The 57,433-nt window shown below is 39.1% G+C and overlaps 1 protein-coding gene across 1 annotated transcript; it reads right to left on the bottom strand.

Annotated features, from left to right (window-relative positions):
* Positions 1-1,620: 1,620 nt before the first annotated feature.
* PPP3R1 (protein phosphatase 3 regulatory subunit B, alpha) lies at positions 1,621-54,735 on the bottom strand. The gene is made up of 6 exons (XM_060187176.1): positions 54,152-54,735; positions 26,662-26,701; positions 11,369-11,545; positions 9,405-9,464; positions 8,029-8,213; positions 1,621-3,761 (listed from the first exon to the last, which is right to left on the bottom strand). Exons 1-6 carry the CDS (start codon positions 54,152-54,154, stop codon positions 3,714-3,716), a joined length of 513 nt encoding a protein of 170 aa, XP_060043159.1. The 5' UTR covers positions 54,155-54,735; the 3' UTR covers positions 1,621-3,713.
* Between the last annotated feature and the right edge of the window lie 2,698 nt (positions 54,736-57,433).

Raw genomic sequence — 57,433 nt, 5'->3', positions numbered from 1 at the left:
GTAAAGCAGGAGTGCAGGCGTTTCTGTCTCTCCCTATCTCCCCCTGCCCTCTCAATTTCTGTCTCTATCCAATAGTAAATAAAAAATAAAGTCAATTATTTGGCCAAAGAAAACTAAAAACTTCAGGTTTCAGAGCAAAGAATAATTTGATCTGATTAATTAGCTGGTAGATTTATAATACCCATTTTAAAATCAGATATTTTGTTGTCGTAGTTTTTTATATAACTTTGGAGAAGTCTTTCATTAGATAAAATTTACATTTTCTTCTAGTCTGTGGGGTGCCTTTTCACTGTCATCTTTTCTACTCTCTAAAAACTGGCAAAATAGCTCACTTGGTTAGTGCACCTGCACTGCCATGCACACAACCCAGGCTCCAGGCCAATCTTTACTACATCAAGTGGTGTGATAGTGTCTATGAAAAAGTCAGGGGTGGGGGGGAGGGGGAACAGGTGGTGGCACACACAGTTGAGTGCACACGTTACAATGAGCAAGGACCTGGGTTTGAGCTCGCTTCCCATCTGCAGGGGGGATGCTTCCTGAGTAGTGAAGCAGGTCTGCCAAGTGTCTGTTTCCCTCTCTCAATTTCTCTGTATTGTAGTGCTAGCACTGAGCCAGTCGCAGCAATAACCCTGGTGGTGGTGGTGCTGGTGGGGGTAATAAAAGCCTGGTACAGTGAATATATTGGGTTGTTAGAAAAGTCTTGATGTAATTTTTACTTTTCTTTGCAAAAGCGTGTCATGAATTTTCTGACATCTCATGTGGTAAAGGTGAGAGATCAGGAACTTAACTGTACTTTCAGCAGTCAGCAAAGGAGCCACAGTATCTTCTTTACTGCTTCACCACCTCCCGGGTTGCTTTAGTTATAATTAAGTATTGTGCACTTGAAACAGTTGCGTGTCGTGGGTATAAAGTATCCCTAACAACCCATAACTCCTGGGTCAGGTATGTGATTTGCTGGTCACAAGTACCTCAAGTGCTTATTACTGTGCTAGGCAGGCATACAGTAGAAACTCCAGAGTTGCTGACTGAAGTTCAATTTGCTCAGTCTCATAATATATATATATATGTGTGTGTGTGTGTGTGTGTGTGTGTGTGTATATATATATATATTTTTTTTTTTTTCCTGAAGAGTGATCAAGTAATGAATAGAGTTTACATTGAAACCACAATTTGAAGGTAGGTCACTGTTGTTAAGTGATAGTGCATGCTTTGTGTGTATGAGGTCCTGCCTGGGCTCAATATCCAGCATCACAAAGTTAAGTACTTATAGAACAAACACTAAATAGCACTAGGCAGAATTTAAACAGTTATCAGTGAGCTTGGGGCAGAAATCACTGCCTGTGTGGAGGTATGACAAATATGTCAATAAGTTAAGTCGGAAGAGGTAATGAGAAGAAAAATGAGAGCCGGGTAATGGACACCAGAGGGCATTGTCAAGGGATGATGTAGAGATTTGTAATGAATTGTATTTTTACCCAGTGACAAAACAGAATTGTTACTCTGATGTGGCTTATAACCGAAGATCAAACATAAGTTTATCAAGAGTTTTTTAAAACTTTGAATGAATGAGACTAATGGCTGTTTTGAAACCCACCAAAGAGCACTGTGAAGACACTGAAGCAAGTTTCAAATATTTTATTTTATTACTCATACAGTATGAAGTTTCTAAAGATCCCACAACATGATGTTTCATGCAGAAGAAAAAACTAAACATTCAACATAAACCACCCTCCCCTCCCCTCCTACACACACTAAAAAAAAAAGGGGGGGGGAGAAAAAAAAGGAGGCGGGGAGAAAAAAAAGAGAGAGAAACCCTCATTCCCCGGTAAGGAAATAATGTTTGCACTATTTTTCTGTAACGCCAGCCAAGATATGCACAAGCAAGAGAAATAGAAAGCATTTGCTAAAATATTTGTAACAAATACTTATGTACAAAAAATTCACAAAAGACTAGTTCCCCCTTGAAGCAGAGCACATGGCAGTTGACACTGGAACAGATCAAACCACTGGCTGGGATTATAAGCCACGTACTGATCCAGAGGAAGAAAGTTAACATGTAGTGGAGATTTTCAGTTTGAACATTAACATTTCCAAAGTTTGGCAACATTATCTTTTAAAATTATGCAAATTATGTAAACAAGAGGTACATTTGAAATCGATCTACATGCAAAACTCCATGTCATGCAAGGACACCAAGCACCGGGATTTTTCTCTCACAGACAGAGCCCATGATGTGCAGCACTCAGTTGAAGGAACAGCCATGACAGGCAGGTACCCAACTGAAGACTTATTTACCTTGATTCAACCTGCCCTTTTCCATTCATGATTATAAAACCAGTTTTAATAGAAAAAATCTGTAGGGAAAGACTACTGTCCTAGAAAGCTAACCAAAATGTTTTCTTCTAGCCAGTAGTACCTTTGCAGAAAAGGGAAGGGATATCAAGTGGTGGGAAATGATACTCTACTTTTATATCACACAAACTTCCATTACAAAAAATACGGGCAAATCAAGAAGAAAACCATCATGCACTCTACGCCTTATCGTAAGGAAATTTAAGAGGTAAAAACTGGATAAAATTTTGCTCTTCTGTGGCATATAGACTAGTTAAGATTTCTTCCATTTAAATCACAAATATATGTGGGTGTTTAAAAACACGCATGCACATTAATTATCACCAGTTTTTTAGATTTGCTGCAAATCTTGAGAAAATACAGAAGGAAAATGCATGGTTCACACAAGCTTGATGACATTATTTACCCACATAATAAAACAAATAAACGGATATTCTAAGCAGTTACATGATTGATTCATGTTTTAAGTAATGTCTAACTTAAATCATTGCTTTAACTTCTAGCCTTTAGAAAAATCACAAGTGATAATTTACATTCATTTGGGATCCTCAATAGTTCCTAGTTGTGAAATAACAGAATGAAGTAGCCATAATTTTTTTTTTTTTTTTGCAGTAACTATATGAACACAAGAATGAGCTCTTGGCAGTAGCACTGAACTATACTTTCTTCTCAAGCAGAGTATTAAAAGCTGCTCAGCAATGAGACTTAGTCCCTGGAAATATATTTATAGGTATAAATAAAGTTACAAACTCCTTTGTTACAAAAAATGTAATTAAGGTAAATAAGAGGACATTAACAAATGCTTTGTCAATCTCTCAAAGGAGAAAGCACAAGAGAGGGGAAACAGCTGGCCTGATATCCGGCTCAAATGGTACAATCTTCTATCTATATATAAAACTGTGTGAAATAAAAGTAAGGATGTTTTATGTTCTGCTTGGCACTTTTGTACTCTATCATTTTGTTTCTGAATCAAGTATATTAAATTAAAGCCAACCTACTACACATATAGAAAGCTACATATATCTATATATAAATATTTACATATGTATATATAGATACTTTCTTGTTATAAAAGATGAAGAAAAATAAATTAAAAAGCCAACTCCTTCCCTTTCTTCACCACATTGATATGCTCTTTTCATGTTGCTGTCCTTCAGACTTTAAAGTGCTACACTGAGTTATTGAGAGAATAAAAGTTCAATAACACTTAGTTGGCTTCATGAGGCTCATGTTGGAAAATGTGGCTTCACAGAGAAAAATACTTCCATTTAAATACACAGAGAGCATTGCTGGACGTCTTGAGCAGATCTTCAGAGATGGAGAAGAAAGCAAAAGTGTTGGGTGATACTCTTAAAAAAGAGTCACACATCTACCACCATCTTTTTGTGGATATCTAGGCCTCCTACGACCTGCAACAGACACGAAAAAATCAAACTTAACTACCTTGAAGTAGCTTTTTCTTTAAAAAAAATATTTATTATGAGGGGGGGGAAGGACTGACTGACTCACTTGAGGCAGAGAGGAAAGGGAGAGGGAGGAGAAGGGGGAGAAGGAGAGGGGGAGGGAGGGAGAGAGGGGGGAATACAGAGCACCACTTTAGCCCATGTGATACTGGGATAGAATCAGGAACCTCAAGCATGAAAGAAAGCTCTCCCAATAGAGCTATTTCCATAACCAGTGGAATTTTGGATTTTAATTATCTTGCCTCTAGTTAGATTTTTCATGGATTCCCCCCCCAACCCGGGGATTATAGGTAAAGGGATCAGAATGGTTAAAATGTTTTTACTTAAAAGAACACTTTAAAAATATAGACCCGGGGGAGTCGGGCATAGAGCAGTGGGTTAAGTGCACATGGTGCTGAAGGCAAGGACCAGCCTAAGGATCCTGGTTTGAGCCCCCGGCTCCCCACCTGCAGGGGAGTTGTTTCACATGTGGTGAAGCAGGTCTGCAGGTGTCTGTCTTTCTCTCCACCTCCCTGTCTTTCCCTCCTCTCTTGGTTTCTCTGTCCTATACAACAATGACATCAATAATAACAACAACAACAACAATAATAATAACTACAACAATAATAAAAAAACAAGAGCAACAAAGGGGAAAAATAAATTAATTAAATATATAAAGAGACACCCAGGAGCTTGTATAGATAAAGAACCAGACTTGTATGCACAAGGTCCCAAAGGTTTAAATCTGCACATCACCAATATGCCAGAATGTACTCTGGCTCTCTCTCATTAGTAAATAAACAAATGCTATTTAATTTTTTTTTAAATGTAAGGGACTATTAATCTCAGTTCAAAAATACTAAATAAGCCATGGACATCAATTGGCCCACTCTGTAGTTTATCAACCCCTACATTACTAGTTTAATACTGCATGATAACCAGAAGTTACCATAAAATTGTCCTCAAAAATTAAAGATGGGGGAGTCAGTGGTTAGCGCAGCGGGTTAAGCGCAAGGACCAGCGTAAGGATACCAGTTCGAGCCCGTTTCCCCACCTGCAGGAGAGTCGCTTCACTGGCGGTGTAGTAAGTCTACAGATGTCTATCTTTCTTTTTTTATTTTATTTTATTTTATTTTTCTTTTAATTTTTTTATTTAAGAAAGGATTAATTAACAAAACCATAGGGTAGGAGGGGTACAACTCCACACAATTCCCACCACCCAATCTCCATATCCCACCCCCTCCCCTGATAGCTTTCCCATTCTCTATCCCTCTGGGAGCATGGACCCAGGGTCATTGTGGGTTGCAGAAGGTGAGAGGTCTGGCTTCTGTAATTGCTTCCCCGCTGAACATGGGCGTTGACTGGTCGGTCCATACTCCCAGTCTGCCTCTCTCTTTCCCTAGTAGGGTGTGTCTCTGCCCCCTCTGTCTTCCCCTCCTCTCTGCCCTACCCAACAACAACGACAATAATAATTAACTACAACAATAAAACAACAAGGGCAACAAAAGGAAATAAATATTTTTTTAAAAAATTAAAGATGGACTTGTCCATCTATTATAGAAGGTATTAAAGAATTTCAAATGAAGGGGGGATAGCATAATGGTTATACAAAGAGATGCTCATGCCTGTGGCTCTAAAGTCTCAGGTTCAGGGCTTTGAAAATTCATATAGAATTTTCAGCATTTATCTAGTTGCTAAATAACATTGCTACATGGCTTTTTCTTTGGTTTCAAGTTTATGACATTATCAACTTCTCACCACAGATGGTGAAGATTTAGCTCTCTCAGCATATATGTCTTCCATCTCCTATTCCACATATTTCCTAGCCTCACTTCTCATAGTTACATCTTTAATTTGACTAGACAGATAGTCAGCACTTTGATGGTTGGAGATAGCTAAGTTGGTAGGGAGCACAACAGCTTGATAAGCTGAGGCCACAGGTTAGAGCTATGGCACCATATACAAGCACAACAGGAAGTACCAGTGGGAGACGTGGATTTGTAGTGCCAGCATCAAGTCCCTGCAGAATTAGAAGAGAGAATACGAGTACTTGTGTTCCTATCTGGAAGCAGTAAGAGGTGGGAAAATCCCTAGATCTATTGAAGGGGGAAAAAAGGTGTTTTTTCTCTCTCTGCATTTCTCTATCTGAAAAAGTCACTTAGAACAGTGAAGCCCCAGCAGCAACAACAGGAGTGTATGTGGGGAGGAGGAGTTAAAAAGAACTTAAACTAGATGTAACTGGAAGATTAAAAGGTCAGCAAAACTATGTCAACAGTGCACTTGCTTAATCACACATGCAATCCAGATCTGAATCTGGCCCCCACCTCACTGAAGGAAGCTTCCATATCTCATGTCTTTCCTTCTATTTCTATATGAAAATTCAGCCTAGAAAGCCCCAACAGTAACCAATTTTTTTTTCCAGAAATTTGAAAAATGGGGAGGTACACTGAACAGTAAACAAGAGCTGCCAGTGCTATTCTTGTGGGAATTAAACAGACAATATTTGAAAACATTAATTCTTGAGAATAACTGTTAACAATTACAACAAAGAACTTGGCTCTTTTTCTTTTCTTTTTCAAATTGCAAGAAGGGTTATCACTGGGGCTCAGACAAATCTACTGCTTTTGATCCTGGAAGTTTTTTTGTTTTGTTTTATTTTTGTTTTTATAGAGACAGAGAAACCCAGAGGGAAGAGGGAGAGGTAGAGACACCTGCACAACTGCCTCACTACTTTTGAAGCTTCCCTCTTGCAAATGGGGACCAGGGGACTGAACCCAGGTCCTTGTGTATGGTAATATGCATGCTCTATGAGGTGTGCACAGCCCCTAATAAAAAACCTTTAAAAAATTTATATATATATGACAACTAAGCTTGCCACACACACATACACACACCCACACAAAATTTCTTGGGAGCAAAATAGCTGTAAGAAATTTTGTAACATTTGGTCTTAAAAAAATGTTTCAAAGCAGCTGGGAAGTCACTCAGCAATCAGAGTGCAGGGCCTACATGCATGCATGAAGCTCCAATTCAGTATCTACACTACATGTGTCAGAGTGGTACTTTGGTCTCTTTCATAAACAAATCTTTAAAATTAAAAAACAATTATTATTTTTTGTTGTTGTTGAAGGCTGGTTGGTGGTGTGCCTGGTTAAGTACATATATTATCATACCTAAGGACCTAGTTTCAAACCCCTACTCCCCACCTGCAGAAGGTCCATTTCATGAACAGTGAAGTGGATCTGCAGGTGTCTTTTTCCCTGTCTGTCTCCCCCTCCCTTCCTTTTTCTCTGTTCTATCCAATACGACAGAAGGGAATAAATGACTGCCGGGAGTGGTAGGTGTGATTCGTAGTACAGGCACTGAGCCTCAGTGATCACCCTGGTGGCAAAGAAAATAAATAAATAAATTTACTTTTGCTGTTAGGGCATTTACATAATTCCACCTCTTCTTCTGGGATATTTTCTTTTTCCCCCAGAGGATTAGAGACAAGAGAAGAGAGCTACCACAGAACTGCTCTGCTACTAGTGAAGCTTCTTTCCACAATGCTCCCATATGGTGACTGGGAGTTTGAACCTAGACTCTCATGTATAATAAAGATTATGCTGTACTAGTTGAGCTATATCTCCTGGCCCGTTTGGAAATTGTTTTTTGTCATCTCCAGGGATTCACTGTTCCAGGGATGACTTTTTCAGATGGTGTGTGTGTGGGGGGGGGGGGGGGTGGAGAGAGTGAGACACACATACACCATAGCACCAAAGCAAGTTAAGAAATAGTTGACAAGACAAGACAGCACAAAGGAGCCATCTGTCTCAAAGGTAAGACAGAGGGAGGCAAGTAAGCAAAGAGAGTCAACTGTCTCAGCATCAAAGTTTTTATCAAGGTGAGTGGGCAGTGGCGTGGCAAGTTAAGCGCACATGGCAGAAAGTGCACAGACCGGCATCAGGATCCCGGTTCAAGCCCCGGCTCCCCATATGCAGGGGGTTGCTTCATAGGCGGTGAAGCAGGTCTGCAGTTGTCTGTCTTTTTCTCCCTCTCCTTTCTCAATTTCTCTCTGTCCTATCCAACAACGACAGCGATAACAACAGCAATGACGATAAACAACAAGGGCAACAAAAGGAAAAAAAATTTTTTAAATAAATAAATCAATAAAAATTTTAAAAGTTTTTTTTCAATGCAGTATGGGCTGAGCTTGAAACTGGGTAGAGTGAAGAACTAGTTCTTTTATACTTACAGCACAGAATTCTTCAAAGGATATTCTTCCATCACCATCCTTATCTGCATTTATTATGGTTTTGTCTACAATTTGCTGTAACTGTGTATCTTTCAGGTTGTTTCCCACCATCATCTTCAGCACCTGGAAGAGTTCCCCGTTGGAAATATAGCCATCTTTATCCATGTCATAGATACGAAAAGCAACTAAAAAGAGAGCAAGGGAAATCAATAGCAATTACAAGAGTAAATAACAAATGAACGCTTTCCCAAAGAAAGAAAATAATTAAGCTGTTAAACATCTCGAATGTAACTGTAAGGGTAAGTTCTCCCCAAATGTAGGTGTGACTGTTAAGTACAGTTTAATGCAATTAAATACTGAGGGTATGTAGACTATTGAGGCAAAACTGCTTGGGTGAATTTGTGCAGCCTGTGATAAATCACTTAACCTAATTACTAAGTAAGTTGCAGGATTTGCACATATGTAACAATTTCAAGTCCCCAGGTTTTATGAATACTGAGTGAGATAATACAGGTGAACCACTGAGAACAATGTATAAAGCACAGTAAAATCTCAGTGAAAGATAGCAAGTACTATTAATGCTATTCTCAGCTACATCAAAAATTCACTTCCAAAGTCTCTGTTCCTTAGAGGACTACTGCTGAATTAAAAAGAAAAAAAAAAAGGTGGGGGTGGGGGGGGAGAATATAGGTCCTGGAAAAGGATGACAGAGGACCTAGTGGGGGTTGTATAATTATGTGGAAAACTGAGAAATGTTATGCATGTACAAACTATTGTATTTACTGTCAAATGTAAAACATTAATCCCCCAATAAAGGAAAGACATATACATCAAAGTATGTCTAGTTACAGCTAAATTATTGAAAAAGATATCTGATGTTCACTTAAAAAACAAGGTGGCTTCTGGTTAAATATTTCTCAATACAGGGCTGGTGAAATAGCTCACTTGGATAATGTGCTGCTTTGGCATATATGTGATCCAGGTTTGAGCCCAGCCCATATTGCACTGAAGTTCCGATGCTGTGGTCTCTTACTCTCTATGGGGGGGGGGGGGGGGGCTTTTGTTTTTTTTTTTTCTCTCTCAGCATAATGTATGTAAATATAGCTAATATAACCACATTAAAATATTTTCCCCATTTTTTCATTAAAAAAACCTTATCTAAGACATGTAGTAGTAGTCCACATGGCTATTTACAGTAGAAAGAAATTCTTAAACTGTCATTATTCTAAGCAGATTTTAGAATATAACATTTCACTATGTACAATAAGGATCTAGAATAAAAGACAACTTTTAGGATTTTTTAAATGGTGATAATGTAATATGGAAAAATAGTAGTGTTAAGATGGAAAACAAATTTAATGAAGAAAAATACTTACACCTCAACTTCTGTTCCTTATCTCCTTTGACACTGAACTGAGAGACACCCTCAATGAATTCTGAATAACAGGAAATATTTACAAGTCAGAAGTTTCCATTTATTACACAGAAAAATTATATCCACCTTACATACACACGAAAGGAAATTTTCTTGCTGTGCTTAGCCAAATTTGAAACTTCAAGAAATGAGATTCTATGGTATATGTAATATGTACTTTTGTATTTGAAGCTGGATACGGTTAAATATGTTATACAAATATGTAAGTACTGTGGAGCACAACATTAAAAAATATTCCTTAAGTTATTTAATTCTTCCCCCTTGGAATACAACTATAAACGGGGGCTTTGAAAAGTTTATATATAGTGACACGGGAGGTGGCACAGTGGACAAAGTACTGAACTCTAGAGCATGAGACCCTGAGTTAGAACCCAAGAATCGTATGTGCCCACCCCTTTTTTAAGGTAAATAAATCTTAAAAAAACTAAATAAATGAATACATCTTTTTTCTTTAAAAGGTTATAAATTATTTTTGCCACAATAACAAAACTATTTATGGTTCCAAAAATTCATAATTATTTATTGGAACAATCATAACAGATGATAATTTCTCTTCACTGCCTATTAATAAATCACTTTTGATTTCAGATCCCTTCACTTACAGTTCAGTTTCTAAAACTGAAATGACAAAATCTGTTTGTAACTTTGCAGTGATATGAAACATTTACTTTATAGACTAAAGGACAAAATTACCTATCAGATTAATATTAGCAAAAGTACTACTGAGTACTACTATAAAATCTAGGTTAAAAATAATTCAATCTTGGGAGTCAGGCAGTAGTGCAGCAGGTTAAGTGCATGTGGTGCAAAGTGCAAGGACTGGCCCAAGGATCCGGGTTCGAGACCCCAGCTCCCCACCTGCAGGAGGTCGCTACACAGGTGGGGAAACAGGTCTGTAGGTGTCTATCTTTTTCTCCTCCTCTCTGTCTTCCCTTCCTCTCTTGATTTCTCTCTGTCCTATCCAACAACAATGACATCAATAATAACTACAACAACAATAAAAAAGGGCAACAAAAGGGAAAATAAACGAATAAACTATTTTTAAAAATTAAAAAAAAACAAAACAACAATTCAATCCTTTTGGGGCCAGGTGGTAGCGCACCTGGTTGAACGCATGTTACAATGTGCAAGGACCCAAGTTCAAGTCCCCAGTCCACATATGCAGGGGGAAAGCTTTGCAAGCAGTGTTGCAAGGTATCTATCTTCCTGTCTCTCTTCCTAGCACCCCATCCCACTTGATTTTTGGCTGTTTCTACCCAATAAAGATAATAACAATAAATAAGTAAATAAATAAATGAAAGCAATTCAATCCTTTCTATAATGCTCACATCTTTATTACTATAGTATATTTTTACTGACAGTATGTCTCACTGTTTTTAAAGAGTATTAAATAGTGTAGCTAATACTCTTAAGTTTTCCCAAAATGAGATTAAACTTTCTAAAAATGAGAGCTTTTAAATTCTATTTTTAGATTACTTTAAATGACAAGCTGTTTACAAACCGAAGTAAAATATATTAGTTCATTAAGAGTCAGGGCAGGCAGTGGTGCACTTGGCTGAGCACATATGTTGCCATGCACAAGGACCTGGGTTTAAGCCCCAGGTCCCCACCTGTGGGGGTTGGGGAGAGGACACGACTTTTCACAAGTGGTGGAGTAGTGTTGCAGGTGTCTCTTTTTTCCTCTCTCTCCCTCTCTCTCTCCTATCAAATAAAATAGAAAGAAAAATAAGTAAATTAAAAAGATTCATATCATAAATCTTGAAGCTTTAACAAACCATTATCAGATCACCAATAATATAAAGGCATTAAAGAAAAACTAAAAACTCCCATTTTCATATGGAGAGCTACAGAACTCTTCATAGATCATCTAATTTATGTTTTCTGTTTTTAAATTAATTTTCTTACCTTTAAAGTCTACTTCTCCATTCCCATCTGTGTCGAATATGTCTATTACTCGCTGTACTAAAGGATTCTGTTGTAATTCAGGTAGGGACATGAACTCTTCCACACTCAAAGAACCAGAATTGTCCAAATCAAGCTTCTTAAATCTTTTTCCTAGCCTTTTAATTTCATCAGCATCAACTAAAAGCAAATAGAAAGGACCAAAATCCACAAAGTTACTTTATGATTATAGAAAAGAATCTGCAATTATCTAATAGCTGCATTTCCAATTAATCTAAAAGTTACTAATATCTTTTAAGAGAGAAAGCACATCATAAAATATTCTTGGTTACCATTTTGTTTGTCTGCACCTGCCATAGCAAACAATGAACTGTATGCTGAGTGCCAAGGTATTATAGGATTGATAGTGCTAAGCTGATCAAGGAAGTCAGGTGAGTCCTATTAGACAAGCTAAATCAATCTCTGCTCTCTAAGCACCTTCGTTTTCATTTATATTTTTAATTTATTTCTAAAAGGTCATAGTTCAGAATTCAAACAGTCATAAAAACCCAAGATGCCGTATATTCTATTCTTTAAACACCCAATTACCTTCCTTGCAGGCAGTATTGCCAGTCCTTACTTTTCCAGAGATTTTTTTTTACAAGTATGAGTAAGTAAGAGAACAGTTTTTACATTTTTTTAAGCCAAAACAACCACAGTTGAACACAATTCCATTCATTTTTTAAAAATTTTTATTTATTTATGAGGAAGATAGGAGGAGACAGAAAGAACCAGACATCACTCTGGCAGATGTGCTGCCAAGGGATCAAACTCGAGACCTCATGCTTGACAGTCCAAAGCTTTACCACTGCCACCTCCTGGACCACCACAATTCCATTCTTAATGATTGACTGATTAATTGATGTTTACCAGAGCACTGCTCAGCTTTGGTTTATGTTGGTGTGGGGGACTGAACCTGAAACTTTGGAGCCTCAGGTATGAGAATCTTGGCATAACCATTACACTATCTCCCTCATTTAAATGTTCAGTTTGTTTGTTTGTTACCCAGAGCACTGCCCAGCTTTGGCTTATGGCAGTGCAGAGAATGGAACTTAGTGGAGCCTCAGGCATGAGAGATTCTCTGCATAATCATTAAGCTACCCCCCCATACTTTAAAAGAGAAAAAGAATACAACTACCGAATCAAATGTCTGTATTAGTTTATAAGTAATCCATAACAATTTAGCATTAAACCTCTTCTGCTGTATACCTTCTCTCTACTTTATGAGAGAAAACCCAAGCACTGCTCTGGCATCTGTGGTGCTGGGAATGGTCTCAGCCTCACCATGTTTTTACCTGCTAAGTCACCTCCCTGACTCACACATCCCTAAAAAGGATTTCTTTTCTTCTAAAGTAGATTACTTTTTTGTTTGTTTGTTTGCTACAACCTTTCCCCACCATCCCCACCTTTATTTTGGACTTAATTGACAAAAACTTTTAAGACGTTTGGAGTACACATTATGATTTGATGCAGCTGCACATTGTAAAGCAATTCCCCCACATCAAATTAATAGCACATCTGTCACTCTGAATATTTACTTTTTAATGAAAATATTTGATTTTTACTTTTAGCAAGTCAACTACACATTAGTCTATTCTGTACTTACCATTTTATACACTAGATTCTCAGGCCTTACTTACATTTATCTCATAACTGAAAGTTTGTGTCCTTTTACTAGTTGTACCTATTTTCCCCACCCTCCATGACAAAACAGCTATTTGTCTATTGTGTGTTAGCTCCCTCAGCAAGGTGCCTGTCTTGCCATGTGTTGAAGCCCTGGCTGAGTACCATGGTATCAGGGGAAATTAGGGTGCTATGGTTTCTCCCTCAACTGTACGTATGTGTAACTGAAATAAAAACAAAAAAAATGGTGGTCTGTGGAAAGTGAAATAAGTTATGTGCATGGTCCTAGGCAGAGCAAAAAACCAAAAGAACTAGATCTGCACTACTATATTACAAACTTTCTAACTACAAGATGCTGCCCTACTGTGAATGCGTTCTTATGCAACTGGCAGAAAAGAAGTGATATCAATAAAGCACATGAATGCCAATAGTTCATAGAGATTTTCTTGGTATGTTATAAGGGAATAAGCAGGTTTTCTCAAATTAAAGAGAAAGTCTTGTGGCTAGAGAGATGGCTTAGTGTACACCTCGTATTCTTTGCATGTGTGAGGACCTGAAACGGTGCTCTGGTTGTTCATTCATTCATAAAATGCATCAATTTTTTAGGGGGAAAGTGGGGGCACACTCAATTTGTGCAAGGATCTGGGTTTGAGCCCCTGGGAGGACACTTCACAAGCAGTGAGGCACATCTGCAGGTGTCTATCTTCCTCTCTCCCTACCCCTCCTCCCCTCTCAAATTCTCTGTGTCCTGTCAAATAAAAACAAAATAGAAAGAAAAAAAGAAGGAAGGGGGCCAACCAGGTTAAGCACACATAGTGCAAAGCACAAGGATCCCAGTTCAAGCCCTGGCCTCCCCACCTGCAGGCAGGGGGTCGCTTCACAAGTGGTGAAGCAGGTCTGCAGGTGTCTATCTTACTCTCCCCCTCTGTCTTTCCCTCTTCTCTCAATTTCTCTCTGTCCTATCCAACAACAACAGCAACAATAATAACAGCAACAACAATGGAGAAAAAAAAAAGATGGCCACCAGGATCAGTGGATTCGTAGTGTAGGCACTGAGCCCCAGTGATAACCCTGGAGGCAACAACAACAACAAAAAAGTGGCCACCAAGTGCCATGATTTGTGGTGCTGGCACCAAAGTTATAGCCCTGGTGGAAATAAATAAATAAATTTTTAAAAGAGACAGTCTTGGAAAACATTTAAGAACAAATGCCTTTGTTTAGAGAAAATGATAGCAAGTTTAACAGCCTCAAGCTCTTGCTCACATAGTTACTTGCTGAAAACCTGGAACAAGATGGACACTTTCTCTTATGTAGTGCCCACCCTCCAAAGCAATTAACAATTAAGTCATTTCTAATGGAGAAAGAAGACAGAGACAGAGAGACGTACAGAGAGAGAGAGAGAAAGAAAATGAACCACTGCACCACTGACATGAGAGGCCAGGTTCAAACTCAGGGCCTCATGCTTACAAGTTTATGCTTCCAGAACGAAGCTCTAGTTCTATCATAAATAAGTAAATAAATAATTTAAAAATAGAGGAGTATACTAGGGGAAGATAGAAACAGGTTGGTGATATGAATGGACCTACCAACACCCATGTCCAGGTGGGAAGCAGTTTACAGAAACCAGACCTTCCACCCACCTTCTACACTCCATTAAGAACTTTGAGGGAGTCGGGCGGCAGCGCAGCGGGTTAAGCGAACGTGGTGCAGAGCTCAAGGACCAGCGTAAGGATCCCAGTTCGAGCCCCCGGCTCCCCACCTACAGGGGGGGTCACTTCGCAAGCAGTGAAACAGGTCTGCAGCTGTCTGTCTTTCTCTCCCCCTCTCTGTCTTGGGAGAACTACTGCAGTTTCCAATGGATGGAATGGGGACACAGAACTCTGGTGGTGGAAAGGTATGGAATTATACTCCTGTTATCTTACAATTCTATAAATCACTATTAAGTCACTAGTAAAGAGGAATAAATACTCTATTTGATTTGCTCATGACTTGTACATTTAAATTTTATTGGATCCTTATGTGTATTTTGCTGTTTGAAGCTAAGTAAATAGAGATAATGATGATCTTAAAAAACACTAACACAATTTACCTCTTGCATTTGTAGTAAGCACCATAACCATTCATTTATTAACCTTAAACTGGGTTTCCTATTATGAGGTATAGATATTCAGCAGTATCTGCTTCATGAAAAATATTGGGTGGTGACAAGAGCTTGCAAAATACTGCTACATTCACTGTACCACCTCCCAGGACACTATTCCTCTACTAAAGGTAGAGGTATATTTAATGGTATAGATAAAGGTGAATTGTTCAAATCAATTTTTAAATTTTTATTATGAAACTAACCCTTAGTCTTTTTTTTTTAAATCATTGTTGTGGTTATTATTATTATAGTTGTTACTGATGTTGTTGGATAGGAGAGAGAGAAAAATGGTGAGAGGAGGGGAAGACAGAGAGAGGAAGAGAAAGATAAACACCTGCAGACCTGCTTCACCACCTGTGAAGCGACCCCCCTGCAGGTGGGGAGCCGAGGGCTCAAACCCAGATCCTTACACCGGTCCTTGAGTTTCATGCCATGTGCACTTAACCCGCTGCACTACTGCCCAACCTCCTTAACCCTTACTCTTAATAGAAAGAAACTAGCAAGTACAACGAATGTTATTATTCACTTATTTATTTACATGTCACCCTCAATTCAGACCAAAGTCCATGGCTTTTTAAAAAAATATTTAGACACCTGCAGACGTGCTTCACCACTTGTGAAGCAACTCCCCTGCAGGTGGATCCGCTCCAACCCAGATCCTTATGCCAGTCCTTGCGCTATCCATGACTTTTGTGTTGGTGTTCTGTATGTTGCACATAGTGATCCACAGATACGTTAAAAGGTATTACTTTTAAGTGCTTTGGATTTAAAACCTACTGATCAAAGTGCCATCAATATTTAAAAGAATCTACTTAATTAACCAGACAAGCACACAGCAAACCTTTTCCAGAACCGTTTCTCAAAGTGCATAGATTTTAATTTTACTAAAGATAGACTTCTCCACACTTGGGATTCACTTTATTCAGGTACCATACATTGTTTATTTTCATTTTTTAAAAGACTTTTTTTTAATTTATTATTTTATTTTACTTATTTATTTTTTGCCTCCAGGGTTATCGCTGGGGCTCGGATGAATCCACTGCTCTTGGTGGCCGTTTTTGGTTGCCATTGTTGTTTATCGTTGTTGTATAGGATAGGACAGAGAGAAATGGCGGGGGGGGCACGACACACGGACATACACCTGCAGACCTGCTTCACTACTTATGAAGCGACCCCCCTGCAGGTGGGGGGCCAGGAGCTTTAACCAGAATCCTTAAGCCAGTCCTTGCATTTCACACCATGTGCATTTAAAACACTGCACTATAGCCTAGCCCCCTAATTATTATTATTATTATTTTTTACTGGAGCACTGCTCAGTTCTGGTTTACAGTGGTATAGGAGACTGAACCTGGGACTTCAGAGCCTCAGACATGAGAGTCTCTTTGCATAACCATTATGCTATCTACATCCCCCACCCCACCCCCAACATTGTTTATTCTCTATCTTAACTTTCCTTTCCAACACACACCAGAAATGGTGATGAGGAATTGGATATAAAGGATGGCTAAGAAAACCTCAGACATTCAAGCCCAGTGTTCTACAAGTTGAGTCATTTCTTCAGTTAAGTGTCTATTTCCCTATAAATCCTCTGCTAGAAAGTCCTTCCCTGAACTCTCCACTCCAATAAATTTTTTCTCAGTTAAAAAATGTACATTTTCTGTATATCTTGCACTTAGTGAGAATCATTAACTTGCTCCTAAAAAACAAGCTTAAAGTATTTAAAATTCACTTTCTTTTGCTTTAAATAATAGTGCCTATTCTGGATGAGCCGTTAAAACTTCCCTCAAAGGTAGAAGTAATGAGCCACCCTCTGCAACCCACAAGGACCCTGGGTCCATGCGCCCAGAGGGATAGAGAATGGGAAAGCTATTGGGGAGGGGATGGGATATGGAGATTGGGTGGCGGGAATTGTGTGGAGTGTAGCCCCTATCCTATGATTTTGTTAATGTTTCCTTTCTTAAATAAATAAATTAATTAAAAACTTCCCTCAAAGGTAGAAGTAATAAGCCAGCACCACATTTGACTTGACAGTAACTGGCAATTTTTTTAAAAATAAATTTATTTATTTACTCATGAGAAAGATAGGAGGATAGAAAGAACCAGCCATCACTCTGGTACATGTGCTACTGGGGACTGAACTCAGGACCTCATGCTTGAGAGTCTAGTGCCTTTGCCATTGCACCATCTCCCGGACCACAATAACTGGCATTTTAAAAAGTCTCTCAAGGGTTGCTTCACAAGCAGTGAAGCAGGTCTGCTGCAGGTGTCTATCATTCTCTCCCCGTCTTCCCCTCCTCTCTCGATTTCTCTCTGTCCTATTCAACAACAACAGCAATAACAACAATAACAAGGGCAACAAAAATGGGGAGGAAATGGCCTCCAGGAGCAGTGGATTCATAGTGCAGGCACCAAACCCCAGCGATAACCCAGGAGACAAAATTAATAATAATAATAGCCCTGAAGTATGACTCAAGAGAAACTGAGTTCTATCAGGGTTTTTTTCCCCTATTTGTCACCATTCTCACTTGAGTGAGAATGGTGACAAAACTCACCTTGAGTTTAGTAAGCTGGTGTAGGTAGCTTAAGGAGGCTATATCTAGTCTCTCATTGTCCAGTTATTTCCTTCTCTCACTTCCTTCTGGCCTGCTTGTATCACAATAATGACTAAAACACAAACTAGATTACTCAGTACTTATTATCTAGTTGAGATTAATTTTTAAAAAAACTGGAATAGTCTGTAGCTACATAATGATAATATTTTTAAATGGCTAGCTTGGACAGTATCATGAATTATTTATTTTTTTTAGAGTCAAGATCTAAAGCAAGCCGAAAGCTTGCTATTTCTGAAAGAAATAGAAGATACTATTTTTTTTACGTTTGTAACACAGTAAACTAATTGATCATTACTATCACCAAAGATGCAGATACTTAGCATTTCTGTCTTTTTATGAGCACTGTAGACTAGGTGTGGTACATGATTACATATATTTTAAGGTATGAAGTGGGTCTCACTTCTTAAAATATCAGGATCTACCAATCTCCTACAAGTTAGTTCCAGATCTCAAAAAGAGATCAAAATCATTCTGCCAATACCACTAAATGTTTCAGATCTGCACTCAGAACAAGTTAAATAAGAATAAATTCCAACTTTTGCCACCAACATTTACATTTTTTTCTACTGCTTGGATCCATACTTCCTCTTAAAACACAAGGACAAGGGAACAAAAAAAAAAAACAAGCCTCACCCACTTTTGACTCAGAATCTTTTTCATATGTTTTGCCAAGTTGAAACCAATGTTATTTTTCTACTTTTTGTATGGATACCTTTGGGAGGACTTCCTGCCTGCCTGCCTGCCTGCCTGCCTGCCTGCCTTCCTTCCTTCCTTTCTGTTTTCACCAGTGTTTCAGTGCTCCAGGCCAACATTTCAAACACAAATAGTGGGTGAAAAAGTTCACTTAATGCATTACTTTGTCATGGGTGCAATCCAGGTTCAAGTCCAGCCCCTACTACATTGAAGGAAAGCTTCTCTTTCAGTCTTTGCCTATCCCTATCTAAAAAAGCAAACAAACAACAACAAAAAAACAAAGATAAAAACAATGGGGGGGGGCGGGTGGTAGCGCAGCAGATTAAGTGTGCGTGGCACAAAGCTTACAGACTAGCATAAGGATCCCCACCAGCAAAAAGGGGGGGGGGGGCGCTGGTTGCTTTCCCTGCCCTTCTCTGTCTTCTTCTCCTCTCTCCATTTCTCTCTGTCCTATCCAACAATGACATCAATAACAGTAATAACCAGAACAACCATAAAACAACAAGGGCAACAAAAGGGGAAAAAATAGCCTCCAGGAGCAGTGAATTCCAGAGCCCCAGCAACAACCCTGGAGGCAAGAAAAAAAAAAGATTTCCCCCATCTCTTTCATATGGCAGGATATTTAGAACTTTATCACAAAATGAAGATTTTGTGAAATTATTATTTGAAAATATTGTTTGAATAAGTGACCTCAGAATCTCTTTTAGAATTGTTCTGGAGTCATCAAATATGATAAAATTACCTGTGGAGGAGTATGTATTGGATCACTTCTACAGCTCCCCCAGTACACCACTGTTCACGAAGCTTCTCCTTTGTATAGTGCTCCCACATGGTGGCCAGGGGCTCATACTTTATGTGCATATTCCCCACCCCAATGGGTTATTTTTTCTCAATATAAAGATTTAATGGTTTCAAACTCCTATAAACTTCATTTTCTATAAAAGTGACTCTATTTTCATGCTGCCTCAAATAAATAAAAACCACCAGGGGGCACAGTAGTCCCAGCTACAATGAAAGGTTCTTCAGCACTCAAAAAATAAAAACACAGAAATTTTATAATGACCTTATTATAGACCGGCTGGTTAATATTCTGCATGGGAGAGTTTAACAACAGAATAAAGATCTCCAACCCAAAGTATGGTTGGTAAGTTCTTAATTATTTATTATTGCTTTCTACCAGAGCACTGCTCAGCTCTGACTTAGGGTGGTGCAGAGGATTGAACCTGGGACTTTGTAGAGCCTCAGATATGAGAGTCTGTGTGCATAGCCATTAAGCTATCTACCTCAGTGCCCTAACTCAAATCAAAAGAACAAAAAAAGGACACAGACACCAAACATTTGTACTACCTTTTCTCATAAATGAAATACTCACTCAAAAGTCCTAGGTTTTAGAGGTATGTAAGAAACTTCTTCTAGGGGGTAACACATGCTTTTGGTAGTTTTAGACCATTATTCTTTTTTTGTTTTAATTTTTTAAATATTTATTTATTCCCTTTTGTTGCCCTTGTTTTTTATTGTTGTAGTTATTATTGTTATTGATGTCATCGTTGTTGGATAGGACAGAGAGAAATAGAGAGAGAAGGGGAAGACAGAAAGGGGGAGAGAAAGACAGACACCTGCAGACCTGCTTCACTGCTTGTGAATCGACTCCACTACAGGTGGGGAGTCGGGGCTCGTACCCAGATCCTTAGGCCGGTCCTTGCTCTTTGCACCACATGCGCTTAACCTGCTGCGCTACCGCCTGACTCCTTTTTTTTTTAACTAATGTATTTATTTTCCCTTTTGTTCCCTTGTTGTTTTTCATTTTTGTTGTAGTTATTACTGATGTCATTGTTGGATAGGACAGAGAGAAATGGAGGAGGGGAAGACAGAGGGGGAGAGAAAGACAGACACCTGCAGACCTGCTTCACCGCTGGAGAAGCGACTCCCCTGCAGGTGGGGAGCCAGGGCTCGAACCCGGATCCTTACGCCGGTCCTTGTGCTTTGCGCCACGTGCGCTTAACCTAACTCCCTAGACCATAGTTCTTATGCAGTTTGATTGTCAAACATGTAGAGGGTAGACATGAGCACCAGCCAAAGAACTGCCAAGTAGTGATCAAAATACTTGGTTCAAGTTTGGGATGTCAAGCTGAGGGTCCAACACTATTCACTGTTATCCCCTCCCAGCAGCTAAAAAGAAATTTTGACTACCTTTGAGAAATAACTGACACTCCAAAAATGCATTAATAAAAAAAAATAGAGTTCTACAGGTTTTTGAGAAGTGCATACTTATGTAAGAGCACTATAATCATATGAGTATTTTCTGTCATCTCAAAATGTTCCCTTAGACAATTTGCAGGCAGTCACACAGATTCCTCCAACACTGTTCTGTTTTTTTCTAACTAAATTCTGCCCAGAATGTCATATAAAAGGAAATATACACTGTGTACTCTATGTCTATCTTCTCTCCCGTTTTTGTCATTAATCCAACTTACTTCATATGTCAGTAGTTTGTTTCCTTTTATTGCAGAGTAGTACAGTCCATCCATTGTATGGCTACACCACAATTTGTTTAAACAGTTATCTGCTGATAAGTCCTGTTGCTTCCTGTTTAAGACTATTAGGAATAAAGCTGTGACACATATTCCTAAGTTGTTGTTGTTTTTATAAATAAATGTTTTACTGGAATTGCTGGGTCATATGGTAAACATATGTTTAACTTCCAAAAACTGCCAAAGAGTTTTTCAAGATGGGATATACCATTTTGTGCTCATCAGCAATATAGAAGAATTTCAGAGGCACATTTAAGTAGTTCTTAGTAACTAACATGTGGCACTGTTGCTCTTCTGAAGTTTAGCCATTCTAGTGGGTGGCAACAGCTATGAATTTCAGTTTTAATGTGTACTTCTCTTAAGAACTAGTGATCTTGAACATTTTTAAGTAATGAGTGGCATATATATATATCCTCCTTTGTTAAATTACTGTTCGCATATTTTTGTTCTTTTAAAAAATTCTTCAGGTGGGGGTAGATAGCATAATGGTTATGCAAAGAGACTGTCATGCCTGAGGCTCCGGGAGTCCCAGGTTCAATCCCCAACACCACCATAAACCAGAGCTGAGCAGTGCTCTGGTGTTATAAAAAAAAAAAAAAAAATTCTTCAATGGGCAGGGGCAGATAGCATAATGGTTATACAAAGAGACTCTCACTCTAACATCTTGTGTGGAAGGGCAATGTCTGGGAACAAAGGGCCATTTTATTTAAAATCATAATATTATATGATGAAGGGGACTCATGGTGGTACTCCTGGTTGAGCATGTTACATGTTACAGTGAGATGATCTACAGTTACTTGTCTGTTTCATACATGAGGAAGCTACAAAAAAAATTCAGTGACTTTATTTCCTCTGAAATCTACTAATTTTTGAAACTGTTACATCTTTAATAAAAAGGAAAAAGAAGTACTCGTGAAACAAGCCTTATAAAACAATATTTCTACAACAATGAAAAACAACAAGGGCAACAAATGGGAAAATAAATAAATATTTAAAAAGTAAAACAATATTTCTTCAATAAAAATAAAATTTAAAAAATAGATGTGTGTATGTGTAGACAGGTTCCACTGATTTGTTTACCTATCTTATGCCAATATTACCTTTATAACAGGAATCACTGTTTTCATACCTTGCTCTTTTTTGAAATTAGTCTGACTCTTCCAAGATCTATTTCCATATAGAATTAGCAACCAGCTTTGTAATTTTCACTTTGAGCCTGCTTAGAAATAGGCTGGGCTTGTATGTGTTTTTTTATTTTTAACTTTTTAAAATTTATTTATTTATTGGATAGAGACAGCCAGATATTGAGAGGGAATAGGGAGATAGAGAGGGAGACAGAGAGACACCTGCAGCCCTGCTTCACCACTCATGAAGCTTTCTCCCTGCAGGTGGGGACTGGGGGCTTGAACTAGCGTCCTTGTGCATTATAACATGTGCACTCAACCAGGCGTGCCACCACCCAGCCCTGCTGATCTTATTTTATTTATTTTTATTTGTATTTTAAAGAGAGAAATTGAGAGGGAAGGGAGAGATAGAGAGGGAGAGAGAAAAAGACACTTGGAGCACTGCTTTACTACTAACCAAGCATGCTCACTGGGGACTGGGGACTTGAACTTAGGTCCCTGAGTGTAGTGATATGTATGTTCTACCAGGTGCACCACCCAGCCCCCTAGACTTGTCTTGAATCTATCCATCATTCTAAGTAAACCTGACACCTTAGCCAGTATCAAATCTTCCCATGTGAATGTGGTATTTCTTTTCATTACTTAAGATTCTTGCAGTAATGTTTTACAGTTCAGGATGCAGAGCTAACATATATATTTGGCTACATCTAAACCTGAATATTTCAGATTTTTATTGTACTATGTACTTGGCATTTTTGTCAATCTTTTTCAATGCTACTATACAGAAATTAATAAAAACTGAATCAACAAATACGTTGTCTTTGAATCCTACAACCTTGCTAAATTTAATTATTATTCCTAGTAACTAGAAATAGGGAGTGGTATATGCACAACCATATCATCTGAGAAAAGACAATTTTATTCTTTCCCCTTACAATCTGAATGATATTTCTCTTACTGACTAGGATTTCTACTACTCTGACTATAGCTGGTCAGAATGAAAGTTTTTCCTCCAAACTTAAGTAGAAAAGATTTTTTCCCCCACTGTTAAATCCATAGTATAATGCTAATTTAAAGCTTTTGCAGGCTCTCTTTATGATGCCTGAGGGAGTTCCCTTCTAATCTTAATTTGCTAAGAGTATTCATTCTAATAATATCTCCCCCTTTTTTTATTTAGGACTATCAGAAATAAAGTTAAGAATATACGTAAGTCAAATAAATACTAGTTACTGTTGAATGTAAAACATTAATTCCCCAATAAAGAAATTAAAATAAATAAATAAATACTCATTATATCCATAGGCACATCAGAAAAATATTGCAAGCTTAGCTCCAGACTATGCTGATCAAAAAATATCACAATACAGCTAATCACACACACAAATTTTTCTGGTTTACCAATTTATGTTATGTTATGAATATACGAAAGTCAATTAGTGTGCAATAACATTATACCTAAAAGAACAATGCATATACCTTAAACATGGTAAAGAGATACTAGGTGAGTACAGGCTCTTAAGAAAATGACTAGACTTGTTTGAACAGGGTTGCCACAAATTGCAAAAGGTCTAAATAGCAATAAAATGAACCTCACTAAAACAATGACTACATTGTGACAGCTCTTTCTCTCTTTTACTTTGTCAGTATAGTATGTTACAATGATTTTTTTTTTAGTTAAAAAAAAAGCAGGGGTCTAGGTGGTGGCCTATCTGGTTAAGCGCACACATTACAGGGTACAAGGACCAAGGTTCACTCTTTCCCCCTCCCCTTTCAACTTCTGTCTCTATCTAGTAAGTAAATAAAATTTTTTAAAAAGAGAATACTCCTGTGATCATCCACAGGGTCATATCTTAGTATCTTCTTTACATATTCTTGGGTTTAAATCGAAAATACTTAAGGATTTTCGCATCTATATCCATGGTGAATACCAGCCTAAAGTTCTCTACAATGTCTTTGGTACATATAGCTATAAATGTAATGCTAGCTTCTATTTTCTCCAGGAATTTGGATTATGGCTGGTAATTTTTTAAATTTTATAATTAAAATTTTTTATTATATTTTATTGAGTAGAGACTGTCAGAAATTTAGAGAGAAGAGGGAAAGAGAAAAAGAAACCCCTGCAGCATTGCTTCCCCACTCATAAAGCTTTCTCCCTGCACGTGAGGACTGGGGGCTTGAACCCAGGACCTTGAGCACTGTAATGTATGCACTTTACCAGGTGTGCCACCACTGAGCCCCTGTGGGTAATTTTTTTTTTTAATTTTAGTTTCTCAAAGCTTAATCTATCAACAAGGAGGGAGAACAATGAACCAGAACATCACTCTGGCACACGAAACACCAGAGGTCAAACTTTGGCACCTCATGCTTAAGAGTCTAACACTGCAATACTTTCTACGCACTACCCATTTTCTTTTTTTATTAATAGCCCAACGTCTCATTTTTCATAAGCAGATGGTACACAACTTGGGGCAGTGAGTAAACAATACCTAAAAATGCATTAGTGTTCTACAGCTACTTGGATGTGGGATATAGATTACTGAGTTAAATGGACTGGAATATAAAAGAAAAAGTCACCAAAGTATGGTATAGCACTTTGGTGACTTACAAAGACCACTTTGTGGATAAGAAATCAGTCCTCTGGAAATTTTTAGAAAAAATTTGCAATTCTTAATTACTCTGCTATAATGCTTTACTGAAAGAATGCAGATTATCTTCTAATAGGCAAACTAATAGAAATAAATTAATGTTCATTATTACTAAGTTAACAATAAGTAATAACTGGCAGATTGTTTAAGATAAAATACCATACATTTATTTAGACTTTAACCTATAACAAACAAATGCACAGGGACCTGGGTTCAAATCACCAGTTCCCCACTTACAGATGGAAAGCTTCGTGAATGGTAGAGCAGTACTGCAGGTGTATCTATCACTTCCTTATTGATTTCTCTGTCTTTATCCAATAAAAAAAATACATATTTTTTAAAAAGCTGTTTAAAAAAGCAAATAAATAATAAATGTACAAGTGGATTTCAAAAGTAATGCCGAAATATTTTATAATGAGGTAGGAATGTTCTGAAGCATTACCTTTCATATCCAAAATGCTTTTTTACCAATATTAACAAGATTATAATCTAACATCAAATATAATCAATATCCAAAGACTTCTGAGAGGAAGAATGAAAATTTGTAAATAAAATACTCTTTAGAACACATCACTGAAAAGATGGAATTAAGCCATTCTCAAATAAAGAAAACAGAAAAAGAAATAAATGAGAAATCAAAATAACTTTTAGGTTGGAAAAAAAAAGTCACTGAATTTTTTTTTGTAACTTCATGTATGAAACAGACAAAAAACTGTAGATCATCTCACTGTAACATGTAACATACATGCTCAATCAGGAGTACCACCACGAGTCTCCTTCATCATATAAGATTATGATTTTAAATAAAATGGCCCTTTGTTCCCAGACATTGCCCTTCCACACAAGATGTTAAAACTTTTATTTTAGTTCCCATGCTGTTCTTTGAATCAAGTATTTCTTTTTTAAAAATTTTATTGTTTTTATTATCTTTGTTTATATATTGGATAGAGACAGCCAGAAATTGAGAGGGAAGAGAGTGATAGACAGGGAGAGAGACAGAGACACCTGCAGCCCTGCTTCACCACTCATGAAGCTTTCCCCCTGCAGGTGGGGACTAGAGGGTTGAACCTGAGCCCTTGTGCACAGTAACATGTGCGCTCAAACAGGTGTGCCACCACCCAACCCCCTTGAATCAAGTATTTCTTAGTCATTTTTTTGGCTACTAAGGCTTCATACCTGTGTGACTCTACCACTTCTAGAGAGTTTGTTTTTCTAGACAGAGGGAAAAACACAAAGAGAAGAAGAAACACCACAGTACTCATGAAGCTTCCCATTTGCATGGTGCTCCCATGGAGAGGCTTGGGCTCCAAACCCAATACATCCTTAGACCATTAAAGTATATGTGGACTACAGAGTACGCTACCTCCTGCTCGCTAACCTAGCCATTTTCTTATGACTTATTATGCTGTCTAGTTCACTCAGAAATAGCCTACTCATCCATGTTTTTTTTTAATTTATTTCTTTATTGGGGAACTCATCCATGTTTTTATAGTTCACCTTCTCCATAGATTTATTGCAATAGTTACTTGCTCTACCAATGGTTTGCATTTAATAGGCACTTTATGTAAACACCAAGATATATAAATTAACTGTTTACATGAAATGTCAACTTGAAAATTTTCTCTTTTGTTAAGCCACTTAGGTTCGGAGCTTATTTGTAAGTAAGAGCATGTGTAAATATTTGTAACTTAAAGACATTATGAGGTTTATAACAAGGCACTGTCTACTGTGATAAATTAAGTCTATTTAAGTCAAGTTAACCATCCATTTTAAATAGTTAATTTTTCCATACAGATATGTAGAGGTAAATGATACATATATAAAAATATAATAAATACAGTAATGCAGATACAAGAAATTCTTGATAATAAGAATATTTGACTTACAGTGTGAGCACATTTCCAAGGGATAACTTGCCTCATTTCCCTGGTGAAAAGAAAGTATAATTAGTCACAAAATTGGCACAAATTTCATTAAAAGATTAAAGTATTTTAAGTGACACAATATAGGGACATAAACTAATATGTCTAGATTATATGAACTTAAAGCATACAAAATACAGTATGATAAGAGTTGTGGACTCACATATGAGGTGTGACTTTGCTACTGAAGACTAATATAGACATGTGACAAAAATTATTTTAAATATCCTAAACGTGGTATCAGTTTTCAACACACTGGTTGATGATCAATGATGGTCAATGATCTAACAGCTTGTTGGGAGAACTCATTTTAAGGTAGAGCTCAGAGTAAGATTTCTTTTGCTTCAGAACAGGACTCTCAATTTTTGTTTCATGACAAGTCTTACAACACTAATTTATCTGAACTACTAGTTAATAAAAAAATATATAAAATCAAATACCTAGGGGCCGGGTGGTAGCACAGCGGATTAAGCACATGTGGCACAAAGCGCAAGGACCAGCATAAGGATCCCGGTTTGAGCCCCCGGCTTCCCATCTGCCGGGGAGTCGCTTCACAGGCAGTGAAGCACGTCTGCAGGTGTCTATCTTTTTCTCCCCCTGTCTTCCCCTCCTCTCTCAATTTCTCTCTGTCCTATCCAACAACGACGACAATAGTAGTAACAACATCGATAAACAACAAGTGCAACAAAAGGGAAAAAATGGCCTCCAGAAGCAGTAGATTTGTAGTACAGGCAATGAGCTCCAGTGATAACCCTGGAGGCAAAAAAAAAAAAAAAAATCAAATACCTGCTTTCTATACTAAGATAAGAAAAAAGTATTCAAGGAAAACTATAAACCTGGCCCAAGGTCTATATTTAACAATTCTTCAGATCTACGACTAAGGAGATCAAATGCCCCAGACAGGAAAAAGAAAAAGAAAAAAAAAAAATCAGACCATTTAATTATTAAGAGTCAGAAGTAGTTTTACAGTTAAAATTCCAAATGTAACAGACTCACAAGAAGTAAAAGATAACATTTAAAAATGTCTGTAGGTCTTTTTTTCATACAGTAGTGAAAATTGATTCATAGTTTAGTGATAAGGCCTGGGGAGGTGACTAAGAAGTAGAGCACAAAGTTTGCATATGTGAGGCACTGAGTTTGATTTCAAGCCCAAGACAAAAACAAACAGGACAGCTTAAATGGAGACATAGTACTCTAACAATGTCTCTCATTTCTTTCCTCTCTCACACGCCAGAGGAAAAAAAAAAAAAGTAATTTATATTCCATTTATCAAACATTGACCATGTCTAGTAATAAATATACAATAGCTTAGCATTTGAATGTGTGTATGTAGATACCCAAGTAAGTTACTGAATACAGTCTAGAAAGTCAGACTGGTTTTTAAACTCCTAAACATATCTTATTCTGTGTAAATTTAACTAGGTTAAGTGCAGGTGGCGCAAAGTGATCCCAGTTCGAGCCCCTGGCTCCCCACCTGCAGGGGGAAAGTTTACAAGTGTCTTTCTCTCCCCCTCTGTCTTCCCCTCCTCTCTCCATTTCTCTCTGTCCTATCTAACAACGATGACATCAATAATAACTACAACAACAATAACTACAACAAAAAAGGGCAACAAAAAGGAAAATAAGTATATAAAAAGTTTTAAAATTTAATTAGTAAATTAGCATCTTTAATTCTTGACATATTGCCAAATAATTAGTTTCTTTTAAAAAAAAATATCTTTATTCATTTATTGGATAGAGACAGCAGAAATTGAGAAGGAAGGGGGTGATAGAGAGTTGGCAGAGAGAAGGGGAAAATGTTCCCCAAAAGTGGGGGGAAAAAAGCACAGTAATTAAGTGAGCAATGTTGAAAACAGACGTTTGACTTGACTCCTAAAAGCTTTTTCTTCAAGTCCATACTATTCAGTGATACTTAAACGTTTTTTTAAAACCTAATTATGGTGTTCAGTTTCGGTGTATATTACTAGTAAGAATATAAGCACTTTCTAAAGAAACTTCTTTCTGCACAACATTGAAAATACTTTTGGATTTTTTATCACATTAGACTTTAAATGATGACATTTGTCTTATTTGGCTATAGGTTCTCCTTGCTTAATTAAAGTGTATGTGTAGCTAACGCTGTATAGTAACCATTATGAAAAATAAAATTAAAATGAGAACTTAAAGTTCTTTAATAAGTGAACTTTTAAAAATATTTTATTTTGGGAGTTGGGCGGTAGCGTAGCGGGTTAAGCACAAGTAGCGCAAAGCCCAAGGATCGGCGTAAGGATCCCGGTTTGAGCCCCGGCTCCCCACCTGCAGGAGGGTCGCTTCACAGGCGGTGAAGTAGGCCTGCAGTTGTCTTTCTCTCCCCCTGTCTTCCCCTCTTCTCTCCATTTCTCTCTGTCCTATCAATAACAGCAACAATAATAACTACAACAACAATAAAAACAAGGGCAACAAAAAGGAAATAAATATTTATTCTAATAACACACACACACACACACACACACACACACTGAGCACTGCTCAGCTCTGGTTTATGGTGGAGCTTGGACTGAACCTGGGACCTTGGAGCCTCAGGCATGAAAACCTACAGCATAACCATTATGCTGTCTCCCCAACTGAAACTTTTTTTTTTTAATAAGAGGGAGGCCAGAGCCCTGTTTGTTAATATGTAATGCTGGTAAGTGAATCCAGGACCTCACAAAAGGAACTGATGGGTTCTGTCCACCCCCCAAATTGACTAGTAACTAGAATTTAAGATATCAACTCTCCTTTCTTGCCATAGCAATCAGGCAGGAGCAAGGAATTAAAGGGATACGGATTGGAAGAGAAGAAGTCAAACTCTCCTTATTTGCAGATGACATGATAGTAAACATGGAAAAACCTAAGGAATCCAGCAAGAAGCTGGATTTTGGAAATCATCAGGCAATACAGTAAAGTGTCAGGCTATAAAATTAACATTCAAAAATCAGTGGCATTCCTCTATGCAAACACTAAGTTAGAAGAAATTGAAATCCAGAAATCAATTCCTTTTACTATAGCAACAAAAACAATAAAATATCTAGGAGTAAATCTAACCAAAAAAGTGAAAGACTTGTATACTGAAAACTATGAGTCACTACTCAAAGAAATTGAAAAAGACACAAAGAAGTAGAAAGATATCCCATGTTCATGGGTTGGAAGAATTAACATCATCAAAATGAATATATTACCCAGAGCCATCTACAAATTTAATGCTATCCCCATCAAGATCCCAAGTACATTTTTTAGGAGAATAGAAAAAAATGCTACAAATGTTTATCTGGAACCAGAAAAGACCTAGAATTGCCAAAACAATCTTGAGAAAAAAGAACAGAACCGGAGGCATCACACTCCCAGATTTCAAACTGTATTATAGGGCCGCTGTCATCAAAACTGCTTGGTACTGGAACATGAATAGACACACTGACCAGTGGAATAGAATTGAGAGCCCAGAAATGAGGCCCCACACCTATGGACATCTAATCTTTGACAAAGGTGCCCAGACTATTAAACGGGGAAAGCAGAGTCTCTTCAACAAATGGTGTTGGAAACAATGGGTTGAAACATGCAGAAGAATGAAACTGAACCACTGTATTTCACCAAATACAAAAGTAAATTCCAAGTGGATCAAGGACTTGGATGTTAGACCAGAAAGTATCAGATACTTAGAGGAAAATATTGGCAGAACTCTTTTCCGTATAAATTTTTTTTAATTTTTTTTATTTAAGAAAGGATTAATTAACAAAACCATAGGGTAGGAGGGGTACAACTCCACACAATTCCCACCACCCAATCTCCATATCCCACCCCCTCCCCTGATAGCTTTCCCATTCTCTATCCCTCTGGGAGCATGTGAAACAAATCCAATTACAAAGAAGACTAAGGCAAGTATAAACCTATGGGACTACATCAAATTAAAAAGCTTCTTCACAGCAAAAGAAACCACTACCCAAACAAAGAGACTCCTCACAGAATGGGAGAAGATCTTTACATGCCATACATCAGATAAGAGTTTAATAACCAACATATATAAAGACCTTGCCAGACTCAACAACAAGACAACAAATAACCCCATCCAAAAATGGGGGGAGGACATGGACAGAATATTCACCACAAAAGAGATCCAACAGGCCGAGAAACACATGAAAAAATGTTCCAAGTTTCTGATTGTTAGGGAAATGCAAATCAAGACAACAATGAGATATCACACTTCACTCCTGTGAGAATGTCATACATCAGAAAAGGTAACAGCAGCAAATGCTGGAGAGGGTGTGGGGTCAAAGGAACCCTCCTGCACTGCTGGTGGGAATGTCAATTGGTCCAACCTCTGTGGAGAACAGTCTGGAGAACTCTCCAAAGGCTAGAAATGGACCTACCCTACTATGACCCTGCAATTCCTCTCCTGGGGATATATCCTAAGGAACTCAACACATCCATCCAAAAAGATTTGTGTACACATATGTTCTTGGCAGCACAATTTGTAATCGCCAAAACCTGGAAGCAACCCAGGTGTCCAACAACAGATGAGTGGCTGAGCAAGTTGTGGTAAATATACACAATGGAATACTACTCAGCTGTAAAAAATGGTGACTTCACCGTTTTCAGCCGATCTTGGATGGACCTTGAAAAATTCATGTTATGTGAAATAAGTCTGAAACAGAAGGATGAATATGGGATGATCTCACTCTCAGGCAGAAGTTGAAAAACAAGATCAGAAAAGAAAACACAAGTAGAACCTGAAATGTAATTGGCGTATCGCACCAAAGTAAAAGACTCTGGGGTGGGAGTGGGTGGGTGGGGAGAATACAGGTCCATGAAGGATGATAAATGACATAGTGGGGGTTGTTTGTTAAATGGGAAACTGGGGAATGTTATGCATGTACAAACTATTGTATTTACTGTTGAATGTAAAACATTAATTCCCCAATAAAGAAATAAATTAAAAAAAAAAGATTATCAACTCTCCTAATAAGTCTTAATCTAATTATATTGTTTATATGTAGCATCACAGCCAGTACATGCACAATTCCACTGACCCTGAGCTGATCTTCCCCATCCCACGCCCCAGACAGATAGATGGGAAAGCATTACCACAGTACTGTCCCACCATCTGTAAAAACTCATCCTGGTTCCATGGTATACCAGTGCGGTGCCAGAGTATCAAACTCAAAGCACTGGACATGGCAAGGCATGCACTCTGCAGAGCGAGCTATCCCAACACACTGATTTCTTTTTTTTTCCTTCACTGGGGCCTTTCTGTATTTCCACAATTTCACTCTTTTTGGAAGACTTTTTAAAAAAATCTCAGATCGGGAATGGGGAGAGAGACACCACAGAGCTCTACCGTTTGTGACACTTCTCCTGATGTTTTTGCATGGTGTGCCCTGCCCCTCCTTTTTTGTTTTTCCCCGTTTTTATTTGACAGGACAGAGAAATTGAGAGGGGTGGGGGTTAAGAGGTAGATGGACACCTACAGACCTCCTTCACTGCTCATAAAAAGTGTAACCCCTGAGAGTTGGGCGGTAGTGCCGTGGGTTAAGTACATGTGGCATGAAGCACAAGGACCAGCACCGGTTTGAAATTGGTTGCATCACCAACTGGACCTTTCCCCGTGATTCTTAAAATGCTTCTTATAACAATTTCCTCAAGTCTATCCATGTTTTTACATGTACTTATAGAATTCTTCCTTCAGTAATTTAAGACAGTGCCAAATCTAGGAAGGGATGTTAAAATTCAAGACAACTGCCTTCATGGTAAAATCTTAGAAGGTGACTAGGAAGAGTCATGAGTACTATAATTAGTTTCTGGTTTCTCCTGTTCTAAATTTAATCCAAGGTGGGAGAGATAGCACAGTGTTTATGCAAAAGACTCTCATGACTGAGGCTCTGAAGCCCCAGGTTCAGTTTCCCAATCACCATAAGTCAGAGCCGAGCGATGCTCTAGTAAAATAAATAGGTAAAGGAAAACATGTGCTTCCCCATCTTGAAATGTAAATGTATCTTTAAAAAATCATATAATTTTGGTATTGTGAAAGAAAATGTGCAGGAAGCTGCAGTGCTCATTAAAAAAAGTGGTGAGATTTTGGCTTCTTGCTTAGAAACTTAAGTCTGTGCTATGAAGCAATTTCATTATACTCAAGACTCACTGAATTTTAAAAATCAGCTTTATATAGCCTACATATAATAAAACTAAGGTACTTTAAGTGTGCTGCTAGTGTGTCTTAGCAAAAGTATATAAGTTTTATATAAAAGCAAAAGTTTTATAAGCAAAATCCAGATGTGGAACATTTCTGGCACCACGTTTGCATTCTGTGTAGCCCAGATTTCATTAAATCCTACTTTGCCTTTCCTAGCATTGTTAATGGCTTCATGTGGCATTTAACTTTTTATACCTGGATCCTTTGATTTTAACATATTGTTTTTGAGAATCATTCATATTGTATGTGTCAGTAATCTTGTACTATTCGTTACTGAGTAGTACACCATTGTCTGGGTACACCATATCCATTTGATAATTGATAAATATTTAGATTGTTTTTTGTTTGGGCCAACAAAAGCTTCTGTGGACATACATGTACAGCTCTTATGTGGATATGATCTATTTCTGATTGTTAAACTTAGGAATTTTCCAAATACTTTTTAAATTGGTTCTACCATTTGAGTTCCCACCAGAAATATATAAACATCTCAGTCCATAGCTTTACCAACATTTGCTATGTCAGCTTCATTTTCTTTTTCTCTTTTTCTTTTTCCCTCCAGGTTTACTGCTGGGGCTCAGTGCCTGCACTACGAATCCACTGCTCCTGGAGGCCATTTTTTCCCTTTTGTTGCCCTTGTTGTTTATCGGTGTTACTTTTACTATTATTGCTGTTGTCGTCGTTATTGGATAGGACAGAGAGAAATTGAGAGCAAAGGTGAAGACAGAGAGGGGATAGAAAGATAGACCTGTTTCACCGCCTGTGAAGCGACTCCTCTGCAGGTGGGTAGCCAGGAGCTCAAACCGGGATCCTTACGCTGGTCCTTGCGCTATGCACCACGTGCCCTTAATCTGCTGCGCTACCGGCCTGCCCCCGTCAGCTTCATTTTCTAATATGACAGACTACCACAAATACGGTAGCTTAAAACAACAAATAGTTTCTATAAGTTTCTTGAAGTTCAGCACGGAGTCTCTCCAGGGTATCACAAGGCTATAATCCAGGTGTCAGCCAGGCTGAGTTCTTTTCTGGATGTTTGGGGAAATACTGCTTCCTAGGTCATTTAAAATATATATATATATATATTTTTTTTTTTTGGCTAATCTCTGCCAAGGTTATTGGTGGGGCTCAGTGCCTGTACTGTGAATCCCCCACAGGAAGCTTCACAAATGGTGGAGAGGTGCTATGGTGTTTCTATCCTCCTCCCCACCTGTATTTGGAAAAACACGGGGAAAAAAAACCATAAGTAGGAGTCAACTAGGAGTGGTAGAATCACACAGCAAAATCCTTGGCAAGGGAAAAAATGATTAAGTTAAAGGGAGGTCTCTTGCTGTATCCAATTTTGGACTACTAGTGAAGATGCGTGGTAACTTAAATATAGAAGAGAGAGGAGAACAGGTAGAAAACAAAGTTCCTGCATGCTAAGAAAATTTTTGAAGAACATACTGTTGGCAGTCAGGGGTGGCACAGTGGATAAAGCACTAGACGGTCAAGTGTGAGGTCCCAAATTCAATCCCCAGCATGCATATGCCCAAGTGAGGCTCTTTAGAAAAGGAAAAAAAAAAAAACTATTGAGTGGGCTAGGGAGTAAATGTAGTGGCTATGCAAAAAGCCTTTGATACCTGAAGCACCAAGTTTCCAGGTTCAATCCCCAGCACTACCACATGCCAGAGCCGAGCAGTGCTTTGAATAAACGAATAAAATAAATAAATACTGATGATACAAAGACAAAAAAGTCTCAAAACTCATTTAACTTTTTTTTTTCTATAAGCCAGTATGAAATCAGGTAAGTTAAGGAAAGAGGGCAGGGGCTAGCTAGCCTGGTGCACACATTACCTACCAGGTGCAAGGACCCAGAGGGAAGCCCCCAGCCACCACATGGGAGCACCTGCACAGGGGAAGTTTCATGAGCAGTTAAGCTGTGCTGTGGCATTTCTTCTCTCTGTTCCCCACCCCACCCCATTTCTCACTTTCTGCCAGGAGCAGAATTGTGTAGGTGTGGAAACCCTAGAATTAATTTAAAAAAATATAGAGAGAGAGAGAGGAAGGAAAAAGGAAAAGCCATTATAACTCAGAAGTATGAGTTGCCAGCAACATATATTACCATGACCTTAGTTATAGCCAACAAATTTGGCAACAAGGATTTTGTGAGAACTCTATAAAGATTAGTCATGATGTTTTTACATGGAAGGAATATCCATCAAGACAGCAAATTATTTTTATAAAGGAACTAGTTTTTCTAATATAAATCAGTAGCAGCAGCAAATGCTGGAGAGGGTGTGGGGTCAAAGGAACCCTCCTGCACTGCTGGTGGGAATGTCAATTGGTCCAACCTCTGTGGAGAACAGTCTGGAGAACACTCCAAAGGCTAGAAATGGACCTACCCTACTATGACCCTGCAATTCCTCTCCTGGGGATATATCCTAAGGAACTCAACACATCCATCCAAAAAGATTTGTGTACACATATGTTCTTGGCAGCACAATTTGTAATCGCCAAAACCTGGAAGCAACCCAGGTGTCCAACAACAGATGAGTGGCTGAGCAAGTTGTGGTAAATATACACAATGGAATACTACTCAGCTGTAAAAAATGGTGACTTCACCGTTTTCAGCCGATCTTGGATGGACCTTGAAAAATTCATGTTATGTGAAATAAGTCTGAAACAGAAGGATGAATATGGGATGATCTCACTCTCAGGCAGAAGTTGAAAAACAAGATCAGAAAAGAAAACACAAGTAGAACCTGAAATGTAATTGGCGTATCGCACCAAAGTAAAAGACTCTGGGGTGGGAGTGGGTGGGTGGGGAGAATACAGGTCCATGAAGGATGATAAATGACATAGTGGGGGTTGTTTGTTAAATGGGAAACTGGGGAATGTTATGCATGTACAAACTATTGTATTTACTGTTGAATGTAAAACATTAATTCCCCAATAAAGAAATAAATTTAAAAAAAAATCAGTAGCACACCTACTTGTCAAGTAATTTTTGGAAGAAAAAACTAACAAAACTCTAACCTGATACACTACTATATTTACACTCATATATGCCAAATTCATCTAACAAATATTTAAAGATACTGATCACTATTTTAAAATTTCTACTACATAATGAGGCCTGACATGATCATACTTATTAATTTTACAGTTAAAATTTGTCAATACCCCAAGCACCCAATACTATGATTATTGTATGTCTATCTCACATCTTAAAATCTTTAGCTCAGTTATTAGCTTCAGGGCTTGAGTTTTTGTAGATATCTCAGCATTTTTTTTTCTCTACCTACCCCCTTGCTTTTCTGTGCTGCCTTCAATCCCTGCTGAGTTTTCTCCACCTCCCTCAAAGAGTTTACTTATTTCATGACATACCGATAGGGAGAAAAAGGAGAGGGGCCAGAGCAGCACACTGACATGTGGTGCTGGGGATCAAATGTGGGACTTTATGCATGAAAATCCAAAGTTCTATCACTATTCCACTCCTCAACTACTCTTAGGGTTTTATATGTAGACTTTCAGTATTATGTTGAAAGAGTGGTACCAGCAGATAGATGCCCACTACTCATTTAATGGGGGGTGGGGGTGTTTTATTGGATAGAGACAGAGAGATATTGAGAGGGGAGAGGGAGATAGAGAAGGAGAAAAACAGAGAGACACCTACTGCCCTGCTTCACCACTTGTGAAGCTTTTCCCCTGCAGGTGGGGACCAAGGGCTTGAACCTGGGTCCTTGCTCACTATAATTTGTGTGCTTAACCAGGTGTGCCACCACCTGGCCCTGATAGTTGTTTCTTATCCGAGTTTCCTCTGTGTGTATTTTTCTGTATGCTTTATATTACATTATATGTGCCTAACTTTTCAATGATATCAATTTACCATCTCTTGACTGGAGCTAGCTATCTTAAACATTTCCTCTACATACCTTCAGAAATACATGAGTGTACTATTTTTGCTTCAAATGTTAAACAGACTTCAGAAAAGCAAAGCAGGGAATGCCTACCACATTTAACACTTTAAAAATACTTATTTATGAGAGAGACAAAGAGGGATGGAGAAAGAGAACCAGAGCATCATTCTGGAATAATGCCAGGGGTTGAGTGCTGGACCTCTTGCTTGAGAGCCCAACACTTGATTCACTGTGCCACCTCCTAAGCTGAATATATTTAAGACATTTATACTTGCCTGTTCCTCATTTCTGATGTTCCCAGGTTTCCTTCTCTTACCAGAACTTCATGTGGTGGTACTTTTAGGACAAATCTGCTGGCAAAATATTCTCATGTTTTCTTTCATCTGAGAATATCTTGATTTCCTTCTCACTACAGTAAGTTTTTTCCCCCCTTGGATACAGGGTTTGGGGATAACAGCTTTTTTTCTCTTTGTTCTTAAAAACCTATCATTTCATCTTAGTTTCCACAACTTTTCCCCCCTTTGTGTTGCTTAGTGTTGTTGTTAATATTAGTTATTGCTGTCACTGTTGTTGGATAGGACAGAGAGAAATCGAGAGAGGAGGGGAAGAAAGAGGGGGAGAGAAAGATAGACACCTGTAGATCTGCTTCACCACTTGTGAAGCGACACCCCTGCAGGTGGGGAGTGAGGGGCTAGAATTGGGATCCTTAAGCCGGTCCCTTCGCTGTGCACCATGTGCGCTTATCCCACTGCACCACCGCCTGACCCAGTTTCCACAATTTCTAATGAGAAGTCTGTACTATTGCTATCCATCGATATTAAGTGTTGTGCTTTCATTTCAACATGTTGGAAGTTTGGCTCTGTAGGTTTGGGTTTATCTTGTTTAATTTATGATTAACTTCTTAAACCTATTGGTTTTGCTGACTTTATGATGATTTCAGATATTCCCTTAATTACTTTTCCTACCCTGCCCTAATACTGTGCCAGTGTTTGGAACTGAAAGCAGCCAGCAGTTTTACCAAGGAATGCTTTTACATCACCAACATAACAGTAAGCACAATGGATAAAACAAACATTTCATTGCTATTATTTGACCTCTTGGACTTCTTGAAAGGATCTTGGGAATACATGTATGCCATGCAGTTATAGACAAACACAGAAACTGCTGATTCAATCTAAAGGTCTTATTTAAGTTTTGTTAATAGGGAAAACCAATGCCTCAACGAATTAAAAGAGAAATTAATCATGTTAAGGTACATGGTCTACCCGGGAGCTATCTCTACACTTCACAAACTGAAACCTTAAACAAAACAACAAAAAGCTGTGTAACAAAAAAAGTCTTCGAATAATGTGATTTATTCAAATTCAGGTAAGCTGAGTTTCTGTTTTAATGCAGTGCCAGGGACAAATCAAGGCTTCTTACTTGAGTGGGGGTAGATAACATAATGGTTATGCAAAGAGACTCTCAATGCCTGAGGCTCCAAAGTCCCAAATTCAATCCCCGCACCCCCAGAAACCAGAGCTGAGCTGTGCTCTGGTTAGAAAACAAACAACGACAACAACAAAAACACTTCTATAAATCTCAAATTGCATTGACTTTTTATCAGTTTTTATTCTTTTTTTTTTTAATATTTATTTTATTTATTCCCTTTTGTTGCCCTTGTTTTATTGTTGTAGTTATTATTGTTGTTGTCATTGTTGGATAGGACAGAGAGAAATGGAGAAAGGAGGGGAAGACAGAGAGGAGGAGAGAAAGATAGACACCTGCAGACCTGCTTCACCACCTGTGAAGCGACTCCCCTGCAGGTGGGGAGCCGGGGTTCAAACCGGGATCCTTATGCCGGTCCTTGTGCTTTGCGCCACCTGCGCTTAACCCGCTACGCTACAGCCCGACTCCCTCAGTTTTTATTCTTGACTCCTCTGGGAATTTCAGCTTTCAGAATAGCACCACAGCTGAACAGAGGGCTAGCCCAATAATTTGGTTTAGCAAACTGGAGCTCCACAAATTCAGATTAGCACCTCAATCCCCACCCCACTAGGGAAAGACAGAAACAGGCTGGGGGTACGGATCGACCTGTCAACGTCCATATTCAGTGGAGGTGCAATTACGGAGGCCAGACCTTCCACATTCTGCAACTCATGAAGAAGTTTGGTCCATATTCCCAGAGGGATAAAGAATAGGAAAATTTCCAATGGAGGAGATGGACACAGGACTCTGGTGGTGGGAACTGTATGGAATTATATGCCTATTATCTCACAATCGTGTTAATCACTATTAAATCACTTTAAAAATTGCGGAAAAAATTCACCACCTGTGCTTGTAAATTAAATTTTACTGGAGAACTATCATGCTTACTTGCTTATGTATTATCTATAACTTTCTCAAGCTACAATGGCAGTTTTGAATAGCTGCAAAAAAACTGTATGACACAGAAAGCCTTGAAGATTTTACTACTTGGCCTTTTACCAAAAGTTTTCTGACCCTAGCCTAACACATCACATCTCCTACTCATCCTTAACTTAATTAATCTTTAAAAGGATGTAAGCAAAATAGCAGCCTTTGAAAGAAAGCAGAATTTTGGTTATGATCAGCAACATGGAGAAAATACTTTTTGTGAAGAAGCTGACAACATAGAATGAGAATTACAGATCAGTGAGGGAAGAGGTGTAATATCTAAATCAGATATAGTTCTCACTGCAAGCAATAATCTGTGACCTTCTCACCAGTAATCTGTGACCTTTGATAAGAGTGTCAGATAAAATATCGAGGCTTTTTTTTTTTTTAATAACTGTAAGTTCTAGTTTCTGGTGATGGGAGATAAGTTTTAGGACAGTTTACAAGAATTTAAAAAATTGAAATAAGTTTACTGGTGCAAGAAACATGGAAAATACAATGGGATCTAAGGAAAGAACATGTGGAATGGCAAGATAGATTACTTGAAAAGGTACCTGCATTATTATCACACACACGACCCAGGTTTAAGCCTGGTGACAACTATAGGAAGCTAAGGTATCTTTAATTTTCTCTTTATCTAAAAAAATCAGACCAGATTATGTACACTCCTAGTAAAGTCTAGTCATATAAATCACCAGTTAATTAATAATGAGGGGGGGGAAATTAACTGTATGTCTCAAAGTTTTTAAAACACAGACTGAGTCTTTTTAATATATAGGCTGTATATTTGATATGCGGACTCTCTTAAAAGCCTAGACCAAGTAGATCAGAAGCAACCAATGGCACAGCTATATATACAAGATACTGGGTACTATACAGCAAACCCTAACAAAAGGACTTTTCAAAGTTAACCCAATTACCAAATAATGTCATGATTAACTATCCATTGTCTTTTTGAACCCTAAGACAGCAGGAACCTCACATCTCCACTTAGAGCCTATATTTCCCCCAGTCCTGGAACCTTAGGGCCCACTTTCCCACATGCCTCTCCCAATCCATATCAAATAATATTGCATCTGCTGATCGCAACCTAACCAACACAACGATTGCCATCTCAACATGCTTCAGTTCAGACTGTGTCCAGAGACTTCACGTGTGGAATGACCACCCTTCAGCTTCATTACTCGGGTGAGACCTTTCCTTTCATAGTATTCTCTAATTCCATCTCAGGTGGTTCACTTTCTAAAAAAGTCCCAAAACCTAGATATAGAGCAGTTTCTGTGAGAGAGAGCATATGTTCACACATATCCATAAACCACTGCAAAATATATACCTGAAAGCAGAAGTACACTAGCGTTTGCAGTGAGTACCCCCTCCAACACTTCCTCTCCACTATTTCAACCTTTGGGTCCATGATTGCTCAACAACTTGTTTGGCTTTGTATGTTAACTCTCTTTTCAGCCACCAGGTTCCAGATGCCATCAGGATGCTGGCCAGGCTTCCCTGGACTGAAGACCCCACCAATGTGTCCTGGAGCTCTGCTTCCCCAGAGACCCACCCTACTAGGGAAAGAGAGAAGCAGACTGGGAGTATGGACCTGACCAGTCAACGTCCATGTTCAGCGGGGAAGCAATTACAGAAGCCAGACCTTCCACCTTCTGCAACCCACAAGGACCCTGGGTCCATGCTCCCAGAGGGATAGAGAATGAGATAGCTATCAGGGGAGGGGATGGGATATGGAGATTGGGTGGTGGGAATTGTGTGGAGTTGTACCCCTCCTACCCTATGGTTTTGTTAATTAATCCTTTCTTAAATAAAAAATAAGTTAAAAAAAAAAAAAATCAGACCAGAGTGGCAAAGCTCCAGTGACAGGGAAGAACCCTGCTATTAGGCTTTCAAGAAAAAAATTCCTTCCTTATAAAAAGAAATAGTTGAGAAAGTGTCTTTTTGGTTTTTTGCTTCCAGGGATATTACTGCTGGGGCTCAGTGCCTGCACTACGAATCTACTACTCCTGGAGGCCATCTTTTCCCTTTTGTTGCCCTTGTTGTTTATCAATGCTATTGTTATTATTTTTATCGTTGGATAGGACAGAGAGAAATCAAGAGAGGAGAGGAAGACAGGAGGAGGTGAGACATATAAGACACCTGCAGACCTGCTTCACTGAGTGAGAAGTGACCCCCCCCCTGCAGGTGGGGAGCCAGGGCTGGAACCAGGATCCTTAAACTGGTCCTTGTGTTTCCCTCCATGTGCACTTAAACCCACTGCGCTACTGCCCAGCCCCGTTTGTCATTCTTCTCAATAGTTGTTAAGTGTTTGAAATTGTGGAGGTCTTCTCCTGAAATGTCTATAATCCTTTAAAATGGATCTTACGGGAGATCATATAAAAGTAATGTAAGACTTTCAAAGCCTGAGGCTCCAAAGTCCCAGGTTCAATCCCCAGCATCACCATAAACCACAGCTCAGCAGTGTTGTGGTCTCTCCCTCTATATAAATATTTTTACAACAATAATAAAAAAAAAACAAGGGCAACAAAAAGGAAAATAAAATATAAAAAAAATTTTTTTTGGGGGGGGAGTCTGGGTGTATGTAGCGCAGTGGGTTAAGCGCAGGTGGCGCAAAGCACAAGGACCGGTATAAGGATTCTGGTTAGAGCCCCGGGCTCTCCACCTGCAGGGGATTCGCTTCACAGGCAGTGAAGCCAGTCTGCAGGTGCCTATCTTTTTCTCCCCCATCTTCCCCTCCTCTCTCCATTTCCCTGTCCTATCCAACAACAATAAAAAAGGGAAAATAAATATTAAGAAAAATTAAAAAAAAAAAAAATATATATATATATATATATATAAATTTTTTTAAAGGCTCTTTTATGTGCCTTACATGTGTGAGGCTCTGAGTCTGGCTATGGTGGGGGGAGGCATGGACAGAGAGACAGAGAGACTGTTTTTGCAATTTGTCAAGCATTTTAAGTAATTTTCTAACTCAGTAATCACATGAACACTATCCCCTTTTTGTGTTAAGATAGGAGTTGAGTGGTGCTGCCTCACCTGGTAGAGTACATACACATTATCTCACTTGCAGGGGGATAGAGTTTTACAAATGGTAAAGCAGTGCTACAGTTTTCCTATCTTTTTAAAAAATTTTATTTATTTATTTATTTATTCCCTTTTGTTGTCCTTGTTTTATCACTGTAGTTACTATTGTTGTTTTTGTTGATGTCGTCATTGTTGGACAAGACAGAAATGGAGAGAGGAGGGGAAGACAGAAAGGGGGAGAGAAAGATAGGCACCTGCAGACCTGCTTCATCGCCTGTGAAGCGAACCCCCTGCAGGTGGGGAGCTGAGGGCTCAAACAAGGATCCTTACGCTGGTCCTTGTGCTTTGCACCACCTGCACTTAACCCGCTGCGCTACCACCTGACTCCCCAGTTTGCCTATCTTGGTCATCCTTTACGTAAAAAAAAAAAAAGGAAAAAAAAAAAAAAGCCAATTGGTATGGGAGTTGTGTAAGCACTGAGACCCAGCAACAGCCCTGGTTGCAAAACAGACAAAACCCAAATAAAACAAACCACCCCCGCAACATGTATGATTCCAGTGCTTCTAGGAGACTGCCTTTTACTCCTTTTAATTTCAGACAAGAGAGGGAGGACCAGAGAGACACCACAGCACCACTGTACCACCCAGGGAGGTCCCTTGGCATCATGCATAGTGTTCCTATCTGGTAGCCATGGTCTTGAACCCATGTCCTCACATGTGGTAAAACATTAGCTCCACCAGGTGAGCCACCTCTTCCCCATCCCTGAACTCTTAACTAGGCAGTGTTATACATTTACAGACATAGATTTAAAAAAATAAGGGTACTCCAACAAAGGTTTTCCAATTCCATAGCTTGCTTTACTATACGACAGTGTGCCTCATATTATCAAATTCATTGACAGCCGATCAACAAAATGCTCAGTTACTTTTTAGCAATTAAATGGTTGCATAGCATTAAACTCAGATGAGTAATGGAACTATATGAATAAAATGTACAAATAGCTGCTACAGGTTAAGTGTAAACTGGCAAGCAAGGTGAGCATCAGAAATCTTATCACCATACAATAGTTCTACTGAAGCTGTTATGACAATCTGCACTGTGAAATCTCAGGGGCCTTTATTTCTATTCATCTTTGCACCTGTTACGCCAACATAAACGTTTGCTAAACTAAAATCACTATGTCATGAGTCCATAGGAACTACCTAAAATAGATTTCCTAGCTTCTTACCACCTAAAATCCCTATTCTCACCTGCTCTATTCCTACTTTCTGGTTTCTATTTATTAAACATTTTGTCCTGCTTCATAACTTAATAAGCCTTTCAGACATCAAGTTGAAGATGCTACTATGATTGCATCCTGAACTCCATGGGCAGACAACTTCACCAATGTGTCCCAGAACGACACCTCTTCAGAGCTCTACTCCACTAGGGAACGAGAGAAACAGGCTGCGGGTATAGGTTGTTCTATAAATGCTCATGTCCTCAAGAGAAGCTATTACAGAAGCCAGAATTCCTACCTTCTGCACCCCAAAAAGAATTTTGGTCTACAAAACCTGGAAGCAACCCAGGTGTCCAACAACAGATGAGTGGCTGAGCAAGTTGTGGTATATATACATACACAATGGAATACTACTCAGCTGTAAAAAATGGTGACTTCACTGTTTTCAGCCGATCTTGGATGGACCTTGAAAAATTCATGTTATGTGAAATAAGTCAGAAACAGAAGGATGAATATGGGATGATCTCACTCTCAGGCAGAAGTTGAAAAACAAGATCAGAAAAGAAAACACAAGTAGAACCTGAAATGGAATTGGCATATCGCACCAAAGTAAAAGACTCTGGGGTGGGAGTGGGTGGGTGGGGAGAATACAGGTCCCTGAAGGATGATAAATGACATAGTGGGGGTTGTATTGTTAAATGGGAAACTGGGGAATGTTATGCATGTACAAACTATTGTATTTACTGTTGAATGTAAAACATTAATTCCCCAGTAAAGAAATAAAAAGAAAAAAAAAGAATTTTGGTCTATACCCTCAGAAGGGGAGAATGTTAGGGGAAGATCACTAGAGGGCTCTGACCCGCAATTCCATATGCACCCAGAGAGAGAAGAGGAATAAAGGGAAGACATTTGGAAGTAGTAATAGGTGTAGGTTTGTACTTAAAAGGATGAGAAAGTAGGGGCATAGGGGGAAAAAAAGGGAATATATATATATTCCCTTTTTTCCCCCTATGCCCCTACTTTCTCATATATATATATTTACAGGAACAATACTCAACTCATATCTGTGACCTTGAGAGAACCACTGCAGTTTCCAATGGAGGCAATGGGGATACAGAATTCTGGTGGTGGGAATGGTGTGGAATATTACCTGTTATTTTGTAATTTTGTAAATCACGAATAAAGAAAAAAGGAAAAAATTGCTAAACTAAGAAATCATATATTTGTAGTTGCAATCTCATTTTTAAGGTTTTTTTTAAAAATATTTATTTATTCCCTTTTGTTGTCCTTGTTGTTTTACTGTTGTAGTTATTAATGTCGTCGTTGTTGGATAGGACAGAGAAATGAAGAGAGGAGGGGAAGACAGAGAGGGGGAGAGAAAGACACCTGCAGATCTGCTTCACCACCTGTGAAGCGACTACCCCTGCAGATGGGGAGCTGGGGGCTCAAACCGGGATCCTTATGCCTGTCCTTGCACTTTGCACCACCTGTGCTTAGCCCACTGCGCTACCACCCGACTCCCGCAATCTCATTTTATCACCTGTTCTAGAATCTGAAGACTAAAATAAGTAAAATAAATTACCTTAAATAAAAATAGTTATAAATTTTGAATTTCTGTTTTTATTTCTAAAAATTTAACTTAGCATTTATGAATGAAAGTTAACACTGGTATGTGATACTCAGGCAAGTTAAGAATCTTGAAGTAGAAGAAATTCTCTTACTTTAGAATCAACAGCAGTTTTCTTTTTTTTTCTTTTTTTAAAGATTTTATTCACTTATTAATGAGAAAAACAGGAGACCAAGACATCACTCTGGTACATGTGCTGCCGAGTATTGAACTCAGGACCTCATGCTTGAGTCCAATGCTTTTATCCACTATGCCACCTTCTGGACCACAATAGCAGTTTTCTTTCCAGTCACTTCTTCACTATGCCTATTCCACTTGTGATCTCTGTCTATTCATGAGACTTTCAATGACATTCTTGGCGTTAACAAATGAATATAATTACTCAGTAGCCCCTCTGCTGGATTCTCAAGTAACTAGGCTAGCCAGCACTTATTACCTACTTGCCACTTCATTTATATTCTATAGAGATACAATGGAGCTGACTTTAAAAAGATGGGGGATAGCCTAGAGGAAGGTTTTACAATGTACTTGCCTGAGTATCACCTATCAATGTTAACTTTCATTTGTAAAACTAACTTAAATTTTCATAAGTAAAAAAGGAAATTTTAATACTTTACAAGTATTTACAATGAAATATGAGTGTACTATTGATACATGAAATTTAAATGGTCATGCATTGCCTGGATGAGTTGGGAAAAACTTCAGAATGTCACTGGAATAGGATAGTGCTATTTGCCATATAGGAAGAAAATTCACTGTAGATAGTAAGGTACACAAAAGGGACGTGAAAAAGGATGAGGCATTTGAAAATCAAATAATTTGACCTTGGTTGCAGCATACGCGTAATTAGAAGAAATAATCAGGAAGATGGTCTTGCAACAGAGTTTAAATGCTTCATATCTAGTTTTGACTTTTAAGTGAGTGACCTATTTTCTTTTCCAAAGAAAAACTAGTGGGAATAGGGAAAACAGAATGTACAGAAAACCAGAGGCAAAAAGAGCAAAACACTGGAGTGGAAGTGGCAGCACACGTAGTCAGTGCACATTTACAATGTGTTAAGTATCCAGGTTTAAACCCCCAGTCCCCACCTACAAGCGGTGAAATAATACTATACATCCATCCTCACATCAAGTTATGTTCCTATATTACGTTCTTTTAGTATTAACTAAATCCTGCTTAAAACTTTGAAAGTAGTAAAAGGGAGGGAAAAAAATCATCCCAAATTCCTAGATTGGAATGAATAGGTCTTGTTTCAATTAAGGAAAATTTAAAAAAAGAAAAAAAAAAGGATATGAAGATAATAATGAAAATGACTTCTGTTGTGTGGAGTCTGAGGCATCTTAAAGCTATCCTGATTTACCACTTAACTACCTAGTAAACAGACCTAAAAACCTAAGGAGGAAAAGAATGATCTGAAAGATTTACTCAGATGTATATAGGAAATAATCAAACTCTGAGACTGAGTCAAGAATTCATGCATTCTCTCAATTCCCTATTCAACAAGTATTTCTTGAATTCCTGTGATATCTAGAGGACTTTACTGGCAGCAGAAGTATGTAAGAGTGAAAAGCATGACAGTCCTGATACCCAGGCCCACAAAACTCACATTAAATCAGAAAGAGACAGAACAGACTAATAAATCTCACTCCTGTGAAACTTCCAACTTTATATAAAATAAATCTTTTTTTAAAAAAATTCATACACTGGCACAGGTTTTAAAAAGTAAGTACACAAAAACTCTGTTTTGGAAGAATTTTAAAATTTAAAGAAATTTTGAAGAATTTAAATTTTAAATAAATTAAAAAATTTTAAGTTATTAATAGAGACGGGTGACCTAGTTGACTTACCTCTTTTTGCATGATTTTACTTTTCTTTCTTTCTTTTTTAATGTACTAGCAATGCTTTCAGAACTTAGGGGGAAAAATTAAGAATATCAATCTAGGACTTGCAAGACAGGCTCCCTGTTAGCACATCTGCTTACCTCCCCACCACTACCACCACCAACTATTACAGCACTGGGGGAAGTTTTGCTACTATGACACAGCTTCCTCTGTCTCTGAAAAAGTTAATAGAGTAGTGGAGCTCCAGTGATGACAAAAAACAAAGACTATCAGTCTACAACTAGATGTTCCCTTTACTTAGAAAGTAAATTTAATTTCAAACCTATGTAAATTGACCAGAAGTTGCTAAAGCAGAGATTGACAACTATATAAAACTTATACGTTTCACTTCCTAACTCAACAATCCACTATTGTTTACTTTTGAGTCCACCTACTATTTAATATTTACTTAATACCATGTTAATTACCTTTTAAATTTCCTATATCAAAATTATAATCATCTCCTATACTCCTCATTCTCTTTTTCTTCTATAATTGCTTTGTTTTTTATTATTTAAATTTTATTAGTGATTTAATAATACTTCACACTATTCCCACTATCAGAGTTTTAAATCCTTAATTCCTTTTAATGTAAGCTACAGCAGTTTTCTTAGTGTTACAGATTTGGGTTATTATTTCTCCAACTATCTGTCTTTATTTGTATATACTTGCCCCCCTTTGTTTTCTCCATGGTCCTATCATCTCTTCCTAAGTCAAACATACACCTATTACCACATCCAAATGTCCCTCCCCTTTTCTTCTTCTCTCTCAAGAGTCCCGATGGAGTTCAGAGCCCTCTGGTCATCTTCCCCCTAGCATGTCTCCCCCACTGGAAGTATGGACCAAAATAATTTTTGGGGTGCAGAAGGTAGGAATTCTGGCTTCTAATTGCTTCTCTTTTTTATTTTTAAAAATGTTATTAGTTGCCTTTATTTATCTATTGGAAAGAGACAGAGACACCTGCAGCACTGTTTCACCACTCGAAAAGCTTTGCCCCGCAGCTGTGGACTGCGGTCTTTGCACTCTGTAATATGTGCACTTAACCTGGTGCTCAGCCACCAGGTAGGTCCCTTGTAATTGCTTCTCCACTGGACATGGGTGTTGGCAGGTTAATCCATACCCCTAGTCTGTTTCTATCTTTCCCTATTGGGGTGGATCTCACCCTCAATCTCAACCTTAGCAATCCACCTTACCTTAAACTATCTCGTTAGTAAGATGATTTAGACCACCTCACATAAACTCCATTATTAAAATGTATCTGTTGCCGTGGTTTATTCTCCACACCCTGGTTTGTCCCCTTTTCTTTTGATGTCTCTTGTATTCCTTTTCTTTCTACCACTTGTAGAACTCATTCCATTAACCACCTCTCTTAAAGCTCCCTTGCTTCTCTTCTACCCCTAATGTATCCTAAAAGGCAGTGACAGTACACACTGCCTCCACTGTTTCATGAGCACTCATTCCTTTATTCCACTTTCTTATTCAAATAATCCTTTTTCAAACACCACTTACTATTAATACCATATACCACATATTTGGGATCTAGCAATAAAAAGACAAGGTCTCTGCATTCTCAGTTTACATTCCCTTGCAATTCTCATCACCTAAGACTTAACTGAGGTTGCTGTTTTTAAGATTATCAAGTCTTCTAATGACTACTGGTCCCTTGATAATTTTCATCCTTATAACACCCTTTCTATTCCAAATACATTATCAAGTTTCTTGTTAGACTACCATAATGGAATGTTCCAAGCACATCAAACGCACTGTCTAAAAATCACATTTACTTTCTTTCATCCAGCCCTAATTCCCTACATTTACTAATAGTATTGAGATTTTTTTTTTCTTTTTCTTTTTTTGCTCTGTCATCAGGCTGGGTCCTCTTTTTTGATTCTCTTCCAACTGGGTCAGTTTCCAACTCCTTTCAACTCCATTACTGTTTTTCTTTTTCTGTTTTTTTTTTTTTTTATCATTATTTTAAAAATGTCTCCATCCCTATTCACTTCCAAATCCTTGTAACTTTATACCCATAACATCATAAAGCATTGTTTTTCTCACTACAATTTCTAGTTCCTTTCAAACCACTCAACACCTTATGTTCAGATTAAGCAATGATTCCCAATGGAACCAAATTAAGGTCAGTTAAGGCCAAATGCAACTTAACACATGACTCTGCAGCCTTAACTCATATGACCTCTCGAATAACTTTCATCTTTCTCTCCTTCCCTCTTAAGTTAATGGATGACAAAAATTTCTCTTCCTGCCCAGAAATTCATATTCCCTGTTATTCCATGATGACTTAAAAGTATTAATTTCATCTTTTCCCTTTGAAACTTCAACTGTTTCCTCTTCTCCTGGCTCATTTGTTCCTTGAACTCCAAATAAATTATTCTAAAACTTGAATTATCTTTCATTTTCTTGCCTTCTAAAAATAAAAGTTATAAAAAACAGTTTACACTCAATGCCTGGCCACCCAGACATGATGGTGTTTATTTAGTTTGTTAACTCCATACATCACACTTCATAATAACTGTCTTTTTACCTCATCTGATTAAACTCCTTGAAAATTACAATCATGCTATGTATTTGTACAGTCAGTGGTAGGCATATCAACAGATGCTCGATGAAAAGTCAAATGCAGTCTGTGCTATTTTCCAGTGGCTCCCCAAAGTTAACATAAATCAGAACTACCTGGAAGAATTGAAAACAAAGACAAGATGTAGACTGCTTAGCCCCAGAGTTTTGGATTCAGGTGATCCAGGGTGGAACCTAATAAATTCCCAGATGATGCTGACACTGCTGGTCCAAAAACAACATTTTAATATCCATGCTCTAAATACAACAACATGTTGTCTCTTTCTATCTCAACTATTGGTAGCTAAAAAGCTTTTTCCTAGCTGCCTTCAAGTCTCATCCTCAATCCTAATAATCTTTTTAGGCCTAGCTCAGTCACCTTAAATCCAAGCAGAAATTGATCAAGCTCTGTCATAATTCCTATCAGACTTGGAGTATATTACTCACATTAAATGTCACATGCTAACATTTTCCACACCTATAAATATATTTCTTTATATTCTCTCCTTAAAAGATGGAAACTGTCTCAATCATTTCAACATCCTCTACAATACAGCATTGTAACCAGTGAACAGCAGACAAAATCTAAGTTATTTGTTGATATGAATGAATCCCTGCTGCCTGTCCAGACTCTGAGTCCAGTCTTAATCCTCTTGGCCCAAAATGACTTTCTTAAACTCCCTTGTATATCTGCTCATTTTACTACACACATATGGCAGATGCCTGATCCTTCCACACATAATCTGTATCTCTCATTACTGACTTTTAGCTCCTTTAAACTTGTACTCTAAACTTCGTCAATTTTCTCATCTACTATGAAACATGATAGAAAAATATTTCCCGGGGGTCGGGCGGTGGCGCAGTGGGTTAAGCGCATGTGGCGCAAAGCGCAGGGACCGGCGAAAGGATCCCGGTTCGAGCCCCCGGCTCCCCACCTGCAGGGGAGTCGCTTCACAGGCGGTGAAGCAGGTCTGCAGGTGTCTATCTTTCTCTCCCCTTCTCTGTCTTCCCCTCCTCTCTCCATTTCTCTCTGTCCTATCCAACAACGAATTGCGTCAACAAGGGCAATAATAATAACCACAACGAAGCTACAATGAAGCTACAAGGGCAACAAAAGGGGGAAAAAAAATGGCCTCCAGGAGCGGTGGATTCATGGTGCAGGCACCGAAGCCCAGCAATAACCCTGGAGGAGGAAAAAGAAAAATATTTCCCTTCTAACTTTTGTAAATTTTAACTATGCTGGATATAAGATAGAGAGCTTGTTGTTTTTGTTTCTAAGTACCTTTTGTTATAGAATCTGAACTAGAATATCTTGTACATTTAAGAGCAGTTATCAAAGCCAACAACAAATAAATTCATGTTCCATTTACAGATCATAGAGATAACGTTAATTAAAAGTTTTGAGTCACAAAAGACTGTCCTAAGAAACAAATTTTAAACTATTTATTTATGCACTATATCCAAACATCTTATGATCTACTCCAACAAAAAACACTCCAAAATTTAGTCATATATATATATATATATATATATATATTTTTTTTTTTTTTTTTCCCCTTTTCTCCTCTCATCACTGCTCCAAGCTGGCGATTTCAGACAGGACAGAGAGAGAGAGGACACCCACCACAGCACTGAAGTTTCCTCCACTTTGGTGGGGCTGGGACTGAAACTGATCCATATGCATGACAAAGCAGGCACACCAGCCAGGTGAGTTATCTTGCCAGTCCCTGGCCATGTTTTTAAATTATACTAGGTACATAGTAAAAACTATACACGAAAAGAAAAAGATCCCTAAAAATGTCCCTTAAAAAAGTATTCTTTCAAATATTACTCAGAGGTTGGAGCCAGGGAGACTGACAGCTCAGTCTGTCAGAGTACCAACTTGCTAGCTTGAGGATGCAAAGGCTGAAGCATTAATCCCCAGCACCACTTTATGCCACAGCTAAGCCATACTCTTGTCCATTCTCTTTCTCTCCTTCCTATTCAATTATTTAAAATAATCTATCTTTTAGACTCTCTAAAACTATATATATCTACCTAACAAAAGACTGAAAGCACCAATTTATTGTACTAAATAAACATTTTACTACAGACAACTTAGTACCAAGGTGTTAGGGGAAATTCCTAGGGATCCGGTACTCCCGTAGAGTTTTTAGTAAAGGCAGCAGCTAAAATTAATATATGTTAAGAGATTCTTGATAGGGTCAATATAATCTAATAAAAGTTCTACTTTCCCCTCAAATTTATTAATACTACTCAAATTAAAATAGGTTGACAAAAATATAAGTATTCTCATGCTACTAATACTAAGAGTTACAATAAGATTTTTCTAAAAGAGTGAATTTTTTTCAAAACTAGCAGCCTGAGAGCTGTGCAGTGGTGTAAGCTGTGGACTTGCAAATGAGGTCTTGAGTTCATTCCCCAGCAATACATGTACCACAGATATGATCTGGTTCTGTTTTTATCTGTTTCTTCTTTCACCCCCACAAATAAATCTTAATTAAAAAAAAAAAGACCCCTCTCTAAAGTTCTATTTATTTACTATTAGCCCACAATCAGAGCTGAGCTATAGATATGATCTTGATACTTTCAAACCAGTGTTACATACATCAAACCAAAAAAAAATAAAATCTGAAAGTTGGGAAGGCACTGTCCCAATGAATTGTACAGGTCCTGAAATGGTACTAAGAAGATAAAGAAGAAATAAATTATTTAAATAAAAAAAAGATAAAGAGAAAAACCAAAAACGAACCAGAAAATACTGAAGAAGAAAGAAAAAAAAAACTAGAAAAAGAGGAATAATGGCCTGAAAACAATAAGGTAAACCTTAAAATAGTTTTGAAGATTAAGGAATACTCAGTATTAAGAAGATGAAGTTAAGAGCCAAAAAGAGAGTTGCCCAAATTTAGCCTGTTTGAAAAATGGATTGGGGGGGGGGAGGGACCAAAGGGGAGAAAATTATTTGTTATATTAATATACAAACCAAAGTCTAGCTTATTTCTCTTCAAATACACCTTCTGTAAAAATTATTCACTGCAGTGGACCAAGACTTTCAAGATCCTAACCTTTAAGTAAAATGCACATATAAAGAAGTTGTATAAAAGTGCTAACATACAACTCATAACTCCAAAAACCTACGAAGGGCTCTGTTTGTTTGGTTTTTGTTTTGTTTTTGCCATAATATGAAAAGCCTAAATTTTAAGACTTTGAATACAAAATTTTCTTGAAGCAGATCCAAGTTTTCAAATCAAAAACTACGTAACCAAGTGACGAAACAGTTAACTATAATGCCCATAATTTTGACTTTAAGTACACTGAGTGCGTTTAATCACTGGCCCTGTGTATTAAATAAATGCTTACTTAAATATCTTAATTTCACTGTCTTCTTTCGCAATTACGCCATATTCAGTGGCAATCAACAGAATGTCTTTACTAACCCACCACATTTTGAAATGCTTAAATCCTATACACCAAGTAACACACAATTAAAAAGGTGCAAAGAAAAAAAAACTCAAAGTCAGCCTAAACTACAAGACTTTTAAGGAAAAAAAAAAACAGTCGGCAACCAAGTCGCATATCCTCCGAATAGCTGGCCCTCTGAAGGAGCACTAGGCGCCTTTTCTGCTATGTATACAATTCTGGATTACAAAGAGGAAATGACACTGGCTGAGCGGAGCCAGAGAACCGGTAAGGTAACAGGCTAAAAGAGCCTCGTTGATTTCTTGGCTGCAGAGTCAGTGGCGGGAGACACACCCCTAGCGTTGGTCTGAAACACTACAGCAGTGAATCCTACCTAGGGATTACTGCGAGGGTAAGGCAAGACAAATTTAAATCGCCATGACTCAAAAAACCACCACCACCACCACCACCACCACCACCATTGGAGACTCGCGAAAAGTAGCAAAAGAAAAAAAAAAGAAAAAAACACCACGAAATCTCTTGACACAAAAGCATCAAGTATCTCGATCAGAAACGAGCTGGACCGTGAATGTGCACCTTTCCGGTTCGCCCGCACCCAGAGCAGCAGCAGGAGCAGCAGCAGCAGCAACGAGAGACACCGTGAGGCTGCAAACAAACAGCAGCGACAGAAAAACTAGCAGGCGAGGGGGAAGTAAGGTGGCAGGATTGCTGCCAAGTCCCCGGCGCTTGAAAAATGGAGCGTGAGTGGGAGAAAGAGCAGCGCTGCAGAGAAAGTGGGTCTTACATAAAGAACGAGCTGCCACATATTATTCCCAGAGGGTTTCGGAATCCCCCCCGCCAACTTCAACGTGGGGGGAGGGGGTCCACGTGGAGGAGGGTCCAGAGAGAAGTGCCGCGGGACACGAGCAGCAGCACCCAGCCGGGTCCCCGGGGTGGGGTGGGGAGCGCCCCGCAGAGGCCCGGGGGCGGGGGGGCCGGGGCTGCGCCGTCCTGTCAAGCACCAGGTCCGCCGCCCCCGCCGCCAGCCCGGGAGCTGGGCGACCCGCCGTGGCAACAGCTGGGGCCCCGGGTCGCGCGATTTTTTTTCTTTTCTTTTTTTTTTTTTTTTTTTGCAGCAAGGGAGGGGGCCGCGGTCTGGGGGCGTCGAGGCTCGCCCCCGCCCCTGCATGCGGGCGGGGGAGGGATGGTGCATTAGGGAAGCAAAGGTCTCACCATTTTGCTGGGCGGTCGGCGGCTCGCTCGGGCGGAGGAGTGTCGGCGCTCACGCTGGTTCTCGCAGGAAGCGGCGGCCGCGGCCCTCGGGACGGCCGCGAGAGAGGGGGGTCCGGGCTGGGGGAGGGGAGGCGGCGCCGCGGGGCCCGCGCCGGCCGGCTGGCTGCGCGCACGGGAGCCGGCGAGGGGGGTTGAGACGAGAAATTAAGGTCGAGATTCAGAGACACCGAGAGAGCGGGAGGGAGAGACAGCGCCAAGGAGAGAGGCAGACGGGAGAAAGCCAAGGGGCCCAGCGGCTGCTGAGCTGCAGCCTCCCGCTCGCGCCGGAGCCGTGACGGACTCACTGCAGTGGCTCGCGCTGACCCGCAACCTCAAGGCACGAAAAAGGGGGAGGACGGGCGGGAGAGGGAGGGGAAAAACGGAGCGCGGCGGCGCGCGGAGCGTTGGGCGGGGACGCGCGGGGAGCCGGCGGCGGGGGCGGGGCTTCCGCTAGCTCCGCACATCCGGGAACCCGCGAGCCTGCTCCGCGGCGGCCGCGGCTGCGCTCTGGCGAGCTCTGGTTGGGGAGCGCGGAGCGTGCGGACCGCGCTCGCCCCCTCCGCTGGCCGTCCCTTGCGTGCGGTGCGCGCGGGGTGGGGGCCGAGGGGAGCACAGGGGCGGGGGCGCGGACGTCGGTGACGTCGCGTGGCGGAGCGCTTCCTGTCATGTGGCTGGAGGCGGGCGGGGGAAGGCTGGGTGGGGAGGGGAAGGAGGAAATGCGAAGGGTGCGAGAGCGAGCACCGGGCGAAGGGGGATTTGAGTCCCGCAGTGGGAGTCTGGCAGGGGAAGAGGAGCAGATGAGCAAGCTAAAGATGTCAGAGCCACCCAGACACCGCGCACGCCTATACGCACAGAATGGAAACTTCAGTGGGGCCAGAAGCAATCAGTTTGACTCTGGAACACAGGAATCTTTGCATCAGGGCACCAGATCGGACCCTCTACAAATTGCACGGTGCATCTAGACTGTGGTCTCAAGTCCGCGCTTGAGAGAATGAGTCGGCAGAGTCCCGGCCGGATGCAAAGACTTGGTGGAAAGCCAAAGCTGGCCGCAGTCAGAGGCGTGGAGAGAGACAGGACAACTGACTAGAAGGCCTCCTTCCCACTCCTGTAAACACTTCCTCACCCAGCTCTGTGCCAGGCTGCCCTTTGCTGGGGGTGGCGCTGTGTTTGTTTTAGACATGCATTTGAACAGAGTATCCACTTGTCCCCTTAGTAAAGCTATATCCAATTTGGGAGTAATTACCATTCCGGGAAAATTCAGGCCACAATGAGAAATGGAGCCCAGAAAAGCATAAGGAGAATACTTGTGTGCCGTGGGGCTAAAGAGAGCTCTGACAGAAGAGGTGTGAGAAAGATTATGATGACAACATCTTGCACCCTTTTTAATGATGTTTATCTTTTCGTTTCTGAATAGTCTGCATGTGTGTGCATGTGTTCTGAGCTGTCAAAACTAATTTACAAATTCTTTGAGTTGTCTTGTAAGTAGTATTTTTAAAGGCAGTCTGTTAAAAAACAAACTCCTTACAGGGACAGGAGACAAGCTGACCCAATCGAGTGCAGCCTTGCCATGCTTGATACCCTGGTTTCTAGCCTGCACTGTGTGAATGGCAACAAAGGAGCTCCAAGGATGATGGAGCAGTACTCTGATGTCTCCTCTCTCAGGCTTTCTCCCTCTAAATGAAAAATGAAATCGGTGCAAGGGTGTTGCTCAGTGGTCAGCCTAGGAGGAGCAGTTGAGCCAGTTTGAGACCTTGAGTTCTTTCCCCAGTACGTCATTAAAGAAAAAAAAAAAAAAAAACACTATTACTCGTACACAGGCACACATACACGTCCTAGAGATAAGGGATAACTCACCCACCCATTGGAAGTTACACATTGCCTTGGGAGAGAACCCTGTTAAGAGTCCCCAACCACCATATGGAAGCATTTGCACAGGGGAAGCATCTCAAGTGGTGGAGCAGTGCTATGACAACTCTCACTCTACTTTCTGTTGTTCACCAGTGAGAGAGAGAGAGAGAGAGAGGAAGGGGAAGGGGAAGACTTTGCCAGAAGTGGTGTGATTGTAGGACAAAACAAAACAAAAACACCTGTAAGTCAGAAAAATGATTTATGTTAGAGTTAGTAATAATCACAGTTCTTATTAGGTTGTCCACTAAACAGAGGCTTAATATTATTCTCTAGGTATCCTCTTCCACACACACACACACACACACACACACACACACACAGTTTTTAAAGAGTTACTTTGTTGAAATGTTAAGATGAATAGGAAGGGGGCATAAGTTGTATCTCAGGGTGAATGTATCAAGGAATGTATCTTCTATCATGTAACTTTCTTGGTTTAGGTATGTTGATACATATATGTTAATATGTTTTAAAACAGGGCAAGGCCCCTACATCAAGTGTCAGATAAATTGAAGGGAGAGAGTCTTAAGACCATTTTACTAGCTATAGGAATGGTTTACAGCTAGGCATGAGGTAATGAGAAATGCCAATAGCAGAAGAAAAGAAAGAGTAAATAGGAAAGGCACAGTGCCAAAGTAGACTGCTTGCAATTTAGTGGATGTAGGGAACAGAGAAGAGAGAAAAAAAAGTAGCCAGTTTTAATTTGGATGAGGGAAAATAGTGATACTATCCAAAGAAATAGAAAAATCTGGAGCAGTTTTGTTACTGAGCAGGAAAAAAAAGTTTGAATTTTAAAATTCTGAGTTTTAAATTCTGATGGATACCCTAGTTTAAGTAAACAATAGAAGCTGACATCCAGGTTTGAAAGGAGTAAAGAAAGACTCAGGAAACAATGTAAAAATAGAGGTGAGGACCTAGGAAATAACTCAGCTAGTAGAGTGCAGTATTTGCATGTCAGAGTCTCCTGATCTCACATGTACTGGAATGGTTCACTTTCTCTTCCCCTCCCTTCTTCCCTCCTTATCTCTAACGTGAAACTATATTTAACATAGAATAAATAGGATAAATCTTTTTAAAAACAGAGGTTGAAAGTGAAAGCCACACTTTCCCCCCTTATTTGATGATAAGAAAAAGAAAGTACCTAGAAGTGGTAATGAAGCTGCAAAGTAGGAAGAGATTTTAAAGAACAAGAAAGTCTTCTGAGAGATTACTATGTACAGTCATAATTATTATAGGCAGTCTCTGGTTTCATTAGATTCAGAAATCTGGCATGTTGTTAAATGACTGATCATTGACATTTATTTGTATATAATATTTAAGAATGACAGAGAATAAGTT

The sequence above is a fragment of the Erinaceus europaeus genome, chromosome 3 (genome assembly GCF_950295315.1).
Source record: "Erinaceus europaeus chromosome 3, mEriEur2.1, whole genome shotgun sequence".
Classification (NCBI taxonomy): domain Eukaryota; kingdom Metazoa; phylum Chordata; class Mammalia; order Eulipotyphla; family Erinaceidae; genus Erinaceus; species Erinaceus europaeus.
This window is presented reverse-complemented; position numbering and strand designations above follow the sequence as displayed.

Coding starts and splice junctions, on each gene's coding strand:
- PPP3R1 (XM_060187176.1), bottom strand. Junction 8,214..9,404: donor TAAGGAACAGAAGTTGAGGT/GTAAGTATTTTT, acceptor CTCTCTTTTTAG/TTGCTTTTCGTATCTATGAC. Junction 3,762..8,028: donor CCTTTGAAGAATTCTGTGCT/GTAAGTATAAAA, acceptor TGTCTGTTGCAG/GTCGTAGGAGGCCTAGATAT.